Consider the following 72,089-nt stretch of genomic DNA (forward strand, 5'->3'; position numbering starts at 1 on the left):
TTCAACCACAAAGCTGAGCTTCCATTGAATTGTTTCTCCTTCCCTATGCACTGCTGAAAAGCCATAGTTTTCTGCAATGTCTATCTCCTCTCTTCTTTCTACATCCAACTAGCATCCACACCCTGATACTCATCATTCTTCATTACTCAACAGAAGGAAAAGAGTTCAAAAAGCAGGCAAAAGAGCCAAAGACCCATTAGTTCTCATAGTCAGGAGTCCCATTAAGAAACTAAGCTGAAAGATACAATATATACAGAGGACCTAGTGTAGACCCATGTATGCCTTAAGCTTGCTGCTTCGATCTCTGTGAGTTCATATGTGCCTTGCTTGGTTGGTTCAGAGGGCTGTGTTTCCTTGTGTCCTCCATCTGCTCTGACTCTTACACTCTGCCTCCTCTTCTGCAGAATTCTCTAAGCTCTTAGGGGAAGGATTTTATGGGGACCTCCAATTTAGACTTTCCCCATAATTTCTGGATGTGGGTCTCTGCATCTGTTCCCATCTTCTGCTGCAGGAAGTCTCTCTGATCATGAGTAGTTAAGGCACTGATCTATGAGTATAACAGAATATCATTAGGAATAATTTTACAGATTTATGGGTTTTTTTAGACCAGTTGTGCTTGGTTTTACCTTAGATCTCTGGGGTAACTAGTCCCTAGTTCTTGTTTATCCAAGCAGTGCCATATGTATAGGTTCCTTCATGTGGAGTGGATATTAAGTCAAATCACACATTAGTTGGCTACTCCCATAAGTTCTCTGCTACCACTACCCTAGCATATCTTGCAAGCAGGACAGATTGTATGTCAAAGATTTTGTGGCTATGTTGGTGTCTATATTTCTCTTTTGATTGCCTACAGAGTACCTTTCCTCGCCAACAAGACTGGGACATAGGGTTGAAGTCTCCATGTAGTCTCCAGCTCAATTTCTCAACGTCCAATGATTTATGTGGATGTTGTCTTCAGAAATGGTGCCATACTGTCAGTTTGCAGAGAGCAACCCTTTGTATTAGCCTGGGTCATTTGAGGATTTCCATGAGACCCAGCTGGCTAACAACCCAACTGATTATAGCCCAGTTCCTCCACTGGGAACTTCTAGCTATATGAGATACCTAGTTGAGACTCTGTGTACCCCAACTGGGATTTTTCATTAGGATCACCTTCATAGATTCCAAAAAGTTTTTACTGCACTAGTTCTACACCACCCTCTAAATGCTAGAAACTGCACTATTTCTACACCACCCTTTAAATGCTCCCTAATTCCAGCCATCTCCTCCTATACTCTGTCCCTCCCTATTCCATCTCCCTACATCCTATCCCTTCCATTCCATTCTCCACCCACTCATAGTCCTCCTATAAAATCTGTTCTATTTTTACTTCCAAGGGTTATCCATGAGTCCCCCCTAGATTTCTCCTCTTTGCCTAACCTCTTTGGGTCTGTGGATTGTAGCTTGGTTATCATTCACTTAATAGCTAATATCCACTTACAAGTGAATCATATTTGTCTTTCTTGGTCTAGGTTATCTAACCCAGGATGATTTTTTTTTTTTTAGTTTCATCCATTTGCTGCAAATTTCATGATGTCATTATTTTTTAACAGCTGAGTAATACTCCACTTGTAAATTACTACATTTGGTAATTCTTACGAGGGGCATCTAGATTGTTTCCAGTTTCTGGATATTATGAATAAAGGCACAATAAACGTGGTTGAGAAAATGTCTGGGTTGTAAAATGGACCCCCCCATTGAGTATATACACAAGAGTTTTATATCTGGGTGTTTGGGCAAATTGATTCCCAATTTTCTGAGAAAATGCCACATTAATATCCATAGTGGCAGTACAAGTTTGCACTTCCACCAGCAGTGGAAGAATATTTCCCTTGCTACATATCCTTGCATGATCTTTCACTTGTGTTGTTGATCTTAGCCATTCTAGAAGGTTTGATAGAATCTCAAAGTAGTTTTAATTTGTATTTCCCTGATGGATAAGGCTATTTAACATTTCTTTAAATGTTTCTCATCCATTTGAGATTTCTCTTTTGAGAATTCCCTCTTTAGTTCTGTGCCCCACTTTAAAATTGGATTATTTGAATTTTTTTGATGTCTAGTTTCTTGAGTTCCTAATATATTCTGATATTAGCCTTCTATCAGATGTGGAGTTGGTAAAAAAAAATCTTCCCATTCTGTAGCCTGAAGTTTTGTACAAATAACAGTATCTTTTACCTTACAGAAGCTTTGCAGTTTCATGAGGTCCCAGTTATTAATTGTTGGTCTTAACGCTTATGCTATCAGTGTTCTGTTCAGAAAGTCATCTTTTGTGCCAAATTCTTTAAAGGAGATATCCTCCACTTTTTTCTGTCCGGTTCAATGTATCTGGTTTTGCCTTAAGAACTTTGATCCACTTGGACTTGAGTTTTGTGCAGGATGGTAAATATGGATGTCTTAGCATTCTTCCAGACATCCAGTTTGACCAGCACCATTTGCTGAAGATGCTGTCATTTTCCTGTTGCAGAATATTTGTTTACACTGTAAATATGTGTCTCTGCCTAAGGTGCCTTCTGATTGGTATAATAAAAAGCTGAATGCTCAATAACCAGGCAGGTGATATAGATGGGACTTCCAAGCAGAGAGAGAACTCAGGGAAGAAGAAAGGTGGAGTCACCAGCCAGAAACAGAAAGAAAACAGGAGGTGCAAGATGGAAGGGAGGTAACACCACGTGGCAGAACATAAATTAATATAAATGGATAAAAGTGCGTTATAAGAGCTAGTAGACAGAAACCTAAGCTGAAGGCCAACCTTTTGTAATTAATAAGTTTACATATCATTAATTATGAGTTGATGGCCAACGAGAAAGTTTGCTACATTTTCCAGTGTGTATTTCTGGCTTCTTTATATAAAAAAAAATCAACTGTTCATATATATGCATGTGGGCTTATGTTTTTGTGTTCAGTTCAATTTCATTAATCAATGTGTCTATATTTATGCCAGTTGTATACAGCTTTTATTACTATAGCTTTGTAGTACAAACTGAAATTGGGGATAGTGATAAACGCAGCAGTTCTTTTACTATTCAGGATTACTTCAGCTATTTTGAATTTTTGTTTTTCCAAATGAACTTGAGAATTGTCCTATCAATATGTGTAAGGAATTGTGTTGGGATTTTGATGATGATTTCATTGACTCCTAGATTGCTTTCAGTAGGATGACCATTTTTACTATGTTAATCATACTGATTTATGATCATGGGACATTGTTCCATCTTCTGATATCTTCTTCAATTTCCTTCATCAAAGACTTGAAGTTTTTTATCATACAAGTCTTTCCCTTGATTGGATAGAGTTATCCCAGTATATTTTATATTATTTGAGGCTATTATGAAAGGGATTGTTATTTCCTTATTTGGTTCTCAATCTATTTGTCATTTGTATGTAGGAGGGATATTGATGTTTTTGAGTTAATCTTGTATCCAGCCACCTCACTGAATGCTGAATGTGTTTATCATCTATAAAAGTGGAATCTTTAGGGCCACTTATGTACACAGTCATATTACCTGAAAATAACAATACTTTGACTTCTTCCTTTCCAATGTGTATGCCCTTGAACTCCTTCAGTTGTGTTAGTGCTCTTTCTGGAACTTCAAGTACTATGTTGAATAGCTTTGGAGAGAATGGACAACCTTATCTTGTTCCTGACTTTACTGGAATGTATTTGATTTTTCTCTCCATTTAATTTGATGTTAGTTATAGGTTTGCCTTTATTATGTTTAATTATGTCCCTTGTATCCCTACTCTCCATAGGACTATTGCCTTGAAGGGTGTAGGGTTCTGTCAAAGGCCTTTTCTACATCTAATAAGATGATCATAAGGTTTTTTTCATCCAGTTTATATGGGGGATTACATTTACTGATTTTTTTTTGTATATTGAACCGTCTTTGCTTCTTTAGGATGAATCCTACTTGATTATGTTAGATGATATTTTTAATGTGTTTTTGGATTTGGTTTATAAGTATTTCATTGAGAATTTTTGCATCCATGTTCATAAGGAAAGTAGTCCATAATTTTCTTTCTTTGTTGAGTCTTTATGTGCTTTGAGTGTCAGGATAACTCATAGACTTAATTGGACAATGTTCCTTCTGTTTCTAATTTCTGGAAAAATATGGTAGGATTCTGTGGTGAGACCATTTGGCATTGGCCTTGTTTTTGCTTGGCAGACTTTTAATGATTGCTTCTATTTAAATAGAGGGTTATAGATCTATTTAAATTGTTTATCTGATCTTGATTTAACTTTGGTATGTGATATCAAGCAAGAAAATTATCCATTTCTTTTAGATTTTCCTTATTGATTTCTTAGGTGCCTGATGTAATTTTCATTTCTGATTTTGTTAATTTGGATCTTTTCTCTCAGTCTTTTAATTAGTTGAATAAGGATTTGTCTAGCTTGTTGATCTTCTCAAAGAACCAACTCTTTGTTTCATTTATTCTTTGTATTGTTTTCCTTGTTTTTTTGCTATTGATTTCTGCTCCCAGATAGATTATATCTTGCCCTATACTCCTCTTGGTTGTGCTTACTTCTTTTTGTTCTAGAGCTTTTGGGCATGCTAGTATGAGACCTCTGAAGTTTTTATATAAGTAGTTAGTGCTCTGGTCTTTCCTTTTAGCACCATGTTTACTTGGTCCTATTAGTTTGGGTATGCTGTGTATTCATTTTTATTGAGTTCTCTAAAGTCTTTATTCTTTATTCTTTATTTTTGTTTTTACCCAGTTGTCATACAGCAGAAAGTTATTCAGTTTCTATGAGTTTGTAGTCTTTTATCTTTTATTTGTCTCTGTTGGTACTGAAATCCAGCTTAAATCTGTGGTGGTCTGATGGCATGAGGGGAGTTACTCCAATTTTCCTCTATCTGTTGAGACTTGCTTTGTGTCTGAGTATGTACTCAATTTTGGAGAAAGTTCCAGGAGGTGCAGAAAAGAAGGTATATTCTGTTGTGTTTGGATGAAATGTTATATAAACATATGTTGGGTCCATTGGGTTTATAAGTCTGTTAGCGTCAGTATTTCTCTGTTCAGTTTTCATCGGACCAGATCATTGGTGCAAGCAGAGTATTCAAGTCTCCCCTTATCACTGTGTGAGTGTCAATATGTAATTTAGCGGTAGTAGGGTTGTTTTTTTTTTTTTTTTTTTTTTTTTTTTTTTTTTAACCAAACCTGTGGCTCTTGCTTTTGGAGAACAGATGCTAAGAACTGAAATGTTACGTGTCAGGAACTTTTTGGATTTAACATTTTCTTTGGCTGATGAGTCAATCTCTTCTGTTGTGTCTTTAATGTCTAGATTCTCTCTTCCCTCTCTTCGATTCTGTTGGTGAAGCTTGCCTCCGTAGTTCCTCTTCACATTTCTCATTTTTCATTTCCAGAAACCCCTATTTAGGTTTTCATTATTTTTTTCTATTTCCATTTTCAGGCTTTGAACAGTTTTATTCATTTCCTACATCTTTTTGTTTGTTCTTGGCAGTGGGGAAGGAAAGATGCAGCTGGTAATCCACTGGAGTGCTAGGCATGAGACTGAGTGATTGGGTCTGGGGGAAGAGAGAGAGAAGTTCTCTGGGCAGCCTACCTGGCTTTCTGGCAGGCATGTTACATCTCTTCTTTCTTTTGCGATATTCACTTTTCTCTCCTCCCTCCCTTCACCCTTCCTTTCCTTCAGAATTGAATCCTGGTCTTTACATGTGCTAGTTCAGTTCTCTTCCACCAGCTCAACACTTCATCTCTCAGTAGTAAATCACAACTCCATATTGTTGCACAGAGAAAAGTTTAATTTCAATACTTAAGTCTATCATGTACATAATAATAAAATTTTATTAAAATTCATTTTGAATCTACCTATAGCATGTAATCTGAGCAGTAGCATATATCCTATTATACCTAGGATACCATGAGCTTCATTTTATATCATAGATTATATATATTACAATCTTTGGCATCACAGGATAAACATAATGTGTGGGTAAGTGTGCATGCGCACATGAAGAGGGTAAATACATTGTGATAGAAAGAGCAATGGATGTCCTACTAAAGGAGCATAAATATTTCTTTATTCTTTTTGACTTTATTCCCCGATTCCTTCTATTTTTATAAAGCATTTCAATATATAATAGCTGAATTTCCAGATGCTGATTACCAGATCAGAGAGATGCTAGATTCTTTGAGGACTCTTGGCTAAAGTCAGAGATTTTTAATCCTTAAATAACTTAAATTCAGTAACTCTTACAAATGAGATGGGAAGAACCTCTTTGATTATCAGTTACAATTACAGTGAAAGAAAATGTCTGGTTTTTATTTGTTTGTTTTGCTTTAAGTTCTATGAGCTTCCTTTACTACAACTGCAGCCAGGTCACTGTGGTCCAGATGTTTAGAACTAAGCTCTGGATCGTACTTTTGACTGTTTCTATTTAACACGTGCAAGATGAGTGAGCTCATTTTTATGGCTCAGTTTCTTAAACTGTAAAATAAAGTCAAGGTAATACTTACCTCAGAGTGGTTTGATGGATTAACCTAGACTGTGCATATAAAATGCCTCTCCATTCTAGGATGGAAACTCTGTTGACACCCAGAATTGGTAGATGTTTCCCTAGAAGCTGAATGCAGTGTAACCAGTAGGCTGGAAAGGGAGAGTCAAGCATGGAGTTGCCTCTCCTTTCCAGTGTATTCTGCTCTGGAATAGAGGATTTTTTCTTATTGTTAAACAGTCCACACAGTTTGTATTTTCTTCTTGTTGGGTTTTATCATCAAAATCAAATTTGTAGTCAGCTTAGAGTCTCAAGAGATTTTTATATTTCTTCTCATGACTAAATTTTTGAACTTATGCTTTTTTCATCATGAATATATGTCTTAGTTTTAGTTGATATATTTAATCTTATTGCAGCACTTTTTTTTTCATTTCCTATAAAAAGTACCCCAGTCCTCGAGGTCATCCAAGTCCTAGACTGTAAGTCCCATTTTCCTAATGTGAGAATATTTAAAAATTGAGACAAAATGGTATACTGCCATCAGAAAACTTACATGCAAATCTCTCTTTTTGTATCCTATTGCCTAGTTCACATTCTACCTAATTACCTCCCCTAAAATTCCCTTCAGCCATAGAAAAAAATACTATGAGAAGTCATTGTCTTAGTTTGGGTTTCTATTGCTGTGAAAAGACATCATGACCACAACAACTCTTATAAAGAAAGCATTTAGTTTGAGTGACTCTCTTACAGTTTCAGAAGTTCAGTCCAATATCATCATGAGAGGGAGCATGGTGGTATGCAGGCACATGTGGTGTTGGAGGAATAGCTGAGAGTCCTACAGCTTGAAGACAACAGGAAGTTGACTGATACACTGGGTGGTTTCCTGAGCATAGAAAACCTCAGAGGTTGCCCCTACCTGACACACTTCCTCTAACAAGTCCATACCTACTCCAATAAAGTCATACCTCCTAATAGTGCCAATCCCTATTGGATTATGGGGGCCAATTACATTCAAACTATTACATTCCATTCCCTGGTCCACATGCTTATAACAATATCATAATGCAAAATGCATTTATTTGAACTTTAAAAATCCTCATAATCTATCACAGTCTCAACAGTGTTTAATAGTTCAAAGTTCACTGTGTCTTCTGAGATTCATGCAATCTCTTAACTATAATCACTTGTAGAAATCAAAATCGAAGGGCCTAGTTTGGTCCCATGCATGTTCCCCAGGTGGCAGGCCAGAGTCCATGAGCTGCCACCAGCTTGGTTTAGCTGTCTCTGTGGTTTTCTTCATTAAGATCTTGACCTCACTTGCTGCTGTGATTCCTCCTCCCTCTCCTCAACTGAAGTCTAGGAGCTCAGCCCAGTGCTTGGTTGTGGATCTCTGTACCTGCTTCCAATAGTCACTGGATGTAGGTTCTATGATGACAATTAGGGTAATCACTAATCTGATTTTGGGGAAGGTAAATTCAGGTACCTTCTCCATTATTTCTAGGAGTCTTAGCTGGTATCATATTTGTGGATTCCCTCTGAATGTGGGTAACAGTTATGTGGTTAGATCTGTTTGGGGAGCCCTAGCAGTGGGACCAGGACTTATCCTGGGTGTGTGAAATAGCTTTTTGTAACACATTCCCAAGGGTGAGATACCTTGCTCAGTCTTGGCATAGCATGAAGGGGCTTGATCTTGCCTCAACTTAGTGTGCCAGACTGTGTTGACCTCCCAAGGGAAGCCTTATACTCCATGAGGAGTGGATGGGGGATATGGTGGGGGGAAGGTGGGAGTGAGCAGGAGGAGAGGAAGGAGGGGGAACTGGGACTAGTATGGAAAATGAAAAAAAAGTTTTAAAATAAAAATACACACTTTCCACCAATTAAAAGAATCAAAATCAGATCACATGCTTCCATCATATAATGGTACAGGATATACAGCACCATTCTTCCTCCATGTGAATTCTGGGATACAACTCAGATCATTAACTTGGTGGCAAATACCTTTACTCACTGAACCTTTTTTTTTTTTGGTCCCTGAGGGTATCTTTTCACAAAAAATTCCCTTGATACTGTTCATGGACATGTTGCTGTTTCCCAAAAGTATCATTTCTTCTATGAGCATTGATGATAGCATGCTTCTTAGTAGCTTCAAGTCTAGATTGGATTAGTACTGCATTAAGGGAACCTATACTGTCCATATCTGGAGCAAATTGAAGAAATGACTGAGCACATTAAAGAAAAAAAACATAATAAAGTCTTGTTTCCCATGTATCTGCACCATAATATAAGGACAAATGAACAAGTAAACTTACTGAGATTTTTGAAGAGCAAATTCCAAACTGTACACACACACACCTAAAAGTCAGCTTAAAATTTCACCTAGTTCCTGAGGTATAGTTGTTTTATAGCCATTAGCCTTCCTCACAAGGTATCCTAAATGTGTACATTTTAAATAACTTTTGAGTGACTCACAGTACAAAATCCCTGTAACTAATGAAGCAGAAACAAAGAGTGATGAATTCATTGCCAGTAATGTTATACATTTACGTTTTGACCTTGACAAGGAAGACAGACTGGAAGAAGGATTTGGCTTCCCAGGAAGGGAATGAGTTCAGGTTATATCATGCTGATTTTGAGTGGCAAGTGAATTAAGAACAATAATCATAAGCGCAACAGTAGAAGTGAGGACATATATTTTTTTTTCTGTTTTTCTTTTTCCTGTCTTTTTTTATTTTTTGTTTTGTTTGTTTTGTTTTGTTTCTTTTTTTGAGACAGGGTTTCTCTGTGTAGCTTTGCACCTTTCCTGGAACTCACTCTGTAGCCTAGGCTGGCCTCAAACTCACAGAGATCTACCTTGCTCTGCCTCCCCAGTCCTGGGATTAAAGGCGTGTGCCACCATTGCCTGGCACCATATATTTTTTTATTAAGAATTTTTTTTTATTTATTTTACATACTAATCAAAGAACCCTCTTCCCTCATCCTGACTCTCTAGCCTCCCCCTCCCAACCCACTTGCCATTCCCTCCTACAAGAAGGTAGGCCTCCCATGGGGAGGTATATTTGGTAGAGGCAGGTCCAGGTACCTCCTCCTGCCTCAAGGCTGTGAGAGGTATCCCATCATAGGTACCAGGGCATCCTGATCCTACTGCCAGGAGGCCCCTTAAGCAGATCAAGCTACACAACTATCTCACTATGCAGAGGGCCTAGTCCAGTCCCATGTAGGTTCCACAGCTATGAATCTAAATTTCATGAGTTCCCAGTTTGGTTTGGTTGTCTATGTAAGTTTCCCCATCATGATCTTGATGCCCTTGCTCATAGAATCCTTCTTCTCTCTCTTCAACTGGACTCCTGGAGCTGTGGATCTCTCCATCTGCTTCCATCAGTTACTGGAGAAAGGATCTATGATAACAGTTAGAGTGTTCACCGATCTGATTACTGGGGTAAGCCAATTCAGGTACCCTCTCCACTATTGCTAGTAGTCTAAGCAGGGGTCATCCTTGTGGATTCCTGGGGACTTCCCTAGCACTGGATTTCTCCCTATCCCCATGATATCTCCCTCTATCATGGTATCTCTTTCACTGCTCTCCCACTCCATCCCTGTTCCAGCTCTACCATCTCCTTCCCTTACCCTCCATTACCCAACCCTTATACCCAGTTTACTCATGGAGATCGAATCTATTTCCCCTTCCCAGGGTGATTCATGTGTCCTGCTTTGGGTCATCCTTGTTAGCTAGCAGTGAGGCCATATTTGAATCATGATATTTGGGAGTCATTTACTTCTTGAATAGATTGGATAGATAAAAAACCTTTTCAGTTGGGAACAAATTGAAGAAAGTAGTCCAGGTAGTAATGACAAACACATTTGAAATGGCAGGAGAAGCAGTATCCAAATGGAAAGTAAAGAAAGCTGTAAGTAAAGATAAATTAATACAATAGTAGCTAGAAGATTAGTGAGAGCTGGTTAGTAAAGAGCTTGTTCACAGCATGAAGACCTATGTTTGAGCCCTGGAATAATATTGAAAACTCTGGGTATGGTGCATGTGTCTGTATTTCCAGTCTAGTGAGGGAAAGACATAAGTGTCCTAGAACTTGCTGGCCAGCAAGTCTAGCCAAACCTGTGAGGTGCAGGTACAGTGAGGGATCATCTTTAATAAGGTAGAACAATTGCTGTTGACCTCTGCCTCCACATGAATGTATACACATGTATATGTGCACATGTACACCCACCGAAATACCTAGGTACACAAAATAGTAGTTAATAAGAATACATTTAATGTAATGGTTTGTGTCAACATAGTTCTATATAAATCTATATCTTTCTGTATTTTCAGTAATGTAGTTTTGAAGGTCACGTACAAACTTAATAAGCACCATGCTGAGTGAAGAATCACTAGATTGTAATAAGAAAGTATGATGGTTATTGTTGTCCATAACAACAAGGTGCTGGAATCAAAATCGTCATCATTGTTTATAATTAGATATGAAGTGGTCAGAATAAAATGGACTTGAGAAATAGTCATGTAGACTTATCAACCCAAATCTCTCATGTCAATACAAATATTCAAGTAAGAAGAATTTGTCACTGTATCTCATCATTGTGGATATGAATAATGCAATAATTTATTTGTAAAACCAACAATGACTAATTGGAAAGATTGCCTAAGAGGTAATATATACAACTTAAGTAAATGGCATTCATAAGTTTTGTGAGTGGGATAACTCAACAGTTTAAAAATGTCATTTATCTTAACTTTTTTGCATTGTGAGACTCAGTCTCTCCTTCCTGAATTCAATAACACAAGTTCTAGATAGAAACTGACAAAATAATTCCCAAGTACATGGAAAGACAAAAATATTATAGTGAAGTGGTAAACAATACAATACTTGCCTTGCCAAATTTTAGGATGTAATTGAAAATACATGCAATTAAATATTGGTGGAAATTGGCAAATAATTTAAAAAAATTAAAAATGTTATAAGAGAAATAGAGTTAAGTAATAAATCAATGTAGTTTTTATACTATTAAGCAACTAAGATTTTTGAATAAATACTGGTGGTATAGTTTAAAATTTGATCACATCATTCAAGGAAAGATATTTATCAACACAGGTCAATAAAATCAGAGATAATAAACCTTTGATTGTTAATAAACTAAAATAAATTTAAGTACAGTTTATATTTGCAAATTCTAAAAGCAAAAGTTATAAAAATACCTAAAAATATGATTATCAACATTTTCTATTGTCAATATTTGTTTTTACAAGTAAAATGAAGCAAACACGTTGATGGAAGGTATGTTATTTGCTCAGCAGTTCATGCAGCTCGGAGACCAGACTCTTGGAGAGCATGCAAGAGGTTTAGGGTCAATTTCCTGTATTCTGCTCCTCCTCCCCCACTTACAGCAGGTATTCATCACATAGAGGAGAGACGACAGTTTATATAACAATAGTACAAATAGAAATGAGCTGTAAAAGGGTGTAGTAATGATTAGGCATGTCTTTAAAAAGGAGAATTGCCAAGGTCAATAGTAGTGTTGATCAAATCAAATTTATTAGCAGTTAATATGTGACCCAGTAGCAATCAACTTGAAAGAGAATTTAAATCAATTCTTCCTTGGGACAACAGTTTGAAAGAACTTCACTACGAGGCAACCTGGAAATGTGCATAAGTATGAATATTAGTAACTATCCTTTAATTCATAAAATCATCTTTGGAAACAACTCATTAATTTACATAATTATTCATAGTAATTGGGATATTTATAAAAACTAATTAAATTAGTATTTATATAGGGATATGTATAAAATATAAAAGGTAAATAGTTCCTATAGTTTGTTCATAATATAGTTAAAGTACACTCTATTCTCACACACTCAACTACATTTTAGAATATGGCCATTAAATACTTAAATCAATAGCTTTACTTATGTGCTAATAGTAAATGTAATATACCTGAAGTAAGAGAGAGGAAAGGAGAGGAGAGAGAAAATGATACAATTTTATATGTAATGGCTAAGAATATATCACCAATTATATAAAAACATAATGGATCTACTAATTACAGTGATTTTTCTCTGTCCATATATATATATATATATATATATTAATTTGAAGTTGGAAGAAGATAAAGCTATTTATAGCAGTATCTCATTTTTTCAGACTCAAACACAAAGAATATATTCCATGCTCTGCTTATGAGGAAGACCAAATTGTGCAAATTATTTGCAATCACAGCACTCCACTGAATACTCAACAACCACAACGAATTTGAGCTTCCTAGTGGAAACTTTTAATGAGCGTTCAGATTATGCCACAATAACACTCTCATTTCACTGCCCTGAGATGGCCGCTTCTAATTCTGGAGTTGTCTGTGGTACATGCTGAAATTCATGAGCACAATACCCTCAAGCTGCCCTTCTGAGTCGTTCTCTGAGAATCTTTGTTTTCTGTGCTTCGAAAAGTGCTATAAATAATATCAGCTGTAATACAAAAGACAAAGAGAACAAGATTAAAATTTGATGTATACACTTATACAAAAAAACTTGAAATGCAAGAACAACCCTCATGTGTAGTTGTGCTATGATGAATTCAGTTTCTTCACATAGTTAGTGTCTGAGAATTGATGGAAATGTTACTACAACACTCCATTACAAAGGATGAAAAGGGATAGCTTTGTACCAGAGTGTGAATCTTAAAATATTTTTCTGTAAGATCACTTATTTCTCTCCCTCTTCCCTGTTCCTCTCTTCCCTACTCCCTCTCTTCATTTGTGTGTTTTTCTGCATGCACATATGAAGGGCTCACCCATTGATCCTAGAGGAATATTCCAGATCCCCTGACACTGGAGTTATAAGCAGTTGTGAGCCATCTCATGTGGGCACCAGGAACTGAATTCAGTCCTCTTTAACACAGGGCCATCATTGTAGCCCATATCCTTTATTGACTGACTGCTGTTCCTAGATGAACTCATTTGCTATAGCTAACACACCTAAATTGTGTGACAAAAGATGGTCTGAATTGAATTTTGAAAATAGACAGTTATCGCTAGGAAGTGAGTCCATGGCAATGACTTTTAACTTAATTCTCTCTGTAATAATTTCTTTTCCATAATCATACTCTAGTTCCTAGACTACAACATGTGAATTTTAAAGGACAAAAAAAGAATGATTTTTCTGAACAAGTAAATTAGTTATTTAAATTGTTTGGTTAATATATTCAATTAGTACATAAAATGTTAAAATAATAAATTAACATTAGTAGGCGGTATGATGCTTCTCACATTTTGTCTTAAGGTAACAGATTTGCACAATTTAAGCATTCTGTGATATTTCCAGTACTATAAACATAGAAGGTATAAATAAAGCTTCTGGAGCTATGGGATGAAAGTCTTGTTCTCAGGGAAGAGTTCCAAGCAAGAAATTCAAGTCTAAAATTAGTAGTATTTGAGTACCCAACAACTGGATGACATCATGTAAACAGAGCACGTAATAAAAACAAAAGGACAGAAGCTGGGAAAAGCTAAAGGATTTTTTTTTTTTTTTTAAATTTTTATTTTGCAATACAATTCAGTTCTACATATCAGCCACAGATTCCCTTGTTCTCCCCCCTCCCGCCCCCCTCACCTTCCCCCCAGCCCGCCCCTCATTCCAATCTCCTCCAGGGCAAAGCCTTCCCCACAGACTGAGATCAACCTGGTGGACTCAGTCCAGGTAGGTCCAGTCCCCTCCTCCCATGCTGAGCCAAGGGACCCTGCATAGGCCCCAGGTTTCAAACAGCCAACTCATGCAATGAGCACAGGACCCGGTCCCACTGCCTGGATGCCTCCCAAACAGATCAGGCCAATCAGCTGTCTCACCCACTCAGAGGGCCTGATCCAGTTGGTGACCCCTCAGCCATTGGTTCATATTTCATGTGTTTCCGTTTGTTTGGCTATTTGTCTCTGTGCTTTATCCGACCTTGGTCTCAACAATTCTCTCTCATATAAACCCTCCTCATTCTCGCTAATTGGACTCCCAGAGATCCACCTGGGGCCTAGTCATGGATCTCTGCCTCCAGATCCATCAGTAGTTGGATGAGGTTTCTAGCACGACAATTAGGGTGTTTGGCCATCCCATCACCAGAGTAGGTCAGTTCGGATTGTCTCTCGACCATTGCCAGCAGTCTGTTGTGGGGGTATCTTTGTGGATTTCTGTGGGCCTCTCTAGCACTTTGTTTCTTCCTATTCTCATGTGGTCTTCATTTACCATGGTCTCCTATTCCTTGTTCTCCCTCTCTGTTTTTGATCCAGCTGGGATCTCCCACTCACCCAAGCTCTCTTTCCCTCGACCCTCGCCCTTCACTACCCCCACTCCTGTCCAGGCTGTTCATGTAGATCTCATTCCATTTCTCTGTCGTTGGGCGATCCCTGTGTCTTTCTTGGGGTCCTGTTTTCCAGGTAGCCTGCCTGGTGATGTGAGTAGCAGTCCAGTCATCCTTGTTCCACATCTAGCGTCCTGTTATGAGTGAGTACATACCATGTTTGTCTTTCTGAGTCTGGGATACCTCACTCAGGATGATTTTTTCTAGATCCATCCATTTGTCTGCAAACCTCATGATGTCATTGTTTTTCTCTGCTGAGTAGTATTCCATTGTGTATATGTACCACATTTTGTTTATCCATTCTTCAGTTGAAGGGCATCTAGGTTGTTTCCATGTTCTGGCTATTACAAACAACGCTGATATGAACATAGCTGAACAAGTGCTCTTGTGGTGTGGTTGAGCATTCCTTGGGTATATGCCCAAGAGTGGTATAGCTGGATCTTGGGGGAGATGGATTCCCAATTTTCTAAGAAATCGCCATATTGATTTCCAAAGTGGTTGTACAAGCTTGCATTCCCACCAGCAGTGGAGGAGAGTTCCCCTAGCTCCACATCCTCTCCAGCATAAGGTGTCTTCAGTGTTTTTGATCTTAGCCATTCTGACAGGCGTAAGGTGGTATCTCAGAGTTGTTTTGATTTGCATTTCCCTGATGATTAGGGATGTTGAGCAATTCCTTAAATGTCTTTCAGCCATTTGAGTTTCCTCTGTTGAGAATTCTCTGTTTAGTTCTATAGCCCATTTCTTAATTGGACTGTTGGGCATTTTGATGTCTAATTTCTTGAGTTCCTTATATATTCTGGATATCAGTCCTCTGTCAGATGTGGGATTGGTGAAGATCTTTTCCCATTCTGTAGGCTGTCGCTTTGCTTTGTTGACCGTATCCTTTGCCCTACAAAAGCTTCTCAGTTTCAAGAGGTCCCATTGATTGATTGTTTCTCTCAGTGTCTGTGCTACTGGTGTTCTATTTAGAAAGTGGTCTCCTATGCCAATGTGTTCAAGACTACTTCCTACTTTCTCTTCTAGCAGGTTCAGAGTAGCTGGATTTATGTTGAGGTCCTTGATCCACTTGGACTTAAGTTTTGTGCACGGTGATAGATATGGATCTATTTGCAGCCTTCTACATGTTGATATCCAGTTTTGCCAGCACCATTTGTTGAAGATGCTTTCTTTTTTCCATTGTGCACTTTTGGCTTCTTTTTCAAAAATTATTTGTTCATAGGTGTGCGGATTAATATCAGGGTCTTCAATTCGATTCCATTGGTCCACATGTCGGTTTTTATGCCAGTACCAAGCTGTTTTTATTACTGTAGCTCTATAGTACAGCTTGAAGTCAGGGATCGTGATGCCTCCAGAGGTTGTTTTATTGTACAGGATTCTTTTGGCTATCCTGGGTTTTTTGTTTTTCCATATGAAGTTGAGTATTATTCTTTCCAGGTCTGTGAAGAATTGTGTTGGTATTTTGATGGGGATTGCATTGAATCTGTAGATTGCTTTTGGTAAGATTGCCATTTTTACTATGTTAGTTCTGCCTATCCATGAGCATGGGAGATCTTTCCATTTTCTGACATCTTCTTCAATTTCTTTTTTCAGGGACTTAAAGTTCTTGTCATATAGGTCCTTCACTTGCTTGGTTAGTATTACCCCAAGGTATTTTATGTCATTTGTGGCTATAGTAAAGGGTGATGTATCTCTGATTTCCTTCTCCGCTTTTTTGTCCATTGTATATAGGAGGGCTACTGATTTTTTGGAGTTGATCTTGTATCCTGCTATGTTGCTGAAGGTGTTTATAAGCTGTATCAGTTCCTTGGTGGAATCTTTGGGGTTGCTCAAGTATACTATCATGTCATCTGCAAATAGGGAAAGCTTGACTTCTTCCTTTCCAATTTGTATCCCCTTAATCTCCTTATGTTGTCTTATTGCTCTGGCTAGAACTTCAAGTACTATATTGAATAAGTATGGGGAGAGCGGACAGCCTTGCCTCGTTCCTGATTTTAGTGGAATTGCTTTGAGTTTCTCTCCATTTAATTTGATGTTGGCTGTTGGCTTGCTGTAAATTGCCTTTATTATGTTTAGGTATGTTCCCTGTATTCCTGATCGCTCCAAGACCTTTATCATGAAGGGGTGTTGGATTTTGTCAAATGCCTTTTCAGCATCTAGTGAGATGATCATGTGGTTTTTTTCTTTGAGTTTGTTTATATGGTGTATCACATTGACAGACTTTCGTATGTTGAACCATCCTTGCATCCCTGGAATGAATCCTACTTGATCATGGTGGATAATTGTTTTGATGTGGTCTTGGAGTCTGTTTGCCAGTATTTTATTGAGTATTTTTGCATCAATGTTCATGAGGGAGATCGGTCTGTAGTTCTCTTTCTTTGTTGTATCCTTGTTTGGTTTGGGAATCAGGGTAATTGTAGCCTCATAGAAGGAGTTTGGTAATGTTCCTTCTGTTTCTATTGTATGGAACAATTTAGAGAGTATTGGTATTAACTCTTCTTTGAAGATCTGGTAGAATTCTGCACTGAAACCATCTGGTCCTGGGCTTTTTTTGGTTGGGAGACTTTTAATGACTGTTTCTATTTCATTAGGGGTTATTGGACTATTTAAATAGTTTATCTGGTCTTGATTTAATTTAGGTATGTGGTACCTATCCAGAAAATTATCCATTTCTTTTAGGTTTTCCAGTTTTGTGGAATAGAGGTTTTTGAAGTATGACCTGATGATTCTCTGGATTTCCTCAATGTCTGTTGTTATGTCCCCCTTTTCATTTCTGATTTTGTTGATTTGGATGCTCTCTCTCTGTCTTTTGGTTAGTTTGGATAAGGGCTTGTCTATCTTGTTGATTTTCTCAAAGAACCAACTCTTTGTTTCATTAATTTTTTGTATTGTTCTCTTTGTTTCTATTTTATTGATTTCAGCTCTCACTTTGATAATTTCCTGGCATCTATTTTTCCTGGGAGACTTTGCTTCTTCCTGTTCTAGAACTTTCAGGTGTGCTGTTAAGTCACTAGTGTGAGATTTCTCCAGCTTATTTATGTGGGCGTTTAGTGCTATGAATTTCCCTCTTAGTACTGCTTTCATAGTGTCCCATAGGTTTGGATATGTGGTGTCTTCATTTTCGTTGATCTCTAGGAAGTCTTTAATTTCTTTCTTTATTTCTTCCTTAACCCATTGGTGATTCAGGTGGGTATTGTTCAGTTTCCATGAGATTGTAGGTTTTCTGTAGTTTTTGTTGTTGTTGAAATCCAACTTTAGACCATGGTGGTCTGATAGAACACAGGAGGTTATTCTAATTGTTTTGTATCTGTTTAGATTTGCTTTGTGACCAAGTATGTGGTCGATTTTAGAGAAGGTTCCATGGGGTGCTGAGAAGAAGGTATATTCTTTTTTGTTAGGATGGAATGTTCTGTAGATGTCGATTAAGTCCATTTGAGTCATGACATCAATTAAGTCCTTTATTTCTCTGTTAAGTTTCGATTTTGGGGATCTGTCCAGTGGTGAAAGTGGGGTGTTGAGGTCTCCCACTATTAATGTGTGGGGTTTTATATGTGATTTAAGCTTTAATAATGTTTCTTTTACATATGTGGGTGCCCTTGTGTTTGGGGCATAAATGTTCAGAATTGAGACTTCATCTTGGTGGATCTTTCCTGTGATGAGTATGTAATGCCCTTCTTGATCTCTTTTGATTGATTTTAGTTTGAAGTCTATTTTGCTGGATATCAGGATGGCTACACCCGCTTGTTTCTTAAGACCGTTTGATTGGAAAGTCTTTTCCCAGCCTTTTATTTTTAGGTAGTGTCTATCTTTGAATTTGAGATGTGTTTCTTGTATGCAGCAGAAAGATGGGTCCTGCTTTCGTATCCATTCTGTAAGCCTATGTCTTTTTATAGGTGAATTAAGTCCATTGATATTGAGGGATATTAATGTCCAGTGATTGTTCATTCCTGTTATTTTTTGGTGGTGATGTGTGTGTACTTTTCTTCGTTGGGGTCTACTGCTGTGGCTTTATCTATTGCCTGTGTTTTCGAGGTTGTATCTGACTTCCTTAGGTTGGAATTTTCCTTCTAGTGCTTTCTGTAGGGCTGGGTTTGTGGATAAATATTGTTTAAATCTGGCTTTGTCATGGAATGTCTTGTTCACTCCATCTATGAGGATTGAAAGTTTTGCTGGGTATATTAGTCTAGGCTGACATCCATGGTCTCTTAATGTCTGCATTACATCTGTCCAGGACCTTCTGGCTTTCAAAGTCTCCATTGAGAAATCGGGTGTTATTCTGATAGGTTTGCCTTTATATGTCACTTGGCCTTTTTCCTTTGCTGCTCTTAATATTCTTTCTTTATTCTGTACGTTTAATTGTTTAATTATTATGTGGCGAGGGGACTTTTTTTGGGGGTCTAGTCTGTTTGGTGTTCTATAGGCTTCCTGTATCTTCATAGGCATTTCCTTCTTTAAGTTGGGAAAGTTTTCTTCTATGATCTTGTTGAATATATTTTCTGTGCCCTTGAGTTGGTATTCTTCTCCTTCTTCTACCCCTATTATTCGTAGGTTTGGTCTTTTCATGGTGTCCCAAATTTCTTGGACATTTTGGTTCATGACTTTGTTGACTTTAGTGTTTTCTTTGACTGATGAATCCATTTCTTCTATTGTATCTTCAACGCTAGAGATCCTCTCTTCCATCTCTTGCATTCTGTTGATTATACTTGCATCTGAAGTTCCCAATCGTTTTCTCAGATTTTCTATTTCCAGCATTCCCTCTGTTTGTGTCTTCTTCATTTTTTCTATTTCCCTTTTCAGGTCTTGGACTGTTTCCTTCATTTGTTTCATTGATTTTTCTTGATTTTCTTTCAGTATTTTATTGTTCTCTTCCAGGACTTTATTGATTTCTTCTAATTTGTTTGCCCTTTCCTCTAGTTGTTTACAGCGTTCTTCACATTTTTTTGTCTTTTCCTCTACACGAGCCTCTAGCTTCTTCATGATGACATTCATAAGGCTATTTTCTTCTGCTTCTTCCAATTTCTGATGTTCAGGTCTAGGTGTTGGAGGAGGGCTAGGGCCTGGTGATGGTGTATTACTATTCATTTTGTTGTATGTGTTTCTGCCTTGACGTCTGCCCATCTCCTTGTGGTTCGTTCCTGGCCTTATTCGCACACTTGGTTCAGAGCTGACAGATTCAGGAAGTCTCTCTCTCTCGTCCAGATGGGAGCTCTCTTGTCCAAATTGGAAGTCCGGGACAGGATGGAAGCTCTTGTTCAGAAGGGAAGTCCGGGGGAGGATGGGTGCTCTCCTCTCTCTCTCTCTCTCTCTCTCTCTCTCTCTCTCTCCTCCAGATGGGAAATCCACGGCAAGATGGGAGCTGGGGGCCAGCCTCTAAGTCTCAAGAAGAGGCTTGGGGCTCAGGCAGATGGGCGTGGGGGCAGGGCGTGGAGACTGCAGGGTCTGCCAGGGGTCTTGGAGAAGGAGATCCTTCCCGGTGGGGCTAGAAGGGCACCTGCCCAGGGACCAGAACCTGGGGCCAAGTTGGGCAGGTCTTCCCTGGAGTTGCTGGTGCCCAGGGATGGGGTCCGGGGCAAGCTAGGGCACTCACCTGTGCTTCAGAAGGGAAGTCCTGGGCAAGATGGGAGCTGGGGGGCCTGGCCTCTAAGTCTCAGGAAGAGGCTTGGGGCTCAGGCGGATGGGCGTGGGGGCAGGGCGTGGAGACTGCAGGGTCTGCCAGGGGTCTTGGAGAAGGGGATCCTTCCCAGAGGGGCTAGAAGGGCACCTGCCCGGGGAGCAGAACCTGGGCCCAAGTTGGGCAGGTCTTCCCCAGAGTGGCTGGTGCCCAGGGATGGGGTCGGGGGCAAGCTAGGGCACTCACCTGTGCTTCAGAAGGGAAGTCCTGGGCAAGATGGGAGCTGGGGGCCGGCCTCTAAGTCTCAGGAAGAGGCTTGGGGCTCAGGCAGATGGGCGTGGGGGCAGGGCGTGGAGACTGCAGGGTCTGCCAAGGGTCTTGGAGAAGGGGATCCTTCCCGGTTGTGGTAGAAGGGCACCTGCCCGGGGACCAGAACCTGGGGCCAAGTTGGGCAGGTCTTCCCCGGAGTGGCTGGTGCCCAGGGATGGGGTTGGGGGCAAGCTAGGGCACTCACCTGTGCTTCAGAAGGGAAGTCCTGGGCAAGATGGGAGCTGGGGGCCGGCCTCTAAGTCTCAGGAAGAGGCTTGGGGCTCAGGCAGATGGGCGTGGGGGCAGGGCGTGGAGACTGCAGGGTCTGCCAGGGGTCTTGGAGAAGGGGATCTTTCCCGGTTGGGGTAGAAGGGCACCTGCCCGGGGACCAGAACCTGGGCAAGCTAAAGGATTTTTAACTTCTTCATTTTAGGAATTGGAGATTGTAGCTTAAAACAACAAATAAAGAAACCACAAAAGCCCCAGTAGAGCGTGAAGTAAAGCCCACCTCAAAGTGCAGGATCTGGGCAATAGACTGATTGTCAATATGAGGATGTAATCAGTTTGTCAAACTGTACTGAGTAGCTAAATATGGTGAGAACAGATACAACCGGCTTTGTCAAAATCTTGGTCCTTGATGTTAAAACAATTTGATTGGCATGTTGCTTGTTACAACACCACTTTGTGCGGTAATGAAGAATGCAGGGTTAGCAGTAAGATATCAAGAATAGAAATATGTTTGAAAATTTTCCACCATAGGGATATTAGCTATGGCTGGAGGCAAAGGTGAATTGCAAGGAACTTATGGTTATGGGTGTAAGTCTGTGCATGATGATTACATTGGCTAATATTGGTAATTTGGAATAAATGAAATAAATTATCCAGAAAAGAATTGGAAGTTTGTAATGAATGAGAAAGTGAGGAAGAGTTAGGACAAATTCTTTGAGTAGACCAGGGAGTTTGAGATCCAGGGCACAGTGAGAGAGATTAGCTGCCAGAGTGGGAATCTTTATGCAGATGCCAGCTCCAAAACCATGCTGACTCTGTTGCCATCTGTACTGGCAGAATGAGGACTTTCTCCCTGGTCCTCGGCTGATTAACTTGGGATAAAGCGGGCACATTTTTTTTTCCTTGAATATGTTTTATTTTATTTTTTATTAAGGACTTTTTTTATTCATTTTGCATACCAACCACAGATACCCCTCTCTTCCCTCCTCCAGTCCCTCCAGCCTCCTACCCAAACCCACTCCCCTCAAGTATATAGCTTGATCTGCTTAAGGGAGCCCCTGGCAATAGGATCAGGATCCATCCCTGGTGTATGAGGTGGCTTTTTGGAGTCTATTACCTATGATGGGCCACCTTACACAGCCTTGATGCAGGGGGAGGGGCTTGGACTTGCCTCTACTGAAAGTGGGCACTTTCTAACCTAAGAGCTCTTACAACCATTGGTCCCTGATTTCTTCCTCCCCTCTCTCTGTGTACATATGTAGGTAACTCCATTCATTTTCAAATACTTTCTTACATTTTAGTACTATGAGATCTGTTTTGCCATCGTACTAGCTAAGTCTTCTTATTAAATAAACTCCAAAATGACCAGTTCTACTTAATGGGGAATCACAAGTAGAAAGGCAGCGGTAATAGGCAAAACAGCATCTTTTAAATATCATCATTGATATTTTAGAGAACTTCAGAGAAAGACAGGCACGTGTGGCAGCATCAGTGGTTGGGTGTTTGCACTCTGAAACCATGTGCTACAAATTTTCTTTAAGTTCTTACACTTTCTACATCTCCAATCCATAAGTTATTTGTTTTTGAATGCTACTAATTCTGTACCTTTACACATCAAAATCCTATAGTATCTATCTATTTCCTGGGGTTGTGAAGAGAATCTACTATTTAAGATATTTTTGGTAAGTATTTGGTATTGGTATGGAACAAGTCCTTTTATAGTTACAGATAACACAGACAAACTCTCTGTCTGCTTGCTCACTTCTACACATCATAGGGAAGATAGACTTAACTTCTCCAAAACTGACACATACTTTAAATATATATATATATATATCCAGCTGTGTGTAGGTTCTAGGAAAATGGAATCTAGGTAGGGAGAAAAAACATAGTCAGGCAACTACTTCATCCAGATGAAATAGTAAGGATATAAGCCTTAGAAAGGAGAAGAACACCTGCAAACACCCTGGGTGATCAGCCAGGTTGTGAAACTGAGTAATGGGCAGGTCTGGCTGAGTGCTGGAGACAAGGTCAGATAACTGAGGGAGATCAACCTGGAGAAAGCTTATAACCTGTCTGTGATGGATAACCACTAGTAAGTATGGAGAACAGTAAAGACACCATCTCTCTCATGGTTTAAAAAACATTCTGGATTTTTGGGTTAGGGAAGGACCTTGATTAGGGAAAGAGCACTTTGGAAGATTCTGCAGGGATCCCGGTAAGAGAGGAAGGGGCACAAATGGACAGGCAGGAACCAGCAGTGGTCAGAGTCTAGTCTACATATATTTAAAACTAAGGATAACAGAATCTACTTTGTTCAATGTGACTTGTAGGAGAACAAAGGCAGTCAAGGTCAGGTCATGTGTTCTTTGCTGTTCCAGAACTAGGGATTCCACAGTTGATACACGTAAGACAGAAAAGCACCTATCATAAAATGGAAACTTAATAAATATTATATTTATTATTTTAATAGCTATCAACTATTTTCTCCTGTGTGTTCTACAACTTTATATTTGTTTTCAGTTTTGAACTCCTGGATTCTAAGTTGCCTGTTACCTTAATGCTTTCTCTCCTCCATTAATAGCTCTCTAGCTATATCCATATTAGCAAGACCATAATCTCTATGCCTCTATCTTGGACTAGAATCAGCTTATAGTTCACTTACTGTGTAGCTGTGGGCCATCCACTAATCTCTCAATTTCATCTCCTATGAAATGAAGATAATGATATTTACCTCCCAAGGCTATTATGAAAATTAAAGAATATCCAGTTTCAAAGATGAAAGCCACTACAGAGTATGAGTTATTGCAGTTTCTGTTGCTGCCTATGCTCTGAGAAGGCTCTTTATGCTAATCCTAGCACTTAAAGCCATGGAAGGGATGAATTTGAGCACTTAGTCATCCATGCTGAGTTTTATTCTTGTTTGGTAATATTTGAATGTTTTATTGCTGAGATTTGTTTTTTATATAATTCACATTTGGAGATTTATGGAGGCACAAGTAGTCTACTGAATCACTTTTAGAAGATTCATGAAAATTTTGTAGCATTATGAATACTGGATTCAGAAAGGAAGTGGGTTTGGACAGTTTAGAGTGTATGACTGAGATGCCAGCTGAGCAGTGGGGTAAACATTAGTACATAAGGATGCCCAGCAGTCTAACTTGAAGCTGGAAAAAATAATGAGAAGGGGGAAAAATGGTTGATCAATAGGTACAGGTTTATAGTTAGAAGTGAAGTAATTTCTTCTATTAGTAGTAGCATGGCCATAGACAATTATAGTAATAGTGTATATATTTCAGAAAATCAGAATGAAAGGATTTAGATATTTTGTATCAAAAAGGGATAAATAGATGAAGATACTTCTGCTTTGAATACTATACAATTCATGCATGTATTGAAATAGCTAGTATCTATAAAGTAGCTGAATATAGAATTACATACTTAATATCTAATCAGAGCATCAAACAATGCACTGCAGGGCTAAAGTTAAAAAAATGATGTCATTCTTCAGGCTTATATTTATAAGTTTATGTCCTCTTCCCACACAAAGTGTTCTATGTAATGATTCTGACTGAACTGAAAATATCTCCATCTATGAACTTATCATCTATCAAGTAATGCTAGCATTATGATTATTAATTTATGGAAAAAAGGATTAAAATAAGAGTGACCAAATTACAGGATCATTTGCTTCCTAAGGGAAAAGGCAAGGAATAGACATTGATTTGGATGTCTCTTCAGTATTTCTTACCTACACTGTTTGCATTATGAAATCTTGGTCACTTGGACGTTAGGACTGGCTTTTATCTCAAAACATCTAAACCAAAGTAAAGCAAAGTGGTATTTTAAAATAGATATTTCTTTAAAAATGTTTTGTGTGAAGATGCAACAAACAAAGAGAATTACAGACTAGTCTCCCTCATGAACACTGATGCAAAAATACTCAATAAAATACTGGCAAATTGCATCTAAGAGCCCATCAAAAAATCATCCATCATGATCAAGTAGGCTTCATCATAGAGATGCAGGGATGGTTCAACATGCAAATATCTGTCAATGTAATACACCATATAAACAAACTGAAAGAAAAAAAAAACATGATCATCTCATTGGATGCTGAAAAGGCCTTTGACCAAATCCAACACTCCTTCGTGATAAAGATCTTTGAGAGATCAGGAATAAAATTAACTTACCTAAACATAATAAAGACAATTTACAGCAAGCCAACAGCCAACATCAAATAAAATGGAAAAAAACTCAAAGTGATTCCACTAAAATCAGGAACAAGACAAGGCTGTCTGCTCTCCCAATATATATTCAATATAGTACTCGAAGTTCTAGCTAGAGCAATAAGACAACAAAAGGAGATCAAGGGAATACAAATTGGAAAGGAAGAAGTCAAACTTTCCCTATTTGCAGATGATATGACAGTCTACATAAGTGACGCCAAAAATTCTACCAAGGAACTCCTACATGTGATAAACCCCTTAAGTAATGTGGCAGGATACAAAATTAACTCAAAAGAATCAGTAGCACTCATATACACAAATAATAAATGGGCCGAGAAAGAAACCAGAGAAACATCACACTTTACAATAGCCACAAATAATATAAAATATCTTGGGGTAACTCTAACCAAACAAGTGAAAGACCTGTATGACAAGAGCTGTAAGTCCTTGAAGAAAGAAATTGAAGAAGATATCAGAAAATAGAAAGACCTCCTATGCTCATGGATAGGTAGAACCAATATAATAAAAATGGCAATCTTACCAAGAACAATCTACAGATTCAATGCAATCCCCATCAAAAATCCCAACATAATTATTCACAGACCTTAAAAGAAAAATACTCAACTTCATATGGAAAAAAACAGAAAACCTAGGATATCTAAAACAATTTTTTATAATAAAGCAACTTCTGGAGGCATCGCCATCACTGACTTCAAGCTCTACTGTAGAGCTATAATAATAATAAAAATCTTGGTATTGACACAAAAACCAACATGTAGACCAATAGAATCAAATTGAAGATCCGACATTAATCTGCACAGCTATGAACACTTGCTTTTTGACAAAGAAGCCAAAATTGTGGAATGGAAAAAAGAAGGCATCTTCAATAAATAGTGCTAGCATTACTGGATGTCAATGTGTAGAAGACTGCAAATAGGTCCATATCTATCAACATGCACAATACTCAAATCCAAGTGGGTCAAAGACCTCAACATAAGTCCAGCTAGACTGAACCTGGCAGAGGAGAAAGTAGGAAGTAGCCTAGAAAGCATTGACACAAAAGACCACTTCCTAAATATAATACCAGTAGCACAGACACTAAGAGCAACAATTAATAAATGGGACTTCCTGAAAATGAGAAGCTTCTATAAGGCAAAGGACAGAGTCAATAAGACAAAATGCCAGCCAACATAATGGGAACAGGTCTTCACCATCCCCATATCTGACAGAGGGTTGCTCTCCAAAATATATAAAGCACTCAGGAAACTGGACAGCAGAATTCCAAGCAGTCCAATTAAAAAATGGGCTACAGTTCTAAACAGAGAATTGTCAGCAGAAGAATCTCAAATGGCCAAAAGACATTTGAGGAATTGCTCAACATCCTTAGTCATCAGAATAATACAAATCAAAACGGCTCAGATACCATCTTATACCTGTCAGAATGGCTAAAATAAAAAACACTGAGGACAGCTGATGTTGGAGAGGATGTGGAACAGGGGGAACACTCCTCCACTGTTGTTGGGAGTGCAAACTTTATAGCCACTTTGGAAATCAGTATGATGGTTTCGCAGAAAAATTCAAGACTCAATGATACCACTGTTGGGCATATACTCAAGGGATGCTCAATCATACCACAAGGATACTTGCACATCTATGTTCATAGCAGCATTATTAGTAATAGACAGAACCTGGAAACAACCTAGATGCCCTTTACCCGAAGAATGGATAAATAAAATGTGGTACATATAAACAATGGAGTACTATTCAGCAGAGGAAAACAATGACGTCATGAAGTTTGCAGGCAAACAGAAGGAACTAGAAAATTTCATCCTGAATGAGGTAACCCAGACTCAGAAAGACAGACATGGTACATGCTCACTCATAAGTGGATACTAGAGGTAAAGCTGAGGATAACCAGACTACAACCCACAGCTCCAGAGATGCTAAGAAACAAAGTGTACCTTATAAGGAATGTAGGGATCACTTTGGGAAGAGAACACAGAGGAAATCCCCATGAGTAAACTAAGGATGAATGAGGGGGCAATAGAGGGTAGGGAAAGGCAGATGAGTACATGAGGGAATGGAATGATCAAGCTGGGGGAGGGATGGAGTGGGAGAGCAGTGAAAGAGAGATTTTGATAGGGGGAGATTTTATGGGGAAAGGGAGAAACCTGATGCTAGGGAAATTCTCATGAATCCACAATGATGACCCCATCTTAGGCTACTAGCAATAGTGGTGAGGGTGCCTGAATTGGCCTACCCTAGTAATCAGGTTGGTGAATACCCTAACTGTCATCATAGAGCCTTGACCCGGTAACTGATAGAAGCAGATGCAAAGGTCCACACCAAGAACCAGGCCAAGCTCTGGGAGTCCAGTCTAAGAGAAGGAAGAGGGATTATATGAGCAAGAACGTTGGGGGTGAGGGTCAAGATCATGATGGAGAAATCTACAGACAACTCAACCAAGCTCAAAGGTACTCAAGAACTTTAGGCAAACAACTGTGGAAGCTACATGGGACTGGACTAGACCCTCTGCATATGGCAGACACTTGTGTAGTTGTATTTATTTGAGTGGCCTCTGGTAGTGTGATCAGCATCTATCCATGGTTCATGAGCTAGCTTTCTGGATCCCATTAACTGTGGCAGGACACCTTGCTCACCCCTGATAAATTGGGGAGGGGCTTGGTGCCCCCATGGGAGACGTTACCCTATTGAATGTAAGGATGAGGTAGGGTGGGGTGGGGGAGAGGCATGGTGGTGGGAGGAGGGATGAGAGGGAGATCTGCGGTTGGTATGTAAAATAAATAATAAAAATGTAAAGAAATGTTTTGTGTGGAATTAATTAGGTTGTATCTTTGATTATAGGAAGACAGATACATAATAACTTCAATAAAAAGAATTTTTAGTGATAGCTTGTAGGTTGTCCATACCATCTATTTCAGCTAGAATGTACATTTAAACTTCAACTTAAATGGAAATAAAGCAATTGAAATTTCCCATGATGCTTACTGGAATTTTTTTCCCCTGACCTACCACAGATGGGCATTTGAAAGACAATCTTCAAATTAGTCTGCATAAGTTATCTATTGCATTTACTAGGAAGATCCAAATGAGAAATTCCACTGTACTTAATATGCAAATTACTTTTGAAGTCTTTTGGTAATATGCATGGAGCCATTGAAAATATATGAGTGCTTATAACATGTTAGGCAATATTGTGATCCTATGCTGAAACCAAATTGACATATATACTGACAGGCATTTCTAAAAACCTTGTTAAAAGTCTTGAAACATTTATGAACTATTTTACTACATCCTCTACCCTGCTCTTCCTTTTCATCAGAAGTATCCTGTGGAATTTCTGATGAATTTTAAATATATTTGACAGCAGGAATACTTTTCTTTCATATGCAGATTAGAAATAAATGGTTTGATAGCATGAAATCAGCTTTGAATGAAGTTACTCTGATCAAAATATACATTTTAAGATGTTGTCATTGCATTCATGCATGTTAGTTGGTTATGGAACTGTAAATTAAAAATATTACATTTTATAATTAAGAGAAGGAACCAAACCAATTTTTCTTAAATCTTTTTTAAAAAATTTATTTATTAATTTTTAAGTTTTTATTCATTTTTACATGCCAACCCCAAATCTCCCTCTCATCATTCCTGCTCCCCCTCTCCTACCCCTTCATCCCCTCCTCCAACAGGGTAAGTTCTTCCTTGGGGGGACAGCTAAGCCTGGTACATTCTTTTGATGCAGGACCAAGCCCCTCCCTGCTTTATCAGGGGTGAGCAAGGTGTCCCACATAGATTCACAAAGCCAGTTCATTCACCACAGATAGATCCTGATCATACTGCTAGGGGCCCCTCAAACAGACCCAGCTACACAACTGTCTCCTGTAAGTATGCAGAGGTCTAGTCTGGTCCCATGCAGTTTCCACAGCTGTCGATCTAAAGTTCGTGAGTTCCTTTGAGCTTGGTTCTGAGAAACTCATTTATTTTTATTTAACTTTGAGATTATAATATAAAATTATAATATAATTACAGCATTCTTCTTTTCCTTCCCTTCTTCCAATTTTCCCAGCTCTTGGAAAAAGTGAATAATGGCAGGTAAATGGATGAAACTAGAAGATATTATACTGCATGAGGTAAACCAAACTCAGAAAGACAACCACATTTTTTGTTTTGCTCTGTTTTATTCTTTTCATTTGTGGTTTCTAATTCCAAATTTTTAGATGTGAATATTCAATCTGGCATAACAACAGAAATCAGAAAAGTAAATGGGGAGAGAGAGTAAGATAAAGGTCTAGAGAGGGGTACAGCAGTAAGTGTACAAGTACTAAGAAGGGGTAAATGGAAAAGTATCTGGAGAGCTTTAAGATAAAAAGGGATAGATAATGCAATAGTTATAAAGAAGGATGAAGGAAAAGTAAACAAGACAAGGATGTATGAATAAAACCACAGAAAATCATATTATTTTATAATATGTCAAAGTATATGAGTACATAGTTTAAGTGAAGTTACACCACTTAGGGAGATAATGCCTTGCTCCACGGACCATGGGATATCTAACAAAACCCCAGTACCAGGCTTAGTAAAAACAACAACAACAACAAAAACCGTCCTGTTGAGTTGTTTTTTTTAGGGGAATTCTAAAAATCCAAAAACAATATAAGCTATTGCTTTTGCTTTTGGCTGCTTCCAAGAATTTAACGGTGTATTCCTATTGCAGAACACATGTGCTTTGGACATAGAACTTGGACTCATCAAGCAGAATCTGACCCAGAAGCCTCCTTTCTAAACACTAGCTTTCAGAGTACTGAAAGGTGCTATGCAAGCTGCCAAGGAAAAGAAACAATCAATACTTCTTCCCCGTTGTGATGCCTATGACACACAGCAATGACCAGCATGGCAAGATATGATGAAAGGTGCAATAATGACAATTGTATCCTGGTGGTAACCAACAGTTATCCAATCAGATTTAAGGATTTCTCAATAGTAGATAATTCACCCCTGCTTTTTGAAAGCCTAGCCAGGTATTGGTGGCTGGTTAGGTCATGGAACCCAGAGAAGAACCTACTATTGCCACAACCAGTGTAACTTACAGTTGCTTTCTTAGTACTTATCTATATTCTCACGAATAAGTATAGCTCTCATCCCTAATTACAGAAGCCTCTCTATACTATACACATAGTCCATTTCAGAAAGCTACAACTGGATAAAAATGCAGCAAACACCCGACAATGATATGTTTAGCATCATTTACACACAAACCTCATATTTAAGGCTCAGAGAACATCATAGACATAAGGGGACACAAAGTATATAAAAAGATCCAGGAGATAAGAAAGTTTGGTGTGAGATAATTCTTCAATATAGAACAGAGAAATTGAGCTCAACAATGTGGTTGCTTAAACAAGACCTGAACAATGACAACACCCAGTTGACATGCCAGTATGAATGAGAGAAATCTTACAAGGTCTCATCCCTAGATGAAGAATTCCAGGTAATTAATGACTGCTGGGAGAGTGAGAATCAGTACTCCTCAGAAATGAGCCTCCTAATTAGTTATCTAAAAGCAAATGATCAACCCTAAAGACATATTACATATATTACATATGAACAATATTAAATGGTCTCAGCAGGTTTTATTTCTGTATTAAGTCTCTCTCTCTCTCTCTCTCTCTCTCTCTCTCTCTCTCTCTCTCTCTCTCTCTCTCACACACACACACACACACACACACACACACACAATTGAGGAGAGGCCATGCATTTGAGATTGAGTTGAGTGGCAGAATGCAGGATGAGTTGGAGGGAGGAGAAAGTTAGGTGGTACAAATTGCTATTCTGTACTTAATTACATCCGAAAGACATGTACATGCCAAAGACAGATCGGGGACTTTCAGCATGACATGAATCCTTGGTCAAGCAGGTACTGGTAACGATTAGCTGTTAGGAGAAGGAGATCAATTTTTTTTAAGAGGGAAGTCCTTGAATAGTTGGCCACACTCCAGCAAAAAGCTGTATATTCAGGAAAATTTTGACAGCACGAGTTGGCTTCGTTAAGGGGGAAGAAAGGGACACAAAGTTGGGTAGTTACAGAATATGAGAGATCTGGAAGAGTTGGGGGAGGGAGGGTGAATATGATCAACCACTTTCTATAAAATTGTCAAACAACAACTTATGCATATACACATATATAATATATGTAGAGAATAGTAATTTAAATTCAACTTTTTCCAAAACATTCTTTTCTACTACCTTTGAAATATTTCTTTTATTTTTTGAGGTTATGATATAATTACATCATTTTCCCCATGCCATTCCTTCCTCCAAACTCTCCCATATACCCCTCCTTGCTCTCTTTTAATTTCACAACCTATTTTCATTAATTGTTAGCATACATATATATTAAGAATCATTACATATACAAAATATATTGCTCTTATATATTATGTATTATGTATATCTTTTATATAATATATATATATAACTTTTATATTATATGAAATATTTGTCATATGTTACCTTTATAGCATATATATTACCCTTATATATTACATATAATTTCCAGATTTCGATTTATTGCATCCATGTTTTTAAATTGCTGTTTTTGTGTTATTTTTCCTGTGGAGAAGTGGACAAATGCCTCTTCATTCTAGATAAGGCAAAATTGACAAACCAAAAAAGAAAAAAAATGCTTCTACCCAAGTGAAGCTTAGTGAACCACTGCATTTATTTATATAAGTATGATTCAGAATTACAGGGGCAGCTAAGGGGATACGTTAAAAAGAAATACAAGCTAGGTATGTTATACTGTGCAAAGTTTTCATCACCCCTGTTAATTGTTTTTATTTTATTTTATTTTTCTTTATTAAGAAATTTTCTACTCCTCATGCTATCCACAGACCCCCTCCCTCCTCCTCCTACCCTCCAGCCCTCTTTCCCATGCCACCCCGCATCCCCACATCCCCCAAATCGAGGTCTCCCATGGGGAGTCAGCAGAGCCCAGCTCACTGAGCCTAGTCAGGTCCAAGTCCCTTCCCACTGCACCAAGGCTGTGCAAGGTGTCACACCACAGGCACCAGATTCCAGAAGCCTGCCCATGCACCAGGGACAGATCCCGAACTCCTACCTGGGTACCCCCCCTCCAAATAGTTTGAGCCAAACAACCGTCTTCTGTTTCCAGAGGGACTAGTCCAGTCCCATGGGGGCTCCACAGCCAACAGTCCACATTTCATGGGTTTCCACTAGTGTGGTCCATCATCTCTGCCCATCCTCCCATCATGATCTCGACGTCCCTCGCCTGCAGTATCTCTCCTGTCCTCAATTGGATTCCTGGAACTCAGCCGTGGATCTCTGTATCTGCCTCCATCTGTCACTGGACCAAGGCTCTATGATGACAGCTAGGTTATTTGCTAGGCTGGTTACCAGAGTTGGGTATGACAGTACGGATGGACGACTCAGCCTCATGTCCTATTCTGTAATCCCCAGACACTATCCAAATTCCATCTGACCCTCTCATCTGGGGGAATGTTACTGCACCTCTCCAGACCCCTGGTGGTTTCAGTAGGACTGACTTATACTTCTTGGCTTGGCTTAAGTACTGCACTGTAGTCTTCTTGGATTCTGACTGGTTCTGGGCTAGCCCTGTGGCTCTTTTTACTTTCCTGTGGCCTTACGTGGCTGTGGAAATGTCATAAGCTGTGTAAGTAATCTCCATCTCTAGTATATTTTACATCGTGTACTCCAGGGGTAGGGGATAATTATCCATCCTTAGGTCAACCTTAATCTTTTTCACTTGCATTATTTTAGAATTCATACCTTCTCAAGCTGCTGCTTGGGCTTTAAAGCATTCTAGAAGCTCAACAGCATAGCACTTGGCTTTCTGCTTTTTTCCCTTGGGAATTCAAGATTGACAAATCCTTTTGTGTTCTTTACCCTTCTCTCATCTCTTCTTAATTGGTTTTGCATTCTACAAACCAAATTTACATGCCAGTCAGTCATTTGGGTCAGCCACAGCTTCTCCTATCTCATTAAGATCACATCTTGCTATGGAGCCTCTAAAATCCCCGGTGCTAGCCAGAGTTCCTATTGAATCAAAATCATTCTTAACTCACCCACAATCACTGCTCTAAATAGCATATTGAACTCAAGCACTGCCTCTCTTATATCCAACTTACTAATTAATGTTTGTCCTTTCTTTACTATTTTCTAGCTCCAAATATTTTTGAGGATGCCAGTACATTTTGAACTAGTTTCTTTGGGATATACAGACTTTTTCTCAAGGAGAGATGAAAAGTTACAGTACTAAGTTTCTCTCCTTCCACAGCATATGGATTGTTCCTCAGATATCAGCCTCTAGCCAAGTTGGGAGAGGGGCTTTCACTTCTTATATAAAAGTCCTCCTTCTCTCAGTGCATGAGTTGGCTGTTTGAAACCTGGGGCTTATGCAGGGACGCTTGGCTCAGCCTGGGAGGAGGGGACTGGATCTGCCTGGACTGAGTCTACCAGGTTGATCTCAGTCCACGGGGGAGGCTTTGCCCTGGAGGAGATCAGAATGGGGGGGGGGTGGACTAGGGGGAAGGGGAGGGGGCAGGAGGGGGGAGAACAAGGGAATCAATGGCTGATATGTAGAATTAAATTATATTTTAAAATAAAATAAAAAAAGTCCTTCTCAACATGAGCATTTCACAGGCAGAATCTTCCTTTACTATCACACTGCTCTGAATAGGGACATTATTAAGTCTCTTAATCACATGTTGAGTAACAGTTTTTTCCCTCCTCTGTTTCAAAATTTGGACATGAAGGTCTATTTTTTTTTGTATAATTTTTATCTCATTCCCCTTTTAAAATTTTGTTTGTCTTTCATTTTTTAAAATTAGTTTTGTAATTTTTTTATTTTTGGGTTTATTATTTTTTATTATTGTTACACATATACATACATATAAACATGACCTGTTGAGTCTGTTATGTTTTATGTCTAAACACTTGGTATTGGATAAACAATTTGTTCTCTTCATTTCAACCAAGTGTGGCTTTCTTTAACTGTCTAGGTCTGCTACCAAAGGGAGCTTCTTTGATGAAGAGTTAGAGCTAAACTTCTCACTAGCTTCTAACTGCATTCAGAATGTAGTTAGAAATCACATGTAGTTTTTAATTCAGGAGTCCATGAAAAATTCTCTTGCAGGTATCTAATTTCTACTCTCTTGCATTTCAGACCCATAGCCTTGAGAAATGCCCATGCATTATTGCCATGTCACCTTCTCTTTTATCTAATTTACCTATTGGTCTATCAGAGGCTAACGAGGAGGATGCTAGCCTCATGTCCGTTTGGTGCTACACTTCTGCTTTTAGATATGTGAGTCAGTTCTAAGCAATTCAGCTCCAAGTTTCATTATACATGGTAGTGACCATGCAACAGCTTCCATAGTTTGCTGACATTCTTGTCCTAAGTGTGTTGTTCTCAATGACTGCAATGCATTCCATAGTTCTTCAAGATTAAAATACTTGAAAATAATAATTCTAAAGCTTGACATCCTTATATATTTCTTAAACAAAAGAAAACAGATAGATGGTCTTGGAATTCTCATACTGCTAGTACTTTCCACTAGTATTTTATTCAGGAACAAACATGTGGCCAGAAAGAAGGTCAATGGTATGTTTACTTCAGTCTTCTCTATGGAAGAGGCTTTTGCATATTAAGTTTAAAGAAAACAAAGGAAAGGGACAGGGAGCATGATTATCCATCAGGGACTAGCAAAGGAGAGATAAGGAGTAGCATTGAGATAATTTATAGAACTATATAATAGGGTTGAATTTAGAAATATCTAATCTAACTGCTAAGCTCTGCTGAGAACCCACCAGGGCTTTTCTTCTTGCACATACTCATTTTTCTAATTGACAATATTAATTATTTGGCAGTGAGAAGCATTTTAAATGAATAAGAGGTGATAAACATCATAATTAAAAGAAAAACATCAAACTTTTGGACTTTGCAGTTCAAGGGCAGTTAGAACATGGAAGAACTTTGGCAAACTCCTTGCCACTTTTACTCTGGTATTTTTGTTTGTTTGTTTGTTTTGTTTTTTTGAGACAGGGTTCCTCTGTGTAGTTTTGGTGCCTGTCCTGAATCTTGCTCTGTAGACCATCCTGGCCTCAAATTCACAGAGATCCACCTGGCTCTGCCTCCTGAGTGCTGAGATTAAAGGCGTGTGCCACCACCGCCTGACTAGAAGTTTTGACATAAACGTAATTTCCTTAATAAAAGAAACTAGTAATAGGCAGAACTGTTTATGTGTAGGAGAACAGCATATTTTCTCAGTAGGCTACTTCCAGTTTATAGTCTGGATCCAATAGTTATTCACTTAAATTATAAAATGTAGTTCTCAATTTCATGATGCATTTTTTTGTTCATTGAAAATATAAATTCAATTACTTTACCATGGTAAAGTTCATTTTTTCACACCTGGTTTAAGTTAGAATAAAATTGCACTTACCAATGTGGTTAGAAAATTCCTGTGTCAAAATTAAGAAACTGATCATATATGTTTACGTCATACATATTTTTCATTAAAATATTTCTTCAGAGATTTTTTTATGCTGAAATATTATTTAGTTTTTTGTTATATCATTTTATAAATACTCCTACATTTCTAACATTAATTGAAAGAACACTAAAAAATCAGGAAGTTAAAAAATGTACCTTATACCTTATGAGTACAATGGTTATAAATGTTTTGTATGGATTTATTTAGGTACTTCTGAAATGATTAGTTTACTGGTGTGCATTTAATTGGTAGTCTTAGTTTCCTTCATTTTGTCCCAGCCCTAAATAGAGATTGTTGTTATAGGAAATCAAATATTATTTGGAAGAGTTACAGAGTCTGTGTACTCTCATAGAATCTTCCCCATGGCAGAAAGCCTTCGCATGATTCTCATAATTAGCAATGGAACCGATGAAGTGTTTTGTGTCCTGTGACATCCACATAACTTAGCAAAGATATCTCTTTAACATTCCTAGTGAATATTCTAAAGCGTTTTTGCTACTTTTGATAAATGGATGAATCATAGTTTGTATTTTGCATTTTCTTTTTGTAATGATACAAGGACATTGTAAATTCCGGACATGCCTGACTGTGATGAAATTATAAAAGACAGGCTTAATTTTCTGCCAGTAAAAATACTCAGATTATATTATTTCTAGAAATTGTTCTGATGAAGGAACTGAGATGAGCAGGAAAAAAAGTCTTTAAAATAGAGATTTATTTTTACTTGTGTTTGTAGTGTGTGTGTGTGTGTGTGTGTGTGTGTGTGTGTGTGTGTGTGTGTGTGTGTTTGTATGCATGGCACATGAATGAAGTATCCACGGAATTCAAAAGAAGATACCAGATCCTCTGGAGCTAGAGTATCATGTGTTTGTGAGCCACGTTATGTAGGTACTTGGTACTGAACTCAGTTTCTTTGGAAGATCAATAAATATTTGCAACTTCTGAGCCATCTCTTTTGCCTGAGAAAGAGGGAAATCTTTTATCTGTTAAAACTTTTCCATGGAAGAATGGGTTCCATGACTAGTCACAGGACAAAAGTTGAAAATCCAGATAAGAGGTTCTATTTGGGGGCAAAGGCATTAGTGGGCAAGAGGGATAGTTTACCTAACTCAATGTGAGTAAATGAACTCTTCCTACAGTTTGACATAAATATCCACAGTCCATTTTCCTAGAAGAATATGAGTATAGGATGGTTCAACATTTTAATGGATGTGTGTAGAACTCTTTTTTTATATAACTTATTTTACTTTATGTGCATTGGTATAAAGGTGTCAGATCCCCCTGGAACTGGAGTTATAGACAGTTGAGGTTGCCATGTGGCTGCTGGGAATTGAACCCAGGTCCTCTGGAAGAGCAACCAGTGCTCTTAACCACTGAGCCATCTCTCCAGTCCATGTGTAGAACTCTTTAAATAAGTGAATTCTATTATTTTACATTTAAACCACTTCTTTATAGTCTAATGGAAATTGTGTTAAAATTAAAGAGTTTTTGATGCATCAGGGAGGGGCTTAGTCCTGCCTCAACTTGGTATGCCAGCCTGTGTTGACTCCCCAAGAGACGCTTTATGCCTTATCAGGAGGGCATGGGGGTGGGTGGATGTGAAGTGGGGGGAGCAGGAGAAAGGGAAACTGTGGCTAGTATGTAAAATGAAAATATTTAAATAAAAATAAAAGAAAAAAAGAGTTTTAGCTCTGATAATTTATATTTAACATTTTTATCAAATCAAATATGACATAAGCTGTGTGGGTAAGCTAGATAAAGGCATAATTATGTGATGGAGTTTAGTTTAGAGAAATGTAACCTGATTTCTGCTTGAGATTTAGGCTTTATTTATCTTTATGACCCTTCTGTGGGAGCGCATTTTCAGGTTCCTAGTGGCTTTATCCAGCAGGTCTGCACAGGGAGGATGATTAGACCATGGGCCTGAGTGCAGGTGTCTGAGATGGTCTGTACTTGACTGTGCTGGGGGGAGGTCTTTTGCTTCACCCTTTGGCATTCCTTTATATACCCTAGGGCAAAGACAGTCTGGGCCTGATGGAATAGGTTCCAGGCCCCCTGGAAGCTATCCTGTATTTTCTGTCTGTTTCTCTCCCCTCTAAACCGTTCTATCTAATATTTCCTGCTGCTCCTACTCAAGAGCATTCTGGGGGAAATATGAGGGTGGTGGGTAGACGCCCCCAACATCCTTCCTTCCTAAATTTCCCATAAACACCCATGAAGTTTGGATCAGTGTGTTCTAATTGTCCTTGCCTTTGGCTTACTAGTGATCTGCTTTTTCTGACTTCTTTGAATTGGAACTAGACACTGGTATTTTCAATTCTGACTTATACTGGCAGCCCTTAAACATTCCTCCTGACAGTTGCACCTGTTTATCATTATGATTTTTGATTCAGGAAATACAAGTTCCTTTTAATAATCCACTGTGGACATCCTAGCTGTACTCATTAGGGCTGCAGAGCTACTGCTTGCACACCGAACCTCATCTTGACGCTGTTACTTTTCATTTGGTGGCTGCCAACCTGCATCATTACTGGGCAAGCAATGTAGGGCAGGGGATTTAATTTCTTACATCTCAGTCCTCACCTGTAGCTAACATCCAAATGATGAGAGTTTAGGGCATATTTGGTTGCCTGAAGAATTGATGAATTAATGCTAGAAACTGTTTAGAGGAGTGTAATGTTAGCATGTAATGATTGCTGTTTAAGTGCTGCCATTTTTATAGTATTCAAATAGGTTGCATGAGATGATCAAATTAGAACTAGTTCATTATTTGCATATTAATATTTCATTATTTGCATTATTTGGCTCTTTGTTATATTGCATATTATGGTACTACACAACATACATTTCTTTAATGAACCTTTCGTTTTCATCCCATGTTCTCTGCTATTTGGCATCTGGGACCTAAATGTTTGTTGTTTCTTTTTCTTTCCTTCCATGTAACACTGCCTTTCTTATCGGATAGTACTATTTAGTTGAATAAAATGTCATGCATCAATAGGATTTTTTTCCCAGGATAATTTAAAAATTATAACCTTAGTTACTCATTTCCTTAATTAGGATTTCTATTGTTGATATGAAACACCATAAGTCAAAGCAGTGTGAGGAGGAATTATTTCATTTTCTAACTCTTGGGTCATCTCTGAGAAAGTCAGGGCAGGCACTCCAGGCAGGAACATGGAGGCAAGACCTGAAACAAATGCAATTGAGGGGTATTGCTTGTAAACGTGCTCCTCATGGCTTACTCAGCCTGCCTGCTTACAGCATCCAGGACCACCAGCCCAGGGGTGGGACTGCCTACAGTGAGCTAGGCTCTCCAACGTTAATGTTAATTATCAATCAAGAAAATGTCGACAGCCTGTCCATAGGCAAATCTGGTGGGAGCATTTTCTCAACTATTTTCCTCTTCTAAGATAACTCTAGCTTGTGTTAAGTTGATAAAACTGGCCAGCATACTCTCATCTTTCAGTTTTTGGCTCCTGCCCTGAAAAGCTTTAGAATTTTACCAGCCTAAATGCTGACCATAGGCAGCTTTTCAAATTACTTATTATTATATTTTTAGTAATATTAATTTTTATTACTTATTATTTTTAAAATAAATTTCTTCTTAAATATTAGGTAGTAAGTTATAGATTTAAAATATGTTTAATATTTGTATTTCTATTCATACCAAACAGAGCTTACAAATTAATGGATATTCTAACAAATACATGGATCTAAGGACAGCATGAATTGATGTCATTCAGCACCAGTAACTTTTCTGTTGACATCCAAACTGGATTTTAATTTTGTAAACATCCTACACATAGATAAACTAAAATATGTAAATGTGTACACCCCAGATAATGATTTTGAGTTGATGTATCTATATATTGAGTAGAAGAAAAAAATTGAAAATGAAAACCAATAGCTTTAGATAGATAGCAGATAAAAACTAAATGAAGATGAGTGTGCTGGCTAGTTTTATATTAACTTGAAATAAGCTAAAGTCTTACTTAGTTTTATTTAGGGAAGAGGGAACTTCAGTTGAGAAAATGTCCCTTAGTTATGGTTTTCATTGCTGTGAAGAGACACTATGACCATGGCAACTCTTATAAAGGAAACATTTATTTGGGATGGTTTGCTTACAGTTTCAGAGATTCAGTCCATTATCATCAGGATGGGAGCATGGCAGCATGCAGGCAGACATGATGCTGGAGCTGAGAGTACTATGTCTTGCAGGCAAGAGGAAGTTGACTGACTGTCCACTGAGGGAAGGTTGAACAATAGAGATCTCAAAGTCCACCTTCACAACGAGACACTTTATCCAACATGGCCACACCTCCTAATAGTGCCTGCCACTCCCTTTAGGGGCCATTTTCTTTCAAGTCACCACAGCCTCCACCATGTAATAGAAGTATGAAGTTAATTTGTTAGACTCAAATGAATTAATTGTAAATTATATCATGAAAAATAGGCAGCCACCTAGCAAAAAGCACATAACTTATTAATAAACAAACATGAAAACACAAAGAAAAGTGTGAATCCATATCTGACATCATACAATAAAATGGAAAAGTATCATATCTCTAGATAAAATATGAAAAATCTCTTTAGAAAACAAATCTGACAAATTCTCAATTCAGAAATGTGAACTTTATGTCTGACCATACATGCCAGGGTGCACAGGGATGTAGTGGGTAGCCATTACCAGGTCAAAGCTGGAATGGCTACCCACTACACAGGGACAATAGTGTTGCTTACAGAACTGAGACAGAGCCCTTGGGACATGGAAGCAACAGAAGTGCTAGACTTGGTCCAGGTACAGGAGAGAGGTAATGGACAGGGTGTGGGACGGCATGAGCATCCCAGGCTGCCATGTTTTAGAGCCAGGGATAACTCAGTGTTTGGCATGATAGGGCCTTGGCCACTGACTGGGAAGCTGGGTATGAGGACTTGGAGAAGAAAGGGCTGCTGATAGAAAGACTTGATCATAAAAAGGGACTGTTGCCTGTGTCCGGGTCCAAGGTTGCTCCAATGTGATCAGTGAGACAGCAAGTCTGAGGTTCCCATTCAGGAAGACATAGTCAACTGCAGCCACCTCTGATCACCTGGATCTGTTCCATGACAATTTGGTGAAGGTACTCAAGGTAATAGAACATGACATCCAACCTGAGCATGTAGCTGGTGTAGCTGTTACTTTCATGTCCTCAATTTCATCTCAGCAGACAGGATAATCTTGTTGTAGAGATGCTGGTTCAGAAGGAATCCTCCAACTCAGAGTTTGCTGCTATACATGGTCTCAGAATGGTCAGCATCAAACTGATTGTCTATGGCCTGCCATTTTTCAATGTTCTGGGGGATATCTGAAATCCTTACAGCCCAACTTGCCTGTGTGTCCCTAACCACCATGCTGTAACACGTGTCAGTATGGAAAATATCTGTTTTCAGATCTGGGTGTCAGTCATCATCTTGTTAAAGATGTCCATGAGCTCTGTGCTGCTGACCTCCATAATATCTCCATTCAGCTAGGCAAAAAGTCTCCGGAACTGTCTTACTCTCACTGACTTCAATGTTGGAGTGATGGCTGCATGTGTGCAGGATCTCAGTTGCCTACTTGATAGTGGCCAATCCCTACTTGATGGAACCCAATAGGTTCATGGCCATTCCTCCACCTTCATCTCCTCCTCCTATTCTCTTGTCCATTGATCCATTGGTCACAGCTTTGCTGATCAGGTCTTCCAGCACATTATGTTGATCCCAGGCCAGACAGACCTCCCTTCAAGAACTAATTAGCCAGGAGCATGATTGTGAATCAGACTCTATAGAGACAAAGGGACTCTTTTCTTTTTTACTGCCAGACAGCATTTGTTTTATAATGATGCATTCCACTGCATTGCACTTCATTTCTTTAACACTCTGTATTTTAAAGAATATATTTTATTATTTTGTGGTAACCTGAACTTTCTCTTCTTCATGGGCAACATTTTAATAAGTCAAATGGGACATTAAGAGTACAATTTCATAAAAAATATTATTGCATAGTTTTGAATTAGTATTTGATTATACAAGTTTCCCTTACTACAAAGAGATTTAATTTCCTCATATCAGAATTATAAAGAATAGAATGTCTACAATATTTCAGTCATTAAATTAATATTCTCACATAATTATATAATTTACAAATTAATCATATTCATCATAGTTATCTGATATGAGATATATTTTTATATTGTCTCAAAATTATCTCAATAGGAAATTACTAATCATTTAGTTCTAAAATTGATGAACAATCGGCTATAATTTTCTCATTAAAAGATTTTTTTTCCCCACTTTGATCAAAACCTTTCTTTGCTATTATAATGCATTAGAGACTGTCTACATTAGCTTTTTGTTTCAGTTTCTTCACTGCACTTTCTCTTCAAGCAATAATCATAGTACCCCTTCAAACAACCTGCCTATCTTCCATTTTTTAAATAAATATATCTAACATACTTCTTTCTTGTATTACTTCTAACTCAAGAACTTCCAATAGCATATAGTGGCTTGTAGGAGAGATCAGATACTTCATACCCAACTTTATATTCAATACCTACTTACTAGATAGATGTACTCAAGGTCTCATGTTCTTAATTCTTCTGAACTTAGTTTTCTGTTCCAAAGTTTGGCTTCTCTAAGTAACCCAGTTCAAACGCTTGTTTTCAAGATGTTTTAGTTTATTTGTTTGTAAATGCTGCATTAATAAATATTTTTCTAGGTATACATTGTTGAAGTTAAATGAAGTCGGCATATGTAAAATTCTTTAGGAATATATTTAACATTTAGTAAACACCATGCAAATATTAGCTACTTTTATTCTTTGCCCCTTCTGTTCCTCTGGGTCTCCTGGGTTGGATTCTGTTTCTCCTCTTCTCCTTTGGTTAAGATTCTGTCTCTTCAAAGCATACAAGTGTCTCCTTTCTGACCACCTCTGCACTTCATTCAGGCATCTAATAGCTCAGGAGCAAATATTGCTTTTGTGTGTTAATCGAGCACTTCTTGAGAATAGAAATTGTACATTAACTGTTTTAATCCATTTATCACCTGCCTAGACTTAGTTCAGAAATGCAATAAAATGACAAGTATCTTATATAATTCTCACTTGGACTTAAAGTGAAAACAAACAAACAAACAAAAAAATCTTGAAACAATTTAATTATAGCTGTCCAAATGTGTTTTTGTTTCCCCATGAACTCATTGGATGTTATTTAAATATTGGAATATTTATCTTATCAGTGTGTCTGTGGAAGTCCACAAAGCCCAAACAATTTCCTATAGAATTCTCAGTATGTGAAGAGCGACATTTTTTTAAGAACAAATTGTAGATTACTGAATGTTCAGAACCATCTGAATGACATAATTTTTCATCCATTTTTAGATGTATAGATTAAACTAAGAACATCTAATTCAGTCTACTGTGGATGTTCCCTCATGTTACAAAACATATCTTCTTATTTTTCATTTACCTCATGCTTTTAATGTAAAATCTATTACATCTTATGAGCTCAGTGAATGAGATTATCAAAATATCATTTATCATGTTTTAATAGAAATAGAAAATGTAGGAATATTACCTGTCTCCTAAACATTTAACCAAATAGAATTAGCATTTAAAAATATAAATGCTTGTTGCCTGACTTCCAAATGATGGGGTAAGGCTCTTAGCAGCATTCTCCCCAGAAAAACCTCAGTATAACCAATGGTAGTCATACAGGGATAGTCATTTGATTCTTATGGAAAATACCTCAAGGATAAACAGCAAGGAGAGAAGCATCCTTCAAGGATAGTTACTGTTCGTCTTGGCAAACACAAGAATAAACTCCTCTGAGGCATGTCTTACTCTGTCACTCTCACCATCAGTGAGTTCACGTTAGAAAAATTCTATCATTGACAAAAGCAGCCAAGAAACAGAAGCCTCCCTTTTCTATACCCAGTTTTGTTCAGTGGTCCACTGAGGGATGGGAGGAGGTTGTAATGGCCATTGCCCTGTTCTATGGGGCTTCTGAGCCCCCACACACCTGAGTTTTTCTTCTATCTGTTTTCCCAAATGCCTGTTTGTTTCCAAAACCCTCTGGGTGGAAGGGCTATAACAGCAAGCTGAGATCAGAGGCCTCTATCCCTTAAAGCCGCTTTCAGCATCCACTTATTGGATGTTGTCTTGAGATAAGTGGCCATGGCCTTTGGTGTTCCATTAAGTGAAAAGGACACACCCTAACCTTAGCATCAGCATCTTTAATTGAAATAGCGGAAAAGTCTGTGTCTATGCTAGTGTCAAAAACAAGTACATCTTTGTTGAAAGAAGTTACATGACCATTAAAGCTCTGATATAAGCGAAATTCTAGGGCAATTAAGATTTTAATTGAGAGAACCAGTGAAAAAAGGCAAAAGATGTCATCCTGTCTATTTAGTCATTTATTAGGGTGTGAAGGTAGTTAGGCACATGTACTAGATTCACCACAAGGGACAGAGTTTGAAATATACTCTACATGCAATAATAAATATAGGGCAAAAATTCTACAGGAGTTTAAAAAAAAAACACCAACATGTAATACTGAACAACAGGCATTCTGACTAATAAGTGACTCCTAAGAATCCAGGCTTTGCAATATCCTCACAAACATCGTGGCAGTGTAAAAGATTGTATTTGAGAAAATATTATCTTGGAAATAAGGGAGAAAGATTGTGCATAATAATAGCTTATGGCCAAATACAAGCAAAATGCCAACTCAAAAATATGGTGCCAGCCAACAAAGCACACATTTGTCCAATGACAAGTAGAGTAGGCATCCACAGTGATTAGTAGGAGACCTATACAAATGGAAGGACAAATCTTGAATAATCAGGAAAAAACATAACACAAACAAAACCAGAAAATATATCTAGGCAGGAATAGATTAAGCCATATGCTCAGTGTGCTGGCTAGTCTTAGGCCAACTGGACACTCAAGCTAGTTATCTGAAAGGAGGGAACCTAAATTGAGAAAATGCCTACATAAGATCCAACTATAAGGCATTTTCTTTTTTTTTTTTTTTTTAAATTTTTATTTTGCAATACAATTAAGTTCTACATACAGGCACAGATTCCCTTGTTCTCCCCCCCTCACGCCCCCCTCACCTTCCCCCCAGCCCGCCTCCCATTCCAATCTCCTCCAGGGCAAAGCCTTCCCCACAGACTGAGATCAACCTGGTGGACTCAGTCCAGGTAGGTCCAGTCCCCTCCTCCCAGGCCGAGCCAAGCGACCCTGCATAGGCCCCAGGTTTCAAATAGCCGACTCATGCAATGAGCACAGGACCCAGTGCCAGTGCCTGGATGCCTCCCAAACAGATCAGGCCAATCAACTGTCTCACCCACTCAGAGGGCCTGATCCAGTTGGTGACCCCTCAGCCATTGGTTCATATTTCATGTGTTTCCGTTTGTTTGTCTATTTGTCTCTGTGCTTTATCCGACCTTGGTCTCAACAATTCTCTCTCATATAAACTCTCCTCATTCTCGCTAATTGGACTCCCAGAGATCCACCTGGGGCCTAGTCATGATCTCTGCATCCAGATCCCTCAGTAGTTGGATGAGGTTTCTAGCACGACAATTAGGGTGTTTGGCCATCCCATCACCAGAGTAGGTCAATTCGGACTGTCTCTCGACCATTGCCAGCAGTCTGTTGTGGGGGTATCTTTGTGGATTTCTGTGGGCCTCTCTAGCAATCAATATGGCGCTTTCTTAGAAAATTGGGAATCCATCTCCCCCAAGATCCAGCTATACCACTCTTGGGCATATACCCAAGGAATGCTCAACCACACCACAAGAGCACTTGTTCAGCTATGTTCATATCAGCATTGTTTGTAATAGCCAGAACATGGAAACAACCTAGATGCCCTTCAACTGAAGAATGGATAAACAAAATGTGGTACATATACACAATGGAATACTACTCAGCAGAGAAAAACAATGACATCATGAGGTTTGCAGACAAATGGATGGACCTAGAAAAAATCATCCTGAGTGAGGTATCCCAGACTCAGAAAGACAAACATGGTATGTACTCACTCATAACAGGATACTAGATGTGGAACAAGGATGACTGGACGGCTACTCACATCACCAGGGAGGCTACCTGGAAATCAGGACCCCAAGAAAGACACAGGGATCGCCCAATGACAGAGAAATGGAATGAGATCTACATGAACAGCCTGGACAGGAGTGGGGGTAGTGAAGGGCGAGGGGCGAGGGAAAGAGAGCTTGGGTGAATGGGAGATTCCAGCTGGATCAACAACAGAAAGGGAGAACAAGGAATAGGAGACCATGGTAAATGAAGACCACATGAGAATAGGAAGAAACAAAGGGCATTTTCTTTTTTTTTCTTTCATTTTTCTTTATTAAGAAATTTTCTACTCACTCCACATACTATCCACAGATTCTCCCTCCTCCCTCCTCCCATCTCCCAGCCTCTTTCCCAAGCCTCCCTGCATCCCCACATCCCCCAAATCAAGGTCTCCCAAGGGGAGTCAGCAGAGCAAGTGATTGATGGTGGAAGACCCAGCCTATTCTGGGTGGTGCCATCCCTGGGCTGTGGGTCCTCAGTGTTATAAGAAAGCAGGCTGAGCAATCCAGGAGGAGCAAGTCAGTAAGCAGCACCCCTCTATGGCCTCTGTATCAGCTCCTGCCTCCAGATTCCCTTGCTTTTTGAGTTCCTGTCTTGACTTCCTTTGATGATGAACAGCAACATGGAAGTGTAAGACCAATAAACTCTTTTTTCCCAATTCACTTTTTGTTAATGGTATTTTGTTGCAGCAATAGATACCCTAACTAAGACAATCAGTTAACAACATAGATTCTGATCATTGATTCTACCACATCTCTAAACAAATAAACTTGTCAAGAAAAACAACAGCTGTTACCTAGAGGGGAGGGACAATAGCTTGCATCTCAACAGTCTATCATCAAAATATCCAATTTGCAGCGAAACCTTAGATATTCAAATATATAAGAAAGCTTAGCCCACATGCATGGCAAAACATATCGGAATATAGAATCTGGCTCTAAAAACCATATGGCAGAATTAGTAAACAAAGACATTGAAATAGTTGTTATGATCATGTTCAGATAACTAAATGAGTCTAGGCTTTAAACAATTAAATACTGAGTCAAAGAGAGAGTAAGGAAGAGCAAATATGAATACTGAGCAGTGGATATGAGATTCCATTAATAAAAAGTAAGAAAGAAGTAAATTTATAAAGTGTCAAGGAAAATGTGGAGCGTTATTAAACATACTGACATATGCATAGTGGGAGCACCAAAAGAGGCGAGAAAAGTGCAAAAATACTTCACCCACCAGTGTCCTTCACTGGATTATAAAATAAACTTACAATATTTTTAAATAGGACAAATACATAAAAATCAAAACTTGTCTAAACCAAGCCATATGAACCAAGTGTAATTTTAATTTTGAATAGATTAAATAACCTAAATCAAAAGGCAGAGTTTCTTATAACCGGAAAAAAATAGTCCAATTACACACTGTCTGTAGGAGTCACACATCATATTAAAATACTTTCCCTGTTAAAAGGGAAAGAATGGAAAGAATTATGTAAAAAGCAATCAAACAGAGTCATAGGGGATTGCTGAGTAAACACACACATACACATACACACACACTCAAACATACACACATACACCCTCACACAAGACACACACACATATACACACATACATGCAAACACACACATTTTTAGAGATACTTAAATACATTTTATAATGGTTAAAGGTTATTTTATCTGAAAAACATGACAATTATATTCAGTGAAAAACAAAACTTCAAATTAAATGCAGCAAAATCTATCAGAATTGTGGAAAATCTAATAGTATTGCAGAGAAAACAATCAGAATACAAATAAAAAATAACCAAAGATAGACCCAAATAATAGATGGTTTGTGACTTCAGTATCAAACAACTTTCCCTCCACTGTGTAGTCCTGACTGACATGGAACTTAAACTCAAAGGTCTGCATTTTTCCACTTCCCAAGTGCTGAATTTTAAGCATGTACCATCAGGCCCAGTACTTCCCTTTCAATAATGGGTATTGTACTAAAAAGTAATTAAGGAAGTAACAATTTTGACAGTATGAAAACAACTATATATAATTCATATCTGTAGAGCATTCTACTTTGTAATAGAAGGTCTGGAAGTGTTATCTAGCTTAAGAATGTTAAAAGTGTAGAAATTAAGCAGAATGTATCCTCTACCACAGTTAACTGAGACAATCATTAATAAAAAATGAGTAAATTAAATAAGAGTCCTCCAATAAAAATAAAGGTCAAGAGAATAAATGAGGGAATTTGAAGCACAGTTTGAGATGTATGGGAATAACTTACATATAAACAAGATAACTCCATACTGAGACTATGATCTACAAAACAAGCATACATGCTTACATTAGGTAAGAAAACCAAAAAGAAACTGCAAGTAGGCTCTCAAATCAACATCTTACATTTATTACTGTGTACTTGAAGACAATTTTTTAATACTAAAATTTGGAAAATATAACCAGCAACATCCAGTAGGGAACTGTACAATTAAGTCTATTCATATCCTATGCAAAATACTTTTGCTTAAGTTTAATATCTTTTTATGATAAACACATTCTTCAAATGAGGAAAGAAAAGAAATTGTTCAGTCTTCCCAAAGCCTATATGGAAAACCCACTTATATGTGTCTTCCAGTCAGAAAATAAATAGTTCCCCTAAATCAGTTAAAATATTCAGAAATATGTTGTGGCTTTAACTTTTAGTTTGGGATTCTAACTGGAGCAATTAGATGAGAAAACAAAATCCATCTAGATTGTATATTACCCTCAGTCAGGTTTAATGTCTTTACCTTTTTGGGAATCAGTCTAATATATGTGTTTAGTCATTATTATTTTGTGTGCAAACTCTTAATTCCGTAAGTCTTTGATATATGAAAACTCACAACCAGTGGGTTAAATTTTATTCCTGTTACCGCTGGCTTCTTTTTACCTTTTGTCTTAATGATTCTGACCGGCACTTAGTTAACAGTATGTCTGTTCATAGTTGCAGGGTTTATGTTTGATGTCCTCTTTGAAGACTATTCACAGTTCCATCAAACTCTGTCCTTCATCATCCATGTATTTTCTTCAATTTAAGCTGTATGTACTCTGTTTAAAAATATTTCTTTGGCATGAACATAAACTACCTATTTTACATAAACTACTTATTTTGCCATGTTCTTTTCCTCATCTGTTCTTCCGACCTTAACTTCCCCTCACAGTGATGTCATGTAGATCCATACATACAACACTCCACGTTTGTTTTAAGTTTTTGAAATCTATGTCTTACTTTGGTTTCTACTGCGGTCATAAACACTGTGACAAAAATAAACTTGGGAAGGAAAGTGTTTCTTTTGTAAATCTTAAGTCACAGTTTGTTATTGAGGGAAGTCAGCGAAAGAACAAGTAACCTAAGGGCAGGAACTTGAGAAACACTGCTTATTGGCTTGGTCCTCAAGGTCACATTTAACTTCCTATCCTTTACCTCCAAGGACCACCTGCCTAGGGATGGTGCCACCTACAGGGCTTGGGTCTTCCCACATCAATCATCAAGGAAAGCACTACAGACAGACTTACAGGCAATCTGATGTTGGAATCGTCTCAAGTGTGGCTTTTCTTCTCAGATGACAATAGCTTGTGTCAATTGACAAATACAGAACAAAACAAAACAAAACACTAACCAGGAAAAGTTATATCTGCTTTTGTATTCTACCTGTGCTAGATAGATGCATACTTGAGAGTTTTAGTCACGTATTTTCATTGAAAGTTTAGCTCTCTGTCAAGAAAGAAACTGTGATTTCATTGCTCAGTACTTGCAGGCCCACTGTCTTTCCGAGCATGGACAATCCTTTCTGCACATTCTAAAAATTAACATTTAGATTATTCATGTAATTATTTGTTTATACATAAATGATCCATATCTCTTTGTGTGCATGTTTATGCCTAGCAATGATTAACTTTCAGGCTTTTCCACACTCTTGTTTTTGCTGTTTGAAACAACGTCTCACTAAGTGACACAGGCAGTCTTTGAGCTCACAAGTCTCCTACCTCTGCCGCTCCAGTACTGGGATGGCCAAGTGCAACATCCACCATCCTTGCTACATTTGGTCACAGTTTATTCATACTAAAATTACTTTCATGTTAAATGTTCAGTTTGATGAAATTTGATAATTTTATCCTTTCAAGTTTCCTTATTTCAGTTGCCAGATCATGTTGCCTCCCCAAGACAAGCACTTACTGATTTCAAACAGAAATTTGATGGATTTTGCCCATGCTTTGCCTATTTTTGAAATTCATGTGATTCTCACTATCTTAGTTTGCTTTTTTCTGGCTGTGATAAAACCCAATCACCAAAAATAACTCAGGGGGTGAATAGTTTATTTGACATACATGCCGTCACAGTGCAGCAACCAGGGCAGCCATGGCAGTAGCCTAAATTTGGAAACTGAAGGCTAGGAACTGATGCAAGGAACAGAGAGAAATGCTGCTTCCTGGCTTCCCCTCTGTCTTGTTTAGCTTTCTTTCTTTCTTTTACAATCCAAGATCACGATGACCTGCCCACAGTGAACGCGGCACTCACATATTGATCATCAATTAAGAAAATGCACCCCACACTGTCCACAGGCTAATCTCAGGAAGGCAATTCCTCAGCTGAGGTTCATTCTTACCAATTGACTCTAGTTTGTGCCAAAACCAAACCAATGCGAGTCTTAGTGTGAGTCTTTGTACCTGTCATTTTGTCACTGTTCCTTGCTGAGTAGTGTTCCTGTGTAACTGTATCAAAAAGTGTCTGTTTCCTGTCAGTGCATATTTGTGTAGCTTCTCACTTAAGGCTTCTTATTAAAATGACGCGCACACATTTTCATAAGTAATTTTTATATGGACTTTTTTCCCATTCTCTAGACTAATTACCCAGGAATAGAAATGTTAACTGCAGTGTATATCAAAGTTTATAGAACATTGGTGAAAATCGCTTTGCAATTTATCTGTGTCACAAAACTGCTTGTATGGCGAAATATGCTCCATATTTCCTCTCACATTTCTTATCTTTATTTTCTTTTATTTTTAGCTCTTCTATCAAGAATGTTGCTTGCTAATAGCTTTCCTGTGTTTCATTGTTGAGTTGTTACTTGGTATGATGGCATGCATATGTATTCTTCAATGGATATTTCTCTCTTTCAATTATTTCCTTCCAAACACTGAAAAGGTTTGTAATTTTCACTATGGAACCTTTCTAGAGTCAGACAGTTTTAGAATGAAGAAGACAATGTGTCAGGTTTGTGCAACGTCTATTGTACCCTTTGCATCCTGTTTAAGAAATATTTTGTTCTGAAATGGGAAGGCTCCTCATTGTCTTATCTTGTCATCCTCACCTTGATGGTAGCTTTTATTTTAGTTCCCATGATCCAAATAGCGCATTTTGTGTGTACAGAGTCATCTACCATTTGAGGTGCTTTTTCTGCTACATAACAAATATCCTTTTGAATCAACCATTTATTTTCATTCAGGTGCTTTCTGCCTAGTCATTTGATTTCTGTGCCTGTGTTTAATGTCAGTTATTTCCTAGTATATGTATCTATTTCTAAACCACATTTCATATTCCATAGTGTATTTATCCATTCCTAAGCAAAAATACATAGTCTGGATGACTTAACTTGTTACCAAGCTTGAAATTAAGTAGTTAATTATTGTAAATGCTTAATACTTAAATGCTATAAAAATTCTTCTGTTTTAGATAGGTTACATTACCATGTGAGTTATTAAAAAATCAATTTGACTACATGTCAGCCACTGCCTTCTCAGTGCACCACCACACTTGGGCATGTAATGCATTTACTATAGAAATTAGAGAATATTATTGGCAGAAATGGAACCTAAAAGAGCAAAGTGGCAGAATTTAAGTTAGAATGCAAATGCCAATAGCTTTTGGATATGCCATTAGTAAGCAATCTGAGAAGTCAAAGAGCTAGCCAATTCCATTCACAATTGATTTTAAGACCCTTGGATGAAACTTACCAAGGAAGTAAAAGATCTCCACAATGAAAATTTCAAAATACCAAAGGAAGGATTTTAGAAAGACACTACAAGTTAAATAAAACTCCCATACCCATCAATCAGAAATCTATTTTGTGAAAATAAACCCCCTAGGTATATGAACTGACAAGATAACTACTCCAAGGTATGTTTGAGAAAATGGTTTTTGCTGTCAACGTAGTGGTCCAGCAGCGTTGGTCCAGCGGTCCAACGTTGCGGGGGGGGGGGGGGGGGCGGGGAGGGTAACAGCCAGAGGTATCAGAAGAGTCCTCCGGAGCAGAGAGAGAAAGTAGAAGACTGAAAATGACCAGTGAACTGGCCTCAGCCATGAGAGAAGAGAGAGATGAAGGCAAAGGAGTGTGAGCAAATCAGACCAAGGGAGTGCAATAGCAGAAATATCAGGGTTATAAGGGAATGAGATGTAGGGTGGGGTGGGGTGGGGGATCAATGATCTGGAGAAGTTTAGGGTAAGGGTGAGATGAGAAGAGCAGAGAAGATTCAGGATGCCATCATGGATTCTGTAACAGGTACTTGTGATATTGAGGGAGCCTGGAGACCAGTACTCACTTTCATATACTAATAGGTACCACAGAGAGTCTTTTTTCCCCCTGAGTTCTTTTTAGATATAAAACTGTGGAAAGCAGTCTTCAAATCTAATGCAATCCCAAACAAAATTACAGCAACATTCCTCACAGAAATAGAAGAAATTAAAATTCATATGGAAGCACTAAGGAGGCCAACAAACAAACAAACAAAAACCAAAGCAAAACTGACCAAAAAGAATAATGCTTGAAATACTAACATACTTAATCATAAAAAGACATTCTAGAAAGACACATTAAAATGCCATGATAAGGCACAAAAAGGGATACATACATAATTAGGACAGAACAGAAGGCAATATGTAAAGCTATGCAGCTATAGCTCCCCATTTTTAACAGAGATAGCCCAAATGCAAAATGAAGAAAATAAAACAACTTAAAGAATGGTTGCTGGAAAAACTGGATGTATACATGTAGATGAATAACACTAGATCTTTAACTCTCACAGTAAACAAGAAATAACTCCAAATGGATTAAAGACCTCACAGTAAAACCTGAAGCTATTAGAAGAACAGGTACAGGCCTGGGGGTGGTGGTGCACGCCTTTAATCCCAGCACTTGGGAGGCGGGGCCAGGTGAGTCTGTGAGTTCAAGGCCAGCTTGGTCTACAAAGCAAGATCCAGGACAGGCACCAAAACTACACAGAGAAACCCTGTCTCGGAAAAACAAAACAAAACAAAACAAAACAAAACAAAACAAAAGAGCAGGTACAGAATGTCACAGACAAAGGTAAACAGTCTACAACCAAATATAGACTAATGTAAGGACTTTCTAAGACTTCAGTCCCTTGGGAAATAGGTCCCCAAACTGGCAAATGTGACCATGTGAAATTGTAGTACAGCAAAGGAAATTATCTGTTGAGTGAAGGGTCAATCTTCAGACCTGAAAGCAGATATTTCTCAGCTATTCATCTGACAGAGGACTGTTATTTATAAATCACAAAGAACTTTTAAAGCAATCTAAATTTCAAGAGAGCAAATAACCCAATAAAAATGAGCTATGAAGTGTTATCAAAAGATGAAAAAATGATTAGCAAGCATTGTAAGAAGTGTTCAAACTCTTAACCTTCAGGAAAATACAAATTTGCAACTTCATCTTACTCAAAGCAGAATGGCTATCATCAAGAAACTAAGGACAACAAAAATTGTTAAATGGTTGGGAAAGAGAAACTCACCTTGCAGGTGGAAGTGTAACGTGGTGATGTCACCACTGAAGTCAATATGGATGTTCCTGAAGAAAGAAAACAAGAACTACAATATGGTCATTCTGGAGTATATAGCCAAGGGTCCCTAAGTTATCACATCATTGGTATACATGCACATCTGTGTTTGATGGTGCCCTATTCACTATAGCTAAGAAATGGAATCAACATAGATGTTTATTAAATGATGACTGGAAAATGAAACTGTGTATAAAATTTCCGTACACAATAGAAATCTATTTAGCACTGAAGAAAAGAGAAATCATGAAGTTTGCAGGAAAATGGACAGAACTAGATGTTTTTATACTAAGAGAAGAAACTTGTGCTCAGCAAGTTTCTCAGCAAGTGCTCCTGTATCTCTCGTGTGCAGATTTTAGCTTCAATTGTGTGTGTGTGTGTGTGTGTGTGTGTGTGTGTGTGTGTGTGTGTGTGTGTTTAAGTGGGAATAAGGATCTATAATGGGAAGGAAGCAAGAAAGGGGCAATGGAATATGAGGGTGAAGAGGTCTTGTGGAACATAGTAAAACTAAGTCATGTGGAAGTAGTGAAAACACTAGACATATAAATAGGTAAACAGGTGTTGGATGAGGGATAAGGAAAATAGAAGGTTGAGGGAAGTTCATTAAAAACTCAAGACATGTAAAAGCCAGACAGAAATGTATTACTTTATAAGCCAGTTAAAGTAGAATTTATAAAAGGTTTTAAATGGTGGTACCCTGTATTGCTGGATAGTGCTGTTTTCTGAAGTCCTGGATTATACTAACTTAAAACACTAGCATCAGATATGGGTTACCTCTTTAAAAGTTGTTGGCCAAGGAATCTCCAAAGACCCCCAAAATAGTAGATGTTATTGACATTGGCTGTGGTTGCCTACAAGGAGAAGATACTAAGACCCTCCAGTTGAGAAGACTAGGCACTTTGGACACAGGACAAAAAAAATCAAGCTGGAAAAGAGCTGGAAGCTCCTGTGTATCAGCATTAATAGTGCCATAGGTGCTATTCAGGCTGCTTGGGGGAGGAAAATCATCAACTATTTTACCCAGATGTGGGTACTATGAACTATAATACTGAGCAGCTGGGCGCTATGTACACTGTTGTAATAGTGAGATGAGTGATTTGGGGGCAGCCAACTACCTTCTGATTGGATTCTGAGGCCTGCTCAATGGGAGGGAAATCATTCATGGTACTGTAAACTACCAGGCAGGCAATGGGGTTTATTTACTACGGTCCTTTACGTAGTCAAGCTATCTCAATACCCAGAGACTAGTGCTGTCCTCAGCTTTGGTCAGCAAAGCTTCTGTTTGCAGAGAATATTGATGAATGATGAGATTGATTACTAGCTAAATTCTAAGAATGGGTGATAGTTGAATGACCAACACTGAAAGGGACATCTATAAAAACATCCTTTCCAAGACCCAAGGAATATATAGAAAAAGGGAAAAACTAAGACTGTAAGACCCAGAAGATGGGGAGGAGAGTTATGAACTGCTGTCTTGTGGTTATAACAAGCATATAGTAATATAATAATGAATACAGTGCAACTGTGCCTATTTGTGCAAGACCTTTATTGAAAAATAAAATAACACCATGAAAGCAGAAGGACAAGGATATAGGAGAAGGCACAACAATCACTGAAACTTGGAATATTAAAAAATCAGTTATCACTATATACTACATATGTCTATGAAACTGACAAAATAAAATAAATGATTAGAGTGGAACAAGATTGAGTCCTTCCATTTCTTCTCATTATGGAACATTTAATTATCATGTGTTGTATCACCTTCTACTAAACACTTTTTAACTCACTGGATTTAGATATATTTTCATTCTTCTGAACAATATTTCTAACTTTTGAGTATAATTATTTCACAGTTACATTAGTAGGTTTCCTCCCACTAATCTAATTTTCATATCTTTTATGTCCTTGAAATTATGTACTTACCCTTCACCTTGTCTTTGTTGTTGGAAGTATAAAGAAATGCTGTTGATTTGAGGTGTTATCCTTTTATTCTGTGACTATTTTTCTTCAGTAGACTGTATAATTTTAAAGTCATTATCTTGTCTTGTGAAAATCATAACTTTTGATTATTTCCTGATCTTTTGTAAGTATGTTTGTGTCTTGCCACATTGCTATTGTTCAGACTTCCATTAGAGCTTTGATGATGAGTAGGAAGAACTGAAATTTTTGTTTTGTTCTATGTCTTTCAGAGGATGTGTTCAGTGGTTCTGTATAGTTTCATGTTTGGTTATAGTATATGCTGTCTTATTTATATGAATGAATATATATATATTATATACATACATATATAATATGTATTTTATTTACTGTGAAGTCATATCATGTCTGAGAAATGACTTTACTAAGTTCTCCTCTGCAGCTCTTGAGATGATAATAAATTTATCTTATCTCATTAATATAGCAAAATAAGTTCTAACGTTTCTATTGTTTAACTGACATATCACAATTGCATCAAATTTGTAGAGTAGTACCAAATTTTGAAATATGAATATAGTGAAAAGTGAATAAACTAAGTGATAGATACCCATTCACTCACTTGATGTTTAAAAATCATTTGTACTTTTTTTAATTTCATATCAGTTGCTTTTTTCTAAATTTGTTAACGTAATACTGGCATAAATTTTGTAAATGTCCTGTTATTTTCAACTTGTGTATGAAATGAGTACATAGTACACGTGTATCAAATTATAGTAATAATTTTACCTCCTATAATTTCTTTGTTGGAGACATTTCTGTTCTTCTCCTGAAGTTGACTTTTATTACTACTAAAATATCTTTCAAATACCCAGTTAAACTTACATTCATAATTGAAGGAGAAAGAAAAGTATTTATGACAAAAACAAATTTGGGTAAAATATGTTTTCTCTGATTTATCTCTATAGAAGACACCAGAAGGAAAACCTTAGTCTGAAGAGAAGGTCAACTACACCCAAAAGGGTACAAAGAGTAACTAAGAGTTAAACAGAACATTTAAACAAACTATGTCTAAGAAACAACACCACAACCACAAAAATAACAGGAATTAATAATCACTCTTCAATAATAATTCTCAAGACTAGTGATCTTATGCACCCCCTCCCCCCAAAAAAGACACAGAGTAACAGATTAGATTTGAAAACAAAACAAAACAAAGCAGCATCTGCCACCTCCAAGAAACATGCTTCACCATCAACAGCAGATACCACCTTAGGGTAAAAGTATGTTAAATGATATTCCAAGAAATGGAACCAAGAAGCAAGCAGATGTAACTATTTTAACATCTGACAAAACTGACTTCAAAACAAAACTAATCAGAAGAGATAGGAAAGGACATATATACTCATTAAAAGAAAAATCCAAAAGGATATAACAATTCTAAACATTAACACCAAACATAAGAGATTCTAATTTCATAAAAGAAATACTATTAAATCTAAGTTTACTTATCAACCCCAACACAGAAGGTGACCTCACTACCAGATTCTCACTAATAAACAGGTCACTAGACAAAAATTAAACACAAAACCTCTGGAGATAATATAAATCAAATGGACCTAATAGACATCAACAGAATATGCCACCCCAACACTATAGAATATACTTAATTCTGACATGTGTAATTAGTAATGACCTTTTACAACCTGCTGTGCAAAATCTCAAAATGCATTCTGTCTAGCTCAAATTTATACAACATTCTCTCAAGTCCTCTTTCCTCAGTTTCTACCCATTATTTTGAACTTTTCTGTTTCTTGCTTATTAAGGGAACATTCTTCTAGAGAACATTTGTTTTCTTAAGAGGTTTCAAAATCTGTTTTCTAAGGTGAGAATCTGTTATTGAGAAATTTGCAAATGTATAGTATTCCTGACATACTATATTTAATTTAATCTTTAGGAAAATCTGAGGTTTCTTCTTCACAATAAATTTGAGCATTGCACATAGCTGTGATTCTTAGCCTCACTGGCTTAGTGCCATCTGGGGGCCTTTAGAGTTTAGTGCCATACCCTACACAAATTGGAGCCTGTAAGTTAGAAGCTCAGGCATCTTCATGTTTAGAGCTCCCTAGATGCTTCTTTTGTGCAGTCCATTGGTGAGATCCAGAGCCAATAGCACATGTTGGGGGTGAGAGAGATAAGGACAACACTAAATTAAAACAAGAGAATATGTGTGGGGTGGGCCTCATTGACCATTTTTAAACTTTGTTCTGATACTGAGGAATAAATTTTGATTCCCTGTGAAACTGGTTTTTATCTTTGTATCTTTAAAAAGTATATACCAAAAGTATGCATTAAAAGCATTACATATGCAGGCACAGTGACGAGAATTGAGCTCAATGGTGCCTGAACTCATTCTAGTTTTAAAATTCTCTGTTTGGTAGCTACAATTTGTAAATTAGGAGATAATTAGCAACACACAATGGATAGGTGGTAATTGTCTATGTAGGCTTAATGTGTGGACGAGTACTAAGAAAACTTGCTGACTACAGTTGTTAAGAAACTGAAAAGCATGAGATGTGCATACCTACATTCTCAGACGTTGGAAACTGAATTAGGAAGGTTAGAAGTTAGAAGCCAGCCTGAGCTACATAATGAGACAGTCTTAATCAAGAACATAAAATGAAAGAAAGAAGAATGGAGAGGAGAAAGGAAGGTTAGAAGGAAGGGAAAAAGAAAGACAAAACAATCCAAATGAAGGAGGCAAAGGAAGAAAGAAAAAAGAAAAGAAAAATAAATTAGGCAATATCTAATAAATAATTATATCAGAAATGAAAAGATCTGTCAGACTTGGTTTATATAGAAATTTATTATATTTAAATATAATTAGAAACCCAATATATTTATTCGTTATATACTGAGCTGAATTCGGGGAAAAGGTAAAGGAAGAAAAAGTAGATCACAGAGCTGCAGAAAAAAATATATCTATAGTTTTCATTTGTCCATAGAAATATTATAATTTGACCAACGCTTTCCAAACCTTAATGTACCAAACCTTCCAAGCCTTCAAATATTCTGTCTAGGCTGTGCAGGTTTCTAAGGTAGGCCCCATGATTCTGCTGCTCAGATAGTGACTTTGGGATGAAACACAGTTGTGAATTGGACCCATACTTAGAGCAGAAAGTGTTACGATACAAGTAGACCTAGTTTCTTGCTGGCACTAACCTCTTCAAGCAACTTTCTTAATTTTCATGCTAACTGTCCATCAAGAATGTCAGAAAACCACTGCATGTGATAAACATGAAGAATGAAACACGTGGAGAGATTGTAAGGGACAAGCTCTGGAGAAAAACTTTGATGGCAGGAAACCAAGGCTTATAATAGTAAGAAGAAATTGTGTTTTGTTGCTATTGTTGTTTGGTTGGTAGTTTTTATTTATTTATTTATTTTTTAAAATCAATAGAGCCTATGAACTCAGGAAGTGTCAGAGGCAGCAGAGCACTTAACTTCAGCTGACTTCAGTTATACACATAAAACTCCACATGCTTCACAACTGCATTGATTTATCTGTTTGTATGAAACTAATACTTCATAGAGGAGTGTCAGCAGGAACAAGGCAATGGAGGCAGCCCCAGATTCCATCTGGAAATGACATGAGATACAATGGAGTGAAAAGGAAAGGGAACTAGAGTGCCGAAATAAATGTGATAAGATGCAAAGTTGAAAGAAAGGAGAAAAGAACCACTTTGTCCTATTTCAAGGGCTCTAAAAGCCTGAAGGAAAATATTGTGGAAATATTGCTCATGTTAGGAGAGTGAGGAGATGCCTCTAGAATGAGAAGCACAGGAGATTTACAGATAAAGGGAGAAGGAGGCGGTAAGGAGCATGGGTACTGCTTCACCAAATACTTCCTTAGACAACTGGTAAATATTACATGCCCTCTCCCCATAGGGTGTTATGGAAATGAATGTGAGTATATGTATAAAATAGATGAGACTGTTGAATGTAAGGCTCTCTGTTAAGAAAGTGCTGCTGTGTTTGCTACAAGTAGAATTTTACTCTGGGCGACTTATTGATGCCCTCTTTAGCTATGCACTTAAATCTGGTGGGAAAGCAGATGATAGTTTGACAAATGGACTAGTGACTACTGTTAATACTTACCCCTTAAAATAGTTATGAGAAATCAGTGAGAATTGCATGAAGATTTTCATGGACCATCTATGTTAGACAAAAGATATATAGTCAGAGAGCAATGAGTTGACTGAATTAGCATGCATTAACTTTGAAGTTTTTGATGAATGTAAAGAGGTAGATGAAATGTTTGGTACATCTTGTAGGGTGGCAATAAAATCTTAATTAAATTTGTAAATGGGACATGTGGTAGCTAGTTACAAGCCACTCATATATGAGCCATGGGTGACTGGCATAGGTCAATACTCTTGTAAATAACTTGAAATAGAGAATATTCCATAAAAAAATAGGATGCCGTGATAGTCCATCATGTGGCTATTAGAGATAGTGTAAATGTTTATAAGACAATATGAAAAAGGCATGCAAATAAATTCATGAGCTGGGCAGTGGTAGCACATACCTTTAATCCCAGCACTCGGGAGGCAGACACAGAGGCAGTGGATCTCTGTGATTTCAAGCCCAGCCTGGTCTATAGAGCAAGTTCCAGAATAGGCTCCAAAGCTACACAGAGAAAACCCATCTCAAAAAAATCATAACTAACTAACTAACTAAATAAATTTATGAACTAATCAAGTAGTGTGAAAATAAATTCTTGTTTTGAGGATTGGGAAAGAAGAATTTAATTGAAATATCATAGAATACTAGCATCACAAGGCAAATTAATTCAATAGAGTACAGTGTCCTAATTTGTAGATGAGTAACTGTTTGCCAAGAATTACCAATCTGTTAGCTATTTGGAGCTAGAGCATAAGAAGGGTGGTTTCTCTTTTGTTGCTAGCCATGCAGATACTGATTGTGGTGGGGATTTAAATGACAGGTATACAGTTGGACTTAGCAAGCCCCTATTACACTAGAAATGTTCCTGGCTGATGAGCGATAGAAAGCTAAATGAACATTTGATACCAAATCTCCTATTAGTCACTTGTGACAAATACCCACCGCAAACAATTTAGAGGAGGAAGGGCTTTATCTTGTTGTTGATCCCTGTTGTAATACAATGCATTTACAAACCAACTTAAGGAGGCAAAGTTTATTTTAGCCCACAGTTTCAAGTTACTATCAATCACAGCGTGGAAGTTGCAGTAGGAAGAGCTTGAAAGAGCTGGTCATGTCAAATTCATAATTAGGAAAACAAAGCAATAAATGTATGCATGCTTGTGCTTCGATCATTTTCTCCACTCCCACGATACCAATGGCCCAGGAAATGCTGACACTCACATTGGGTGGGTTTTTCCAACTCAATTAAGATAATCAAGGTAGTCCTCCATGGACATACCCACAAGTCAGCCTAACTGAGACAATATCTCTTCAAGACTCTTTTCCAAGATGGTTCTAGATTGTGTCAAGTTATCTATTAAACTGTTTGTCACAGGTTTATTTTAGCTCACAGTTTGAGGGTATTGTCCATCATGGTGGGGAAGGTATGGCAATATGAGCTTAAGGTTGTTGGTCAAATAGCATCCACAATCAGGAAGCAGGCACAGATGAATGTCCCCCTTGCTTTCTCCTGTTGGTTCAGTTCAAGATACTACTTTCAGGGCAGGTCTTCCCACCTCAGTTTACCTAATTTGTATAATTCCTCTTAACTGGGCTCTGAGCTGACCTAATCTAGATAATTCCTCACTGTCCTGTCCAGAGATTTCCAGGTTACCAGACATCCTGCCAAGTTAAACATTACACATTACTCTCCAAAAATGTAATGCCATCAAGAAAGCAAGTGGTTGTTGTAAACTTATTAGGCAAACTTCACAAAATGGAAGCTCTGTGGAAGTGTAATCACTCTCATCAAAGAAAATATCTCAAAACAAAAAGGATGTCAGAACACTATACATTTGCTACAAGCCATTAATTATAAAATCTAAGTTTCTAATTTTGATTTGGACCTGGCATGCTTCTGCAAGTATTTTTTGGTTATAAAGATAGCCCATTGCAGTAACCACTGTAATATATGGGGACATGAGCCATGCAATAATAAGAGAGACCTCCTCATTTTTTTTTTTTCGAGACAGGGTTTCTCTGTGTAGCTTTGCGCCTTTCCTGGGACTCACTTGGTAGCCCAGGCTGGCCTCGAACTCACAGAGATCCGCCTGGCTCTGCCTCCCGAGTGCTGGGATTAAAGGCGTGCGCCACCACTGCCCGGCTCATTTTTAATATAACATAATTAAGAAGGCTTGGGTTTTAGTGGCAGTGCCCTAGTCATAAGAGGGAAATGTTAATTCAAGAGTTTGTCAGGCTTAGAACATCAGAGTCAGAAGTACCGTAAGCCTTTTAGAAGAAGACTTGTCAGAAAATGACTGTGCTGGCTAGTTTTGTGACAGCTTGACACAAGCTGAAGCCATCTGAGAGGAGATCCTTAAGTGAGAAAAATGCCTCCATAAGATCTGGCTATAGCAAGCCTGAAGGACACTTTATTAATTAGTGATTGGTGTGGGGGCTCAGAATGCCAAATTTCATATAATCATTTATTCAAAAATAGATCCTAGCTAGACAATTGTGCGTGGAACCATCCCTACGCTGGTGGTTCTGGGTTATATAAGAACGTAGATTGAGCAAACCATGTGGAGTAAGAAAGCCACTAAGCAGCCCCCCTCCATGACCTCTACATCAGCTCCTGCCTCCAAGTTCCTATCCTGTTTGAATTCCTGTTCTGACTTCCTTCAGTTGTAAATAGTGATGTGGAAGAGTAAGCCAAATGAACCGTTTCCTCCTCAAATTACTTTGCTCATGATGTTTCATTACAGCAATAGTAACTCAAACTAAGATAATTACTTATTCAGAATAAACAATTTTGAAAATCTCCTTGCTTTAAAATAGAGGAGTACCTGGTAGATGGTCTGACCTAACTGTTAGATGAATTAGAAGCTAGTGCAGGGACCAGACTTGAAGACCAGTCTTGCCTAGGCTGAGTGTAAGATTTATTCTCGGGGTACTATATTAGTTTCACAGATGGTTGGATAACCATGCAATCAGTTATTGTCAACTTGACACAAACTAGAGTTGCTTGGGAAGAGGGAATCTCAAATGGGGACTTGCCTCAGTCAAACTGGTTTGTGGGCATGGCTGTAGGGCATTTTCTTGATTGATGATTGATACATGCAGAAGATCTACCTGGGTGGGTGGTCTTGGGATTTATAAGAAAGCAAAACCAGCCAGCTATGGAAAGTCAGCCAGTAAGCAACATTTCTCTTTGGTCTCTGCTTCAGTTTCTGCCTCCATGTTCTTGCATTGAGTTCCTGCCTTGGCCAGCACTGATGATGGACTGTAGCTTGTAAGCTGAAGTTTCTCTTAGTCATGTATTTTATCAGAGTAACCGAAAAAAGAAAATGAAAAAAAAAAAAAAACCTAGGCAAATGATGAGAATGTAAGTGAAATTTTCTAACTATTCTTAACATAACTTAAGCTGTTAACAAATCACTGAAACTCAGAGACAACAAGCTTTCTCTGTTTTACCAAGGGAAACACCAGGGATATGTTTAGTAAAAGATTTTTTAAAAATTCTTTTAATTTTTAAAAAATATTATATAATTACATTATTCCCCCTTCCCTTTTCTTTCTCCAAATTATCTCATATACCCCTCCTTGCTCTCCTTTCAATTCATTAAAAAGGAAGTCACTGACCAAGAATAAGTATTATTCCTAGTTTCTGTCAAAATCAGAAGTCAGGAGTCAGTGTTATTTCATCACACATGGAGGCATGAGGAAAATCCTCTGGTTGCTTAGAAAATGATGTTTCTTTTAATATATCAAAATGAAGCCAGATGTTGAGAAAAGCAGCATTAAAAAATGAGTCATTTGGATGATAGATGACCAAAAGAAACAGAGATGATAGAAAATGAAAATTCTAGGCTTGGCCTTATTATTGGAAGATACTTATCACCTTCACGGTAACACCACAAAAGGAAATACATGAAATTCCAGGTGCAAACAGTGAGGACCATTTCAAGATAGCATGTGTAGCCATCCAAGTCTGATCATCTACAGACATCTCTATATTAAGCGCCATCATAGAATTATCCATTAAGCATTATTATTCTGTTAGTTTCTTCCAGTAGTATAACAGAGTCATATACGATGATGGGCTCCAATTTGTATACCACATGCTCAGAATGCCAAATTTTCATGCAATCATTTATTCAAAAATAGATCCTTGCTAGAGGAGAAAGTACTTGAATATCAACATTTGATAGTCATCTTTTAATCCCCCCTAAAAAGATGAGACCTCTTCAGACCTATGGTATAGGAATATTAGTGTGTATTATGACTTCATGACATTTTAGTCTGGGTATTCTGTTTTCACTTGGGTATTGCTCTTCTGTGCTATAGAATGCCCTTTAGAGTCATGACAGTCAGACAGTAGGTATTTGTTGTTGTTTTGTATGCTTTTAATAGTTTCCCAACTGCACTACTTTCTTCTTTAAAATGACACACAGTTATTTTTGTCCCTTCGTTTTTCCCCCGGGAGAATACTTATTTGTCAATATTTATCTAGAACATTGTGAACATTTTTCAGAGAAAATATTGCATATTAGATGATCACTTAATGTTAATAATTTTTTAAAGGAAATAGACTTCTAAATAATTGATACTGCAAGGCTATATAATAGATAACATTTTGTTATTAGAACTATTACAACATCTGTTTTCATCAGTTACTGTATAAAGCCTCTCTGAAGACAATTGTTGTGGTCACCAATCTGATCACAAGAGATGGTCAGTTCAGGCTACTATCTACTATTGTTTGGAGACTTAGCTGGGGTCATTCTTGTAGATTCGTGAGAGTTTCCCTTGTATCAGGTTTCTAACTGACCCTGAAAATCCCCCTTTTCCAGTCATCTCTTTCAGTACTCTTCTCTTCTCCACCCACCCCTCAACCAGGTCCCTCAAGTTCCTGTCCCCACCTACCACCAGTCCACCCAGGAGGAGATCTCTTCTATTTCTCCTTCCTAGGACGATCAATAAGTGCCCCCTCTTGGGCTCTCCTTGTTACCTAACCTCTCTGGATCTGTGGATTATAGCACAGTTAGTGTTTACTTTACAGTTAATGTAGAGACCCACAGCCAAACATTAGAATGAGCTCGGGAATCTGGCTGAAGAGAGGGAGAAGGATTGTAAGAAAGAGCAGGGTCAAGGGCATCACAAGAAAACCCACAGAAACAACTAACCTGGCTCATAGGAGCTCACAGAGTCTGAACCAACAACTAGGGAGTCTGCATGGGACTGACCTAAGCCCTCTATGTATATATTACAATTGTATAGCTTGGTCTGTTTACTTTGAGAAATTTCTACCCCTGAATAAGACCTTTCATTTCTTATGTTAAAAGAGATTTCGTCTCCCCAAAGTGAGGTAAGATTTAAAAATAATGTAAACAACAACATGATTTCTATGCATTAAAAAATGGCCCTGGTAGACTTTTTCAAACCTGAGCTGGTTTGTGTCTCTTTGAATTTAAGTGACCAGGGTTCTATCCTTCTCCAGTACTGTTCTCTACCTGGGGAAGCCATCTTCAGAGATTGGTAATCACAACTGTATTATTTTGTTCATAGCTTCCACACAGCCACATAATTTCCTTTTTCATTACACATTGACTTAAATCATTTCTTTATTTCTGGTGTCATATTGTTTGGACTTAGGTGTTAATCAGAGTTTCACCTGCATTTCCTAGATCTATTCTTACATCAGTAATTATTTTCTCTATTATCTTCATTTCAAAAATGTATTCTATCGTGCCAGTTGTTATGGGCACTTATTCTCTCAGCTTTTACAAATGTAAGAGAATTTGTCCTGTTGTAGTTCTTGTTTATGAATACAACAGGTAATAAATGCCTCTCTAAAATAGGTTATGAGGGAAAAGGAAGTTTTCTATTATATTCATTGAAGTATGTGACACATCTCTAGTGAAATAAACTTACTATAAGAAATTAAGTTTCCAAAATCTGTCTGCTCATGATGTAAATGCTGTTAAAGAATAAAAGACAAATAAGATATACATCTTTCACAACAGTTAGAGTGTTTGGCCATCCAATCACCAGAGTAGGTCAGCTCGGGCTTTCTCTCGACCATTGCCAGTAGTCTATTGTGGAGGTATCTTTGTGGATTTCTGGAGACCTCTCTAGCACTTTGCCACTTCCTAGTCCCGTGGGGTCTTCATTTACCATGATATCTCTTTCCTTGTTCTCCCTCTCTGTTCTTGATCCAGCTGGGCTCTCCTGCTCCCCTAAGCTCTCTTTCCCCTGACTCTTGCCCTTCATTACCCCCACCCCCAGTCCAGTTTGCTCATGTAGATCTCATCCATTTCTCTGGCAATCCCTGTGTCTTTCTTAGGGTCTTCTTTACTAGGTAGCCTCCCTGGAGTTGTGAGTTGCAGTCTAGTCATCCTTTGCTTTACATTTAGTATTCATCTATGAGTGAGTACATACCATGTTTGTCTTTCTGAGTCTGGGTTACCTCACTCAGGATGATTTTTTCTATATCTATCCATTTGCCTGCAAACCTCATGATGGCATTGTTTTTCTCTGCTGAGTAGTACTCCATTGTGTATATGCACCACATTTTATTTATCAATCCCCTCTTCCCTTCACCTAGGCTGAGCAAAGTGTCCCAGCATAGGCCCTAGTTTCCAAAAACCCAGCTCATGCACTAAGGACAGGTCCCGGTCCTGCTGCCTGGGGGCCTCCTAAATAGTTCAAGCTAATTGACTGTCTCACTTATCCAGAGGGCCTGATCCAGTTCCATGGGGGCTCCTCAGCTGTTGGTTCATAGTTCATGTGTTTCCACTAGTTTGGCTGTTTGACCTGTGCTTTTTCCAATCATGGTCTTAATATCTCTTGCTCATATAATCCCTCCTCTCTCTTGCTGATTTGAATCCTGGAGCTCCACTTGGGGCCTGGCCATGGATCTCTGTATCTGCTTCCATCAGTCATTGGATGAGGGTTCTATCACCTGCCTCAACTGAATCTACCAGGCTGAGCTGAATCCCCAGGCGAGTCCTTGCCTTGGAAGAGCTGGGAATGGGGGTTGGATTTGGGGGAGGGTGGGGGTGGGTGGGTGGGAGGAGAGAGAACAGGGGAATCCGTGGCCGATATGTAAAATTAAATTAATCATAAATTTTTTTAAAAAAGTTGATTTCTGGCTCCACATGCACTGTAGCATGTGCACACACATGCACACATATATAATAATCAATAAAATTAAATAAAAATTCTAACAAAAAAGATATACATCTTGTTGAAACAATTCATATAGGTCAGTCATCTGTCTGTATCATCCATTAATTTTAAGTTATTATGGGGCTTGACTAATTCACTCTTTTCTAGGAGCATTTAAATAATAAAATGTATACCTTTTATTTATTTATTTATTTATTTATTTATTTATTTATTTATTTATTTATTTTTTGGTTTTTCGAGACAGGGTTTCTCTGTGTAGCTTTGTGCCTTTCCTGGAACTCACTTGGTAGCCCAGGCTGGCCTTGAACTCAGAGATCCGCCTGCCTCTGCCTCCCGAGTGCTGAGATTAAAGGCGTGCGCCACCACCGCCTGGCAAAATGTATACCTTTCAAAGGGAGAAAGTAATACTCATTATTATGAATCAGCTAAGAACTAATATAACAGTTTGTTTATAACTAATATAAATGAGCCTCAAAATCTATCTGATAAAAATGCAAGAAAATAAAAATTTAAAACAAAAACAGCATGCCACAATACTCTAAGCAACAGCTGTGGTCTCTGTTGTTTTGTTGGGAACTGCAAAGATACTAATTCTTCATAAATATTAAAGTCATCATAGGTGCCAGGACTCAATGTCTGTTACAAAGATCTTGATGTAACTAAGGTCATTGTTCTCAACAGCTTAGGAAACAAAGTGTTGCAGATCATCACTGAGAACAAAGCATGAAATAATGTGCAATATTTTATATCATAAATTTATGAATTTTTTATGAATATTTTTACATGATACATAGACACACATATGTGAGCACACCCAAACAAATATGAGCAGAAATGATAATAAAGTATCCACAAGGATGAGTAAGCCCTTTTGTAGTTGGATAACACATTGTCCCTCATTATTCTTCCTGGTTTAACTCTTCTCTCTATATATTAAATGTTATCCCTAACCCAGGCAATATGCAAATATGTTTATAATCCTTCATGTTATATTATGCATACATGTCATATATAATATCACATGATTTTCTCTGTCCACCAAACACATCCATACCCCACTTTTACAGTTGTAGGTTGTTGTTACTTACTTTTCCACATTTATACTCATAATGATCCCATTTCTTTTAAGCATGCCTTTGTAGTAAATATGAAAATAATTTATCCAATCATATTTCCTTGACAAAACACAACATTTGTTTGCTTTTCAACAGTAACAGCACACAATGTACATTACACTAAAAACTTCAGATACATTATTGGTTTGGTCTTTTCAGTGAGATAGATTGTCAGGAGAGAGTCAGAAATTGGGTCAGAGATTCCTTAATACTGTCAGTGTATTTGCTAAAATGTCTACAAAATGCATACTAGTTAGGGAAAAATATTTCTTCTCACCTCTATCCCACCTTTGAATTGCTCCTTTAAGTTTTTGTCATTCTCAATGATACACTCTACACAGAGCATAGTTTTAAATTTAGCTGGAATAACTACTTCATTCATATTTTTGGATGTTAGTTTATTTTATATGTTTTTTCTACTGGTTATTTTGAACTAGGTTCAGCTTTGTTAAACAAAAATTCTCAGTAGTATAATATATAATAGTGAAAGAGGTTTTTTTTTTTTTAATTGCAAAAGAGATCTGGGGCTGGCAAGATGGCTCACAGGTGAAGTTTCTTGGCACCAAACCTACTTGAATTTGATCCCTAGAACCACATAATTGGAAAGATAGAATAGACTCCCACGAATTATCCTCTGATCTACACACTCAATCACACACACACACACACACACACACACACACACACACACACACACACACATGCACAAACATATACCATGAAAAAATATTACAAAAAGAGAAATAATAAGATATGGATGAAGGTAGAGTGAACACTCAGACTCCTTTATAGCTACTTAAGTACAGTTAAATGGCTTTGTCAGGGATACCATGGCTACAAAAACCCTAAAGAAATAATTAATTAGTATGCCAAAATTCACAAATATTAAAAGTCAAATACTTGCTAGTGTTTAAATATCTTCATGTTCATATGTGTTAACTCTTGAGAAAGTTATAATATATCAGTGCCAATATAAATGAAAAAATTAACGAAGCATTCAAATCATTGACCCTTGCTCCAAATTGCTGACAATTTAATGTGAATATATATAGTGAAACATTCAATTTTTTCCTTTTTTCATTCTTCATTAGGTCACTTAAAAAAATCCTCTACTAAGGAACACATAATATTGTATTATCAGCATTTTTTTTTTTACTTCAAGATACACCAAATATAAATTAAAAGCCAGGTTAATAATTCTCCAAGTAACATGTTCGCTATCTCCAATAATTACTGCCAAATAGTTAATCTCATTAATTCATCACTTGTTCTCATTGTGCACATAATTAAAAATTAAGTTGCAACATCCCGTTATGCCACCTGTAAATATTTGAACCTACATTAATGAAGATTAAGGACTTCTCTAAGTGTTTCTGCACATACCTCGGTCAGCAGAGTCTTGATCCAGGGGATGCGAGATGGAAGTTCTATTCAACAGGACTCAGCAGCCAGTGCTGTTCAGACTTTTAAAGATTAATACTGGGTAGTTTATTTGAAGTGTGTCTAAGCAGAGCACAATTTGGGGGAACAGTTTCCTAGTTCTAATTTAATTCAATCCCATATGCACAACAACACCTAAGACATCATTACATTGAAATTCTTCAAGGTTCAAGTGAAATCTTTCATAAAGATATGTTCTATAGATTAACTAAGGAAACAGGCTAAAGGTAAATGATGCTCATGATAAGGGCATGGGAGAGGATAGCACTATAGATTGAGACAAACAGGCTCAAGATAAGGGGTGGAGGACTTGTACCCTGGCCGTACATATCACACAGAGGTCATCTGGCTATTAACTACCTCTACTCCCAGCCTTCTGGGTGACAAACAGGTTCTACATCTGTTTCTTGGAAGAGACAATTCTGTGTGTTTCACATTCCGGACTTTCGTAGATCTTATCTGTAAGCAGAGGTACCTACATGCTTCCTGTAGACTTCTTGTTTTAAGATGTTCACAATACTAATGTCACTAAGCACCCCTGATATTATTTTCTACGTACAACAACAACAAAAACCTAATGTGTGTTCAAATTTCCACAGTTGCTTCATTAACGTTCTATTCCTGACAGTCTTATTCTAATTAAGATCCAAATAACCTGGTCTAGTGTTGCATGCCTTCAATCCCAGCACTCATGGGAAGAGGCAGGTGAATCTCTGAGTTTGAAGCCAGCCTGGTCTACAGAGAGAGTTCCAGAATAGCTAGGATTAAACAGAGAGAGATTGTCACAAGAACTAAAAAATTTTTAAAAAGACCCAAGTTATTTTTATAAATTACAATAAATTACTGTTAATTAAATGTAGTTCAACCTGTGAACATTTCCTTATTACCTGTTTATGCCTTGAAATAAACAAGAGGTAGTCTTGTTTGTCTTATATCGATCCACTCATAAGTTTTTATTCTTTTTTATTTTGTAAGGTTGTTGACTTTGCTTCTTGCAGACTTATATAGATTTAGCAGCTAATTAGACTCGACAGATTTGGATCAGCATTGTTCACTGGTGGAATGCCAAGGACTGGATACCTGCATGCTTAATGAAGGAAATAAGTGGGAGAATGCTCTACATAGAGGGAGGAATAAACAACACACTGTATTTGAACTTGGTGTAGGGGTCCTATATGTCCCTCTCTCTGCCTATCTCTCCCTATCTGCCATCTACTATATATCTGTCAATGTATCATCCACGTCCTGACAACTGAAAATAAAATCTCAAGCTGATCATCATATAGTGTGGTTTTGTGACCTGAATTTGTCATAATGGTGGGTGACACAGTCACAGGTTTAAATCACATTTTTATTTAGCACCCTGTTTGTACTCCTTAGTACTACAAGAACTACAAGAAGCAATCACATATTCATATTTTTTAAACTTCATTAATTACTCAAATAATGCACCCAAGTGTAAAATTAAATGCCTCTATTTAAATAAACTCATTGGTCTATATTAGAAAATACAGCTTTTAAAAACAGCATAAATGGACTCGATTTTATTGCAAGGTTATTGTTTCATTTTGTTTTGTTTTGGTATTTTGTCTTATTGTTTTTTTTTTCATTTATTTATTTGTCTTGATTTTTTTTTCTTTTTTGAGAAAGGGTGAGGAGAGAAGAAACATGAAGCTGGAGAAGGGAGGTGGGGAGGATCTGGAATGAGTTGGATGGGAAACATGATCAAAATCTATGATGAGAAAATTTTTTAAACAAACAAACAAAACCAACAGCATGAATGATATAACATTAAAGGGAAGCCACAGAGAACAGAATAAGGATCAGCACACTCAGATGATGCTGGAGAATATGAAACCAGTGTTTATACAAATGGGAATTAAAAGAAGATGAGGTGCAGGTGGCTGAAAAATATTCTCATAGATTAAGAAAGAAGCAAGTAGCATTTAATGAAATTATATTGACACATAAAGTTCTTTAAAAGTAGATTTAGGGTAGGATGGTATCCATGGCTCCAGTTGCCAGCTAGGGCTCTGTGGATGCCTTGGGTCTGGTCTGCCACCTGGGACCCTGGTGACACCCGAGGGCCATGCTACTGCTGAGGTCATGCTGATCTTAGGAATCTGTTCTGACCCAGGGCCATGGTAGCACCTGCCCCTCCCCATACCCCACAGCTTCTGCTGAGGCCCATGTCTGGGTCTGTGGTCTTGCTGCAGCTGGGATCCGTGGTGATGTCCACGGCTGGTGTTTGCTTGGGGATCATTGGGGCCATGCTGTGCTGAGCCAGCCCCATCCTTCTCTGGCCCTGGAATGGCTGGTCTTGCTCCTTGCTGGATATTGCAGCAGGCAAGTTGGTGTTACCCCTCAGAGGAGAGCTGCCCCGACCCTGCACTTGGGAAAGGTGGCCCTCCCCTCATGATAGGAGTACACTTCACCTGGGAAGCACACTAGAGTCAGGGACACAGGTGAGCCAGCCTGGGTGTGTGAGAGCAGGAGAGCCAACCCCTCCTATAATTTATTCCCACTGTTGTTGGTTTTGGCTTTTTCATGGGCC

Source organism: Peromyscus eremicus, chromosome 14 (assembly GCF_949786415.1).
Source record: "Peromyscus eremicus chromosome 14, PerEre_H2_v1, whole genome shotgun sequence".
Lineage (NCBI taxonomy): Eukaryota > Metazoa > Chordata > Mammalia > Rodentia > Cricetidae > Peromyscus > Peromyscus eremicus.